This window comes from Mustela nivalis (assembly GCF_964662115.1).
Source record: "Mustela nivalis genome assembly, chromosome: 10".
NCBI classification, from domain to species: domain Eukaryota; kingdom Metazoa; phylum Chordata; class Mammalia; order Carnivora; family Mustelidae; genus Mustela; species Mustela nivalis.
This window is the reverse complement of record NC_139029.1, coordinates 22,502,947-22,560,037: the sequence shown is the minus strand read 5'-3', so window position 1 is coordinate 22,560,037 and position 57,091 is coordinate 22,502,947. Positions and strand designations below refer to the sequence as shown.

General features: G+C 57.2%; 1 protein-coding gene across 3 annotated transcripts; it reads left to right on the top strand.

The window, feature by feature from the left end:
* Positions 1-1,662: 1,662 nt before the first annotated feature.
* Positions 1,663-51,873, top strand: COL16A1 (collagen type XVI alpha 1 chain). Of its 3 annotated transcripts, XM_082685590.1 has the most exons (72): positions 1,663-2,202; positions 3,722-3,828; positions 5,729-5,803; positions 5,911-6,028; positions 6,926-7,049; positions 7,370-7,636; positions 8,225-8,305; positions 8,464-8,589; positions 9,338-9,391; positions 9,677-9,703; positions 10,279-10,314; positions 11,343-11,369; positions 12,423-12,485; positions 12,753-12,794; positions 12,919-12,963; positions 13,061-13,096; positions 13,466-13,528; positions 13,871-13,915; positions 14,000-14,095; positions 14,270-14,308; positions 14,895-14,939; positions 15,108-15,143; positions 15,281-15,391; positions 15,784-15,819; positions 16,045-16,080; positions 16,162-16,272; positions 16,593-16,637; positions 18,340-18,375; positions 18,518-18,562; positions 18,997-19,128; positions 19,887-19,922; positions 20,118-20,225; positions 20,540-20,662; positions 20,767-20,820; positions 21,043-21,084; positions 21,424-21,459; positions 21,551-21,604; positions 21,771-21,839; positions 23,953-24,006; positions 24,096-24,122; positions 24,897-24,956; positions 25,151-25,198; positions 25,331-25,384; positions 28,945-28,998; positions 29,213-29,245; positions 31,141-31,257; positions 31,347-31,388; positions 31,483-31,569; positions 32,273-32,317; positions 33,250-33,294; positions 35,096-35,149; positions 35,629-35,682; positions 36,195-36,248; positions 37,753-37,797; positions 37,914-37,967; positions 38,289-38,324; positions 38,677-38,739; positions 40,797-40,868; positions 41,029-41,082; positions 41,925-41,969; positions 42,157-42,201; positions 42,510-42,563; positions 42,998-43,051; positions 45,112-45,162; positions 45,456-45,545; positions 46,968-47,003; positions 48,115-48,159; positions 49,050-49,238; positions 49,606-49,672; positions 50,405-50,581; positions 50,752-50,829; positions 51,535-51,873. In XM_082685590.1, the coding sequence occupies exons 2-72, from the start codon at positions 3,756-3,758 to the stop codon at positions 51,735-51,737; spliced, it is 4,878 nt and encodes a 1,625-aa protein (XP_082541716.1). In that variant the 5' UTR covers positions 1,663-2,202; positions 3,722-3,755; the 3' UTR covers positions 51,738-51,873. The 3 variants fall into 3 exon arrangements, with proteins under 3 accessions (XP_082541716.1, XP_082541717.1, XP_082541718.1); XM_082685591.1 differs by lacking the exon at positions 33,250-33,294; XM_082685592.1 differs by lacking the exon at positions 25,151-25,198 and having other exon boundaries at positions 1,664-2,202.
* Positions 51,874-57,091: the final 5,218 nt, after the last annotated feature.

Sequence of the window (57,091 nt, the reverse complement as noted above, 5' to 3'; positions counted from 1 at the left end):
GGCATTTATTCCCGGAATGAAGTCCGTGGATGTAAACAATATGGCTACCTAGGCAATATGGAGTTGCTCTGGCTAAGCAGGCCCTAATAGTTAAACAGGTTTTAACATTAAATTGGCCCTAACGGTGAGCTCAGGCAAGTTGCATCATTCTTGTGCTCCAAGTTTCTCCATCTGTAAAATGGGGATAAGACTGGAATTCTCCCTCCTGGGGTGGATGTGAAGAGTAAAGGAGTCAGCCTATGTGAAGTTCTTAGCACAGACCCTGACCTATATGCGCTGCCTATTGGTTCCCAAATGCCCACCTCTGGGACAGCACCTTTGGGCAGGCAGAGCCTGTGGCCCCGCCCCCTTCTCAGGCTGGAGTGCCCAGAAAGCCCCACCTCTCTGCTTCCCGCCTGCTGAGCTCAGCGTTTCCCAGGCTCTACCACCGTCATAGCCACATCTGGGACAGCTTGGCTCCCCAGGGCCGGGACCACAGTGGGGCTCCTCTGTGGTCTTGGTTGGGGTTTCCGCTGACTCAGTGCCTTTGGCTTTTAAGGCGGGAAATCCCGGGCCTGCTCCCCCCTCTCCCGGGTTAGATGGGGCCAGAGAGCTACAGTTCACCCATTTTGCTTCTACAGGAAGCCTCTCTTCACCAGGGCTCCCCAGTTACGCCCCCTCCCCCCATCCATTCCTTCCATTTGTGGGCCTCTTGAACCCAGTTCTCCATAGTTCCTTGGCCTCTGTGCCCAGAAATTTGTTTGCTGCCTTGGTCTGGGTACCCCTGGGAGTGTCACCTTGATTATCCCCTACCTCTGGATAGAACTGGACACCGTACCTGCTCCTTTTTGCTCAGAAGTCCCATTGATGATGTATATGGTGGAATCCCAGGACCCCCACTCCCAACCCCCTACCTCCTGCCAGTGTTCATGTTAATAAAGATAATAATAATGAACATTTATTGAGCTCCTTTTTTAAAACATCATTTTTATTACTTGACAATCCTCGTTTCTTACAGCTCTTCTTTTTAGGGCTTTTTATAGCTCTCCTTGCATGTTTATTTTTTTAAGTAGACTTGACCCCCAAGGCGGGGCTCAAACTCTTGATTCCAAGATCAAGAGTCCCATGCTCCAGGGATGGAGCCAGCCAGGCGCCCCATAGGGAGCTCCTCTTTTGTACCAGACCCTGTATAAAGCCCTTTGATAGACTTCCACTCATTTCCTGCTCACAACAACCCTGTGAGGTATAGCGATCATTATCCCATCATACAGATGAAAAAGGGAGTCCGAGTTAAATAGTGAGTTCCAAGCCACAAAGCTAGGGCAGAGGACAGGGACAGGAGCCCTTCTAACCTCACGGAGTCAGAAAGAGGGGAACCTGCCGGGCTCCACTTCTCTGGGCACGAGGCTAGAGCAGAACGGGTTAATGCAGCGCCCACCCTGACTCTGGGACGACCTCCTCTCCCCATGCCCCAGTTCAGTTTAGACGGAGGAACAGACTAACTGGGAACATGAGGCTAAGAAACTGGAAAAAGCTGACCGAGGAGGCCTGGGCAGTAGCCACGTCACCGCTGCCACGGAACTGGGGAGGAGGGTCTGCAACCCCCCGCCCGCCCTCTCCAGCCTTCCGGAGCCCCAGCCAGGAGAGGGGAAAGGGGTGGCACCGGGGAGGCCCTTCACGCTCCGGCCGGGTCCTTAAAGGGCCGGCCTCCCCCACCCCGCGGCGGCCGCTGGCAGCAGAGCCCCCTGGGCAGGGCAGCTCCGGGCACGCAGGGGCCCGCCCCGCTCGCTGCAGAGCTCACCTGGCGGGGAAGCGGGCGGGGCGCGCGCGGGCGCGGGGCCAGGCCGGGAGCGGGACCGTGCGTCCCGCCGGCCGTCTCTGCCACCGCCGGAGCCCCCTCCCTGCCCTCCCTCCTGCCTCCCGCTCGGCGGGCGGGTCCAGCTGTGTTCCATTAGCGGCCCTGGCACGTCCCCAGCCCCCTGGAACCGCCCCTCTTCCCCCGCCCGGAGTGGCCGTCGGTCCCCGGCAGACAGGCGAGCGCTCGCTCGCGGGGCAGCATTCAGCCCCCGGAGCTAGCGACCTGGGAAGCCGGGTCTTCGCGGCCCGTCGGAAGTGATCGAGGACGTCGCCGCGGGCCTGAGGAACCCAGCCTCCCTGCTTCCCCTGGCTGGCTGCCCCCGGGCTACGTGGATTACTCAGTGAGGTGCGGGATCCCCAGCCACGGTAAGTGGGGGGTGGAGTGGGCTGCCTCGGGGCTCTGGGTGGAAGCACTTCTTCTGCCTCCAACTTGCTGTGTGACTGGGGCCAAGTGGCATCCCGCGCCTGGACCTCAGTTGCCTTCTCCGTAAGGGAGCTCTGAACTCCATCTCAGTTCTGCTCTCCCTGCCCCCAAATCCGCGCCTTTGTATTAGGATGGGATCACATCTTTGGAAGCTTCCCTCATATCCCTGCAGCCCCAGCTCTGGGGAGTGGAGGCTGGAGAGGAGGAGCAGGAAGGGGACAAGCCCACCGATACTCCCTGCTCCACATGTGGTCACAGGCCTCCCGCAGCTGGCAGCTCTTCCACTGGCAGGACGGGGAGGCCAGTATAGGGTTTTGGGTGATGGGATGTGCCCACCCCTAGGAAGGAGAGCGAGCGGGGTGGAGAAACCATTCTGCCCCAGGAACAAGGGGATCGGGATTCTATCTCCAAATATATTGAGGGGAGGGATCCTTCTTGCGCTCACTCCCTATTCAGGACTGAGGGAAGGGAAATAGAATTCCATAACAGCTGGGGGGAATGAGGTCAGACTTGCATAAGAACTTCCCAACAGGAGGGCCTACTGCAGGGGTAGTCATAGACTGGCTATGGGCACGTGTGTATGTACAAACTGGTATGTCTGGGTAGATCGGTGAACATGTGTCTCTGGGAGCAATCCTGTATGCAGGTAGGTCTGTATGCACGTGCTTGTGTATCTGTGTGTGTCACGCTGACATATGAATAACTGTGTGTGCACGTGCAAGTGCTGTCTGTCTCAGGGGAGGCCGGATGATGTATGGGTCTGCTGGCCCTTGCTGAGCCTGCATTGATTTATCTGGGCCCATCCATCAGGGTTTAATAAAACTAAAAGACGAGCATCCATCAGCGGGGGAGGTTGGCAACAAGGTCCTGAGCCTGGTGACCCGCTTTCCCACCCACCATACCCACTGGCGAAGCTTCCTTGGCCCACACACAACTCTGTGATACCTGCCAGGAGACGTAGCTCCTGACCTTGTGGGTGCCTGGCAGGACTGTCTGGCTGAGCCGGGTTCCACTAGCCAGGTGCCAGGCCAGTATATAGCAATACAGAGCTATATAGGTTGGTAAGATATTGAAATACTTCTAAGTGTCTTGTAGTCTCTGTCTCAAGCCCTCTCCCTCTCCCAGTTCACCTGGCCTTCTAGGACCTTCTAGATCTCTCCTTAATCCAGCAACTACCCACCAGCACCATCCAACACTGCCCGGACCCAGAATGCGCCAGCCAGCGTTCAGCTCTGGCTGATCCCTGTCCGTGCCATACCGGTGGTTAAATATTTTGAGTATTACCCTGGCCTAAATCCTAGCCCAGGGCCTGTGGTTGGGCCTCTGAGAGGGATGGATGCTTGTCTAGCCCTCCTGCCACCCCAGCACGAGGGCCTGCGCCCCACGGGCTGGCTGCTCCTTGCCTCTGGATCACGCCATGTGAGCTCAGGAATCCACCTCCACGGTCTCTGTGGTTTTCAGGAACTGGGGCTGTGGCCGACCTCTCCGGACCAGGATGCGAGCACCTTGGGTCCCTGGTTTGTGGCTGCTCAGTCTCTGGGCCGTGTGCAGCCGGGGGGCAGACACAGGTGAGGAGCCATATGAGGCTTGGGGTGCTGTCGGCCTGTGATTGGCTTCCTGATGTACAGGTGTGGCCATGTGCCTAGGTCACATGGGTGTTTATGGAGGGGGGTCAGAGGATGGGCTTGGGGTGGCCTGAGGCTTTGGTGCGGCATGAGTCAGTGTCTTTGTGCTTCTGTCTGTGTGTTTGTCCATCTCTGAGTCTGTCTGCGGCAAGAGCGGCTCTGTACATATTCCTGCGTCTCTGTGTGTGAGACAACAGCCCTCCTCCCTTCCTCCGATGACCCCCCACACTCCCACCTCCGGCACGTGAGCCCATCCTGCGCACATGCAGGCCCGTGACGTTCCTGCAGAAGGAAGCTGCATCTTGAAAGAGGCCCAGGCCCTTCCACTCCTTTTCATGGTGGAGAATCCATCCTCCAGCCCACGTGCTCCTCCTCCTCCACGGCTGGCCCTGGATCCCGAATAAACGGCCCGCCTCGAGGCCCAGACTCTGGATGGGACAGAGGGTGCAGCTTTCCAGGGACCAAAGCCAGAGGAAGTTGACCGGGCAACTTGCCCTGCCCTGCTGGGTGCCCTCTGGGTTTCGTAGCTTAGCTGCCCGGCTGAGCAGAAATAGAACTCCTTCCGAAAGGAGCTGAGGGAGGCAGAATAAGTGAGGTGCCGATGGGAGAGGGGTGTGCGGCCAGCACCCATGTGATTGCCTGCAGGTTGTGTGTGTACATATGTGTTTCTGCATGTATGCGCGTGTGCCTTGCTCTCTCCCTCACCGGGTCCCCTGGGGGATGGGGCAGGGAATTTCAACATCTGTAAGGAATCTGGGCCTGTTGCCAAGGGGTGAGTCACCCATTGCTGCTGCCGATGCTGAAGACAGTGATAGTCCTTCTGGCCAGACCTGGGGGAGGAGGACTTCAGTGGGGTCACTGGGCCCAGGGATCGAGGAGTCTTTCTTCCAGCTAGGCAGCCAGGGAGTCCAATGCCCAGCTTCTTGGAGCTGTATCCGTTGTCCTGTCCCAGCTATCCCACCTGCAGAGATGGGAAGGCCTCTTCGAGTCTGGCCTTTTTCTCCTCTTGTAGCATCTTTCCTGACATTTTGCTCAGTCAGGAGGAGGCAGGCCCATGGCTGCCTGTCTGTCCCTTCAGGGTTCTGGAGACCATAATTAAGCTATTCTTCTCTAGGGGCCTTTACCTAGTTAATATAAACTTTATGGAGCCCTAAGGTGTGGGTGGTTCCCTTGAGCTTGTGGTCCCTTCAGGCCCTCAGTCTCTTCTCACTGTTTTGTAAGGTAGTTATCCAGGTGAAAAGTCATTCTGTTGGCTCAGACTTGTGTCTGGTCTGCTTTTCTGCTTTAGATGTAGGAAGTAAACTCCACCCACTGCTGAGAACATGTGTGCCGGCTGTACATGGCATCCCCAGGGGCACGGGCATCTGTAACTCATGCATGTGCAGACATGCTCGTGTGCTGGTATATAACACAAGCATGCATAATGTGATTTTCTTTACCCCCAGGTGCCCTTGCCCCCTGCTTGGATGTATATGCAGGAGGAAGCACATGTTTATATCCAGCTCTCTACTGAGACTTGCTTTTGCTCCTTCTCTTGCTGACCTTTCCCCTGACTTGGAATCACGGGGGATTTGAGTTCCAGGAGTTCTGGTCCTGTTCTGCTGTGAACTCACTTTGTGGCCTTGGGCCCAGTCTCGGTCTCTGGACTTCAGTCTTCCCCTCTGTATACTGGGGGTCCTCCTGGCTCCCAGAGCAATCAGTGTCAGAAGGCAAGAGGTAAAAGCTGCCCCAAGGCAGGCTCCCCGTTTTGGGGGAACAAAAACTTGCTTCTCTCCGGCTTCCCCAAGAGCCTGGACTCTTCAGCCAGAGTCCACGGAATGGCCAGCTGCCGATTCTCTTCCAGGCGAGCAATGCCCTCCTTCACAACAGGAAGGACTCAAGTTGGAGCACAGAAGCCATTTATCGACCAATGTGACCGGTGAGTGTCCATCTCATTCAGCTGTCCCCCTCCCCCATCTTCCTGGAGTGGCTGTTACCCCTCCTCACCTGCCCAGCTGAGCTCTTCATCGGGTGTCTCCCCCAAAGGCTTTAATCTCATCCGCCGACTCAACCTCATGAAAACATCTGCCATCAAGAAGATCCGCAACCCTAAGGGTCCCCTCATCCTTCGACTGGGGGCAGCCGCGCTCACCCAGCCAGTACGGTAAAGGCCCCAGTGCGACCACTGGGAATTAACACTCCCTAGCAACTCTGGACGTGGGACCAAAACCCAGGGGTGCCTGTGGGTCATTATAGCCTACCCCCTGCTGGGAGTCCGTCTGGTTCCTGCCCCTGGGGCTTGCAGGGTGGGCCCAGAGGAGATGCGTCGCAGACCCACCCTCTGTCCCGTCCCTTCCCTACCTCTGGCTAGTAGAGGTAGCCATCCTATGGGTGCTGGGAAGACCCCGGGATGGGGGTGGGAAGCTGGCAAGAGTCATGTTGTGTGTGTGTGTATGTATGTGTGTGTGAGAAAGAGAGAGCACTGCAGGCACATGTGCCTGTGGGTGAGGTTCAAACTCCTAGAAGTCCCCTGGGGGTCTGTCCCCTGCTTCCCTCTCTAGCCTCACCTTCCAAACTGTTCCTCTTTCTCGCCGGCTGCTCCCGTCACACTGAATGCTTCTTACCTTTTGTTAGTACCTCATCTCCCAGCCCAGTCCTTGCTGTCCTGGGTTCCAGGGCAGCCCGGATTCTGCGGAAGAACTCAACCACAATTGTCACGAAATAGTGACATCGTCATCCTGGGGATTCTTTGTCTAGGGTCCTACCTCTCCCCCCTGTAGCTCCCCCATCGGACTTGAAGGCCTCTCGAGGGCAAGCACCTTCTCTGTGTTTCCACCATTGCTACCCCCCAGCAGCTGGACTCACCTGGCACGTAGTAGGCACTCAGGCGATGTCAGTAGAGGGAACGGACATGCTCGTGTGTGTGTGTGTGTGTGTGTGTGTGTGTGTGTCGGTTAGGAGGTGTGGGTCTGTGCGTGTGTCATTCAGGTTCGGCTGTCCTCAGGGCCCAGGGCTGGCCTCTCTCCTGAGCCTCAGCGTCCCCTCCCTGCTCTGCCCCCAGACGAGTGTTCCCTCGGGGCCTCCCCGATGAGTTTGCCTTAGTGCTGACACTCTTGCTGAAGAAACACACCCACCAGAGCACGTGGTATTTATTCCAAGTGACCGATGGAGATGGGTACCCACAGGTGAGCTGGACGCCTCTGCCCCGTCCCCCCATGGCTCTGGAGGCATCTAGCAGTACCCATCCAGCCCGACCTCTGTCCCAGCTTGTGAATTCGGGGACCCCTCTGTCCCATCCCTAGCACCATCCCTAGCACCTACCCTGTGCCCGGCACTCCTGTCCCCTTCCTTCAGGGTGGATGGCTCTGTGGCCCTACCAGCTCTCCTGTCTTTCTGGGCTTCAGTCCTGCCTCCTGTGAAATGACTTTGAGAGCCCCACACTTTGCCAGACTGAGCCTGTGGGGGCTCTGAGTCTCTGCCCTCTTCCTTTCCCAATGCTGCACAGATTTCCCTGGAAGTCAACAGCCCAGAGCGGAGTCTGGAGCTCCGGGCCCGGGGCCCAGATGGTGACTTTGTGTCCTGCATCTTCCGGGTGCCTCAGCTCTTTGACCTGCGCTGGCACAAGCTGGTGCTGAGCGTGTCTGAACGTGTGGCCTCCGTGCATGTGGACTGCATCTCAGCCTCCTCGAAGCCTCTGGGGCCCCGGCAACCCATGCGGCCCGTGGGCCACGTCTTTCTGGGCTTGGATGCTGAGCAGGGGAAGCCCGTCTCAGTGAGTACTAGGCCAGGCGCTGGCCTCTCTTCCTGCCTCCTGGGTTGCAGGAATGAGCTCCCTGGAATCTGTATCTGACCAGGTCCTTCCCTTGCTCAGAATCCTCTCTTGGTTCCCCATGGCCCTACACATAGTAACCTGGCATTCAAGGCCCTTCATGATCTGGTCCCTAGAAACGTCCATGGTTTATCTCCTTCCTTTATATCTCTCTGTATGGCTTACTCTAGTCAATTCCTCCCTAGTCAGCCATCTCATCTGCTACTTTCATGCCTGTTCACCTTTGCCTGTGCTGTCACATACCCATCCACAGGACATCTACTGGTCCTTCAAGGCCTTGCTGAACCTGAACCTCCTCTGGCTCTGTTCCTCTGGGCCAAAGCCAAAGTGAACTTCTCTTCCTCCTCTCCATCTTTCCTGCATGTACAGCTCTGTTTCGCTTTATTCCTGACGATCTCTCCAGGTGAGACTGGAAACCCTCTGAGGGCAAAGCCCGGGGTGGGGCCATCTCGGGCCTCAAGAGCAGCCAGGTCACTGAGCCATTTGATCAAATGAAGTGGGAAACTGATTTGTATGTCTTATCCCCTGCAGTTCGACCTTCAGCAGGCACACATCTACTGTGACCCAGAGCTTGTGCTGGAGGAGGGATGCTGTGAGATTTTACCAGGCGGGGTGAGTGGCCCTGCTCTGGCCCAGCTGGGAAGGTCTGCGGCACAGTGAGCTGGAGAGGGGAGACCGGGACAGGGATGCCCTGAGAGCTTAGGATGAGTGGGGTTGGGGGGGCGGGTCTGCCTTCTGTACTGACCCAGCCCTTCCCCCACTCTGGACAGTGTCCCCCAGAGACCTCCAAGGCTCGCCGGGATACCCAGAGCAATGAGCTCATCGAGATTAATCCACAGACTGAAGGCAGGGTCTACACCCGCTGCTTCTGCCTGGAGGAGCCTCAAAACAGCAAGGTGGGTGGGCGGGACAGGTAGACATGAGCGCCGGTAGGTATAAGTGAGACCGGGGTCCAGCACAGGGCCAGTTGTGCCTGGGGTAGGGAGGGCACTGGAAACCCCGCCTGTCTATGGACCACCCCTATAGGATTCAGGGAGACAGAGAGCCCACTGTATGAAGCTATTTGCATGGAGAGACGTGCCTCTAGCTCTGGCACTACCCAGCCCTCACTGGTGTCACCCAGGACCCCTCTGGTGATGTCAGGACCAGGTTTGCACCCAAAGGCAGTATCTCCGGGACAGGGGTACCTGGGGTCAGAGCCCAGGCCACACTGCTTCCCTCCGGGCTTGCTTGCTTTCGCGGGCCCAGCCCCAGCCAATGGCAGGCTGGTCTTACGCCCAGCACCATGGCCAGCTGCCCTACCCACTCTCAGGTTCTTTAGGGTGGCAGGGAAGCCCAGTCCCTCCTTTTGCCCCACCCCCAGGCTGGGCAGCCTCCCTGCCCGCTGGGCATTGTGCCAGCCTTTGGCTGCAGGAACACAGGCTCCCATTGATTCATGGTCTTGTTTTCTCCGACATCACGTGGGTGGGGGGAGAAGGAGGAGGGCCTGGGGGAGTGCCAGGAGCCTGAGCAGGCTCTCTGTGCCTGGCGAGGTGCTAACTGAGGGGGCACCTGGCGCCATGCCCCCACCTGGGTGCCCCTTTCCAACATGGGTCCCTGCACTGCCCCATCTTCAAGAGTTCCTTTTTCATTCCGTCTGCCCAGGTGGACGCCCAACGGACAGGAAGCATCAGCCAGCAGGCAGAGAGGGGAACAAAGGTAGAGTTGGTAGGGGGAGGGCGGGGGATGGAGTCCGCCGTGCCCTCTGGCTGCTCTTTGTGCCCTCTGTAGACCCCTGGAATAAGCCGCTGTACTCCCACTCACTTCCCCCTGCCCCCACTCCTGGACCGAGCTGAGGACGCACAGGAGGGATGAATGGGGGCGAGCCAGACAGTACCTGGCACAGCGTAGGGCACCCGCTCCCGATGGTTCTTGGGTAGGAGTATTGGACAGGGCGTCACAGCCTCTGCTTCCTGCCCATCACCATGCCCTCCCTCTTCCCAGGCCCGGCAGGAGACAGCAGCCGATGAGGTAAGCCTCCCATCTAGACTGGCAAAAAGAGTTTGGTTGAAGGGGTGCCAGCATGAACTCTTTGGACAGGCTCTGGGGCAGCAGATCTGGGCATGGGAGTTTGGGATGACAACGCAGCTCCCAGCATTCTTCTGGGGCTCAGTGCTGGGCCCGATCTACCTGCTGCCTCTCCTTGGGTGGGTGGAGATGGTGGTGTTTGGGGGGTAGTTAGTCCTGGACACTCCTGCTGAGTTGGCAGCAGATGGCCACAGGCATCATGGGAGGAATCCAGGCCTTGGCTGTGGGACCCCAGATCCTGGGCCTCACTCTGCCTCCATACGCTGTGGAACCCAGATCCCACTGCTATTCCTCTCTGGGCTTCGGTTTTCTTGTGTGGGGAATGGCTTGGCTCTGTTTGGCTGGGAGTTGAGGGATGAGGCTTGTTGGGCAGGATTCCTTTCTTCCTGCCCCCTTGGACTTCACCCAGGACACACATGGTGTTCTGTGTGCTTGGTGTGTGCATGCGGGGGAATGGGGTGGGGAGGGCCGGCCTCAGGCTCTCCGACCTGACCTCCTGGCCCATTCTTCCCTTGCAGTGCCCACCCTGTGTCCATGGTGCCCGGGGAAGCAACGTGAGTGAATAGAGGGTGTGCAGGCTGCAGTGGGCGGGGACTGGGAGTGGGCTAGTTGGCTTCCTGGGTGAGGACAAGCAGGCCTTTGTGTTCTTATCGCACCCCCTCTCTGCACATGCCCCGGAGCCGGGCTTGACTCCCACCCCCATCCCCACCAAGGGCAGCATGGAAGGAAGCCTCATGCCTTACGATCATGGCAATGTATTGGGATCCAGGGATGGAATGGGGACAGGGTGGGGACTGGTGGGACCAGAACCTTGCTTGCTGATCCTAGCTTTCCACTCCCCACAAGGACTCAGGGCTGCTGTGCTTGAAGGTCTTCCACATCACCTTGGAGGCCTTGAGAAGGGGAAGGCTCACTTGGGGTGACACAGCCTGGCACTGACCCCAAAACCCATGTTGGCTCAGCCTGTCCCCTCCTCTGCCTGTCTAGCTGGCTCTGGCCCAGTCTCCCTCTGGGGGTCCAGAAGGAGAAGGGAGAGGGCTTGGTGCGAGCATGGCTAGTACCCAAATATGCCTCTTCCGTGGACAGCATAAGTCACTACTTTCCCACAGCCTGACATTCTCAATTGACAGGCCACGTAAGTCCATAAAGGGCACAGCCCCCCATGGCCCTCAGCTCCAAGCCCCCTGAACTTGGGGGACACAGGAAGTACCTCCTCTGCTGCCTGGCCCTCTTTCCATCTAACCCCCCACCAAATCTGGTGAGGCTGATGGTCCCCAGATATGCGGGAGTTACCATGGCAACTGAGCAGCCCTGTAAGCCTAACAACCAGGGGGCGGAGCTAGCTAAAACCAGGCAGTTTAGAGAAAGGAGATTAGACCCCCTCTGCAAGTCCAACAGCTTTAGGATATGAACTCAGCCTGCTGGGTGGCTTTGGAGACAGTGCTGGTGGTCCGCTGGGGGTCTTGGATTCAGGCTGTTGGTCTTGCCACAATGCTGGGTGGCCCTGGCTTAGTTGCTCGCCTTCTCTGTGCCCCTGGTTTTCTCTCCATCTCTGACATATAATGCTCTCTTTGCCTCCTAGGTCACAGTCGGTCCCTCTGGACCCAAGGTGAGTCCAAGATGGAGAACAGGACCCTTTTGCCTTCTTTGGCAGTCCCAGCCTGTCCCACAACGTGTGGTCCCATGGTTGTGTGTTTCTATCTGGGCTACCCAGCCCTGTATGTGTGGGGGGTGCTTAGGGGGGTGTGTGTGTGCTGGAGGGAGTTGTGGGTCCTGTGTGTCTAAGGAAGGGCGTTAAGGGCGCTCCTTTGCTGAGTCCTACTGTGCCTCCCAGTGTGGGCCTCAAGTTCCTTCCCGCCTCCCCCCCAAGCACTCTGGAGGGCTGCTACTACCATTTTACTTCGAAACACCCCAGACCCCACTGTGCCCCCTGTGTGGGACTGGGGGTATCAGAGGGATTGTGTGCGCCTCCTGGCTTACATGTTCACATACGTGTGGCCCCCTGTGTTGGGGGGCGCTGAGCCCTTGTCCTGGTGGGCCTGACAGGACCACCGGGCCTGTGGGCACCGGGGCGGGCAGCGTGTGTGTCAGTGGGGAACTGTGCGCTCGTCCTTGCCCGAGGGAACGTAACCCAGCCCCTGGGGCTGCCTTCAGGTCCCGTTTCTTCCTCTCCCCAGCCCCCTGAGGTCAGGGCTGATAGGAAGCCCATCTTATTGACAAAGAGGCTAAGTCTCAGAGAGGTGATGAGAGTCTCCCTGAGTCACGTGCTAGTCCGGGCGGGGCAGGATTTGAACTAAGGCAGTCTAGCACTCACCATCGCGGGTCCTGTCATCCCACACGTGTGCGTCTGTGCACGTGTGTCCCTGTGCCCCTGGGTGAGCTGCGTGCGGGCTCGCGTGCTTCGGTAGGGGTGTGGGGAAAGTACCCTTTTTTGTGAGACTATAGATTTGCCAAATATAGCCTCTTGGGGTGGGAGGGCCATAGGGAGGAAGGCATATGGAATCCATATGTCACTCTGTGTGCATGGTTGGGGATTGGGGCAGGCTGTGCTCATTTACACACCCGTGCGTAGGGGATGGGTAGAGAAGACAGCCTGAGGAGACCTTCCTTGGGTCTCCCCTGTGCTCCCCCGGGTCCCAGCTCCCCGCTTTGATCTCCACAGGGAGGGAAAGGTGAGCGAGGCCTGCCTGGCCCATCAGGCCCCAAGGGAGAGAAGGGAGCCCGGGTAAGTGCCCCAACTATGCCCACTGTGGGGCCCTGCTGGGCTGTGCCCTGGGGGAAGGGGCCTGGCGTGTGAACCATCCCATCTGCTCAGTCAAACCCCTGCAGCCTGGCCCATGTGGGGGAGGATGGGTAGTCTTTCTAGGAGTTAGTATATGGGAGCCTCTATTTTTTAGGGGTACCTAGAAGAAGTCCAGTGGGACTGTGGGACTCTTAAGCCTGTCCCTCTCAAAACAGGGTCCTACCCTGCTCCCTCTTTCCCTCCCCTTAGGGCAATGACTGTGTCCGAATCTCCCCGGATGCCCCGCTTCAGGTAAGACCTGGAGGCAAGGCCTCCTTCAAGGTCATATGGGGCCAGCCCCCAGGGAAGGGGCTGTGCCCTTGGCAGCCCATGAGGTGACCCTGGGACCCTCTCAACACCTTCTCTCCCTGCTCAGTGTGCAGAAGGCCCGAAGGGAGAGAAGGGGGAGTCAGGAGCGTTGGTGAGTGTGGGACGGGGCTTGGGGCAGGCCAGTGGGGTCCTGGCCCAGCCTCTCCTTCCTTCCCTCACCCCTTCTTTTGTGTCCCCTGTTATCTCAGGGACCCTCAGGACTTCCGGGCTCTACAGGCCAGAAGGTAATGGGCCTGGATTTGGCGGGCCGGGTGCCCAGGAGGTCTCTGGGTCCTTCAGACTTGAGGAAGCAGAAGTCTGAAGTTTCCTTGGGGGATGGAGAGCACAGTCCCCACTGAAGACTCTGTGTCCCTCCCAGTCACACTGCTGGTCCCAATTCCCACCGACCTAGAGGGAAATGCCACAGACTCGCTGAGAGTGGCCGGGCTGGGCTGGCTTGGAGGGTCCTTCTCTTGTCCACCTTTGTGGAGCGACAGAAGCCTTTCAGTCAGGGGAGGCAGAAAGTAGGGTCTAGAAGGCAATCTGGACAGAGCTGCTTTGGTTCTTCCAGCACTTTCTTTCAACCCCAGTCACTTTACCTTTTCCTTCCCCAGGGCCAGAAAGGCGAGAAGGGAGACGGAGGCATCAAGGGCTCACCGGGAAAGCCAGGCCGTGATGTACGCTGCTGGGGACCCTTCCTCGCCACAGCCCCGTGGCCCTTGGTGCAAAGCTGGAATTGGCCAGCAGTGTCCAACCTGCTAGCCTTGCTCAGACAGAACAGAAACCCAGGGAAGGAGAGGCAGGGCCCCAGGAAGCAGAGCAAGGAGGGGATGGAAAAAGATCCAAGTCCAGGCTCCCTGGCTCCTAGCCTGAGTCCGTGACCTCTAGTGCCGTGACACGAATGTCTGGTGATCTTGGCTTTGGGGAGGGGCACTGCCGGGGTGGGGGGGGGCAATTGGCTCTTGCCCCAGGAAGGTGCCAGGCCTCAGGCTTTTCTTCCACCTTCCCCAACTCCACAGGGCCGGCCGGGGGAGATCTGCGTCATGGGGCCCAAGGGACAAAAGGTGAGTTGTGGCGTCTGTGGGACCGAGCGTAGGTGGTGGGGCTGAGGCGGAGGCTTTCTCACACCAACCTTACGTCTGTGCCAGGGAGACCCTGGCTTCGTGGGGCCTGAGGGGCTGGCAGGAGAGCCTGGGCGCCCCGGCCTCCCTGGGCCTCCTGGGATAGGACTTCCTGGGACCCCGGTGAGTACATCTAGCCCCTCCTGCTGTTCTCTCCTCAGAAGCCCTTCTCTTGCTTGGTGGGGGCTGGGGAGATAAGGCTTCTGGGGGTCCTGGTTGGGGGAAGGGGCTCAAGTAGGTCTCACTGTGATGTGGGGTCCCTGGGAAGCCTCTACCTGATGCTGTTTCTGCCCTCAGGGGGACCCAGGCGGCCCGCCAGGCCCTAAAGGAGACAAGGTAAGCATAGGCAGGAGTATGAGCACCACTGCATGGTGGAGGGAGGCAGAAGGGGACCCAGGGCAGCAGGCATGCATGCGGGGAAGGAGCCAGACATTCAAGCTGAGGACGCTGGCTCAGCTCCGCCAGGCCCCTCACTGAGGAGGGTCCGCATCCCAGCACTTGCTGACATGGGAGCCCTGGCCTGGGTTCCAGTCATGGGGACAGAGAGGCTGAAGTCTAGTAATGACCAGAAAGGCCACACCTGGGTCTTATGCCTTCATGAGCAGAAAGTCCTGGAAAGGACTCTCTCTCTGTCTGCTCTGGTTCCTCTGGGGTCACCCAGATTCCCCTTGACCTGCTGCACTGAGGAAGGGATACACAGAGGCCTCGTATCCTTCCTTCTTTTGCAGCAGAAGGACTTGGGTTACACATGGAGAGGGACAGGCAGCAGGCAGGAAGTGCTTGCTGACCAAGCTGACCAGGAGGAGTTGGGAGATTTGACTGAGATCATGCTGCCAATTCAGAGAAGGGGCTGATGGGGATGGGGTGAATGGGCTGAGGTCGTGACCAGGAGCTTCCCCCTTAACCTTTCTTCTGACCCCAGGGCAGCTCGGGGGTGCCAGGAAAGGAAGGTCCTGGTGGGAAACCTGTAAGTAAGCCCAATCTGGAGGTGGAGGGGGGCTGCTGCCTACCATGCCCAGGGCTGCTCTACCAAGGCCTCCAGAGAGAGGGGGGCTGGGTCATTGGGGCCTCCCTTGGCATACCAGTCCCTCTGGCTGGCACTAACCACTAACATTCACCGCTTCTTCTCCAACAGGGGAAGCCAGGGGTGCCGGGGCTGAAGGGAGAGAAGGTGAGGTCCAGGCGGGGTGACACCGGGTTGGGGTGGGAGTGGGAGGCCCTCTTTGAGGGTGACACTGAGCCTCAGGGGTGCTGGACATTCTCTAGGGACCTGTTGTTTGTCCATTCACAGTCTCTCTCTTCTGCTAGGGTGACCCCTGTGAAGTGTGCCCAACGCTGCCTGAAGGCTTCCAGAACTTTGTGGGGCTCCCTGGAAAGCCAGGACCCAAGGGGGAGCCAGGCGATCCTGCACCAGCCAAGGTGAGTGCCCAGGTGGCCATTGAGGGGCCCCCCAAAAAACCTGGGAGTATGATCCTGGAGAGGAGTTCAGTGCTTGACAGAGAGTCTGGGCTCTCCTCTTAGCCATAGAGAGATTGTGGGCAGAGGGTCCCAGATCTAGATGGGAGTTGGGTTGAACCATAGAGTGGAGGGCTAGGCTAGAAGGTCATCCAGGTCTCCGTGGCTACCTCCTAGGGCTCTTGAAGGAGGCTCTAAGATGCCTTTTGGGCAGGCTGGGGTAGAGCCAGCCCTTATAGTGAGTGAGGCTGTGCCCTCCTTCTGGGACTGGGTGTTGGTTGGGGGGCAGGGCTGGGCTACAGTCCTGGGCTCGACTCCCCACCCCACTTTATTCCCTCCCACACATCTTCTTTCAGGAGGGCCTGGGAGCTGTTGGATGGAAAGGTGATCGGGTAGGTACAGGAACTTTCCAGTAGGATAGCTTAGACTGGCCTGATTTCCTCCATCTGTTACATGGGTTGATGAGCCCTGGCTCTGGGTGCTGATCTTGAACACCGTAGGACCCCTGGGTATTTGTAGGGTTTGTGGTGTGTAACACTGTGTTCCTCACACATGGCTAGGAAGTTTGCAGGGCCCAACAGGCCCAGTCTCAGCCCATAAACCTTTTCTTCCTGTAGGGAGACCCTGGCATCCAAGGTCCCAAAGGAGAGAAGGTAAGGGAACACGGGTCTCCTAGCTGCCTCCCCGCCCCCCAACCTCTGGGGGCCTTTCCAATTCTTTTCTTCCTTCCCCAGGGGGACTCCTGCTTGTCCTGCAGCTTAGCTGTAGGGTCCCAGCATCTTGGGCCCTCCACAGGGGCCAAAGGAGATACGGGTGCCCCTGGCTTCGGTTTGCCTGGCCTCCCGGTGAGTGACTAGCCACACTGGTGGCTTCCCTGGCTCTTTTGGCTCTGAGTCTCGAGGCAGAGACCAAGAAGGAGGCCCTGACACGGGTGTCCCAGGCCTGCAGCCTCGCTTCTCCTTCCATCCCTACACAGTCCCAGGCTGCTTGCCCCTGGGGGCTCCCTCTTAGGACCTCCAAGTGCCCCGCTGCAGGACAGGAGTAACAGCCAGCTACCTGCAGAGTCGTGGCGTTCCTAATTCCAAGCTGGCCTTTCTCTTTCTGGGTGGACGCTGGGACCGTGGAAGTGGGAAGAGGCTCTAATTGTGACTTGATTGCTTTTCAGGGGAAAGTTGGGGCTCCAGGGCCAGCAGGGCTGAAAGGAGAGAAGGTGAGATCTGAGTTAGCTGTCAGGGACCCTGGGGCTTTCTTGGCAGGGAGGCCGGAAATAGGGACGATACAGACAAGAGATTGAATCCACGGTGAAAAAAAAAGTCATCGGTGTTTTGCAGAGGGGAGTCTCTTTGTGAGAGCCCTCATGCTCTCCAAGAGAATTCCTTGTTGTATTTTTATTTTATTGATCATCAAAAACAATTAGGCACACGTAAGACTGTCCTTTAATAAAATAACCATATTTGATTATCCCTTACCACTTATCATGGGCCGGGCCCCATTCCAAGCATTCGTACACGTGTTAACTTGTTTCCCCCTCCTAAAACCTGAATGGGAGCTACTCCATTCTTCTCGTTTTACGGATGAAGAATTGGAGGTTGGAGAAGGCCAAGTCAGTTCCCCAAGGCCACATGGCTGCTTGGGTGTAGAGCTGGGATCTGAGCCTGGGAATCTGGCTCCAGAGTCTGTAATCTTTGCCTCTCGGCTGGGCCACTCGATTCTGGTGCCCGTGTTCCCATCTGTACGTTTGATTGTGGTGGAGACAGATGACAGCGCTCCCCACACGAGGGCTTCTGTGGGTGGATGAGTGCTCCAGGCTGACAAACACCGCACTATATGTTCAGACTCCGCTCTGTCGGGCAAACCACACCTGGCATTTCTCAGATGGAACTTCTGTCCCCCCACTCTAGCGGCGGGGTCCTGGTCTCAGTAAATGGCAGGTCCCCACCTCCTCCGGCCCCAAACCTGCAGCCTCTTGGCTCCCCTGCCTGCCACACGCCCTCGCCTGCCTCTGAAAGTTCTGATAGCCGCCTCTCTGTTGGCACCCTCCCTCCCTGCTCCTGAGTCCCAGTGTGGCTCCCCTGCCAGGCGGCCACCACAGCCTGTTCATATCGGCCGGCAGCTAACATGATGTGCCCTTGTAAAAAGAGCTCAGGTTTCATTATCTCCCTGCTTAAAATCCTTCATGACTGACTCTGTCTGTACCAAAGTCCTGCTATGCCTAGCAACACCCTGGGCAACCGGCCCCTGCCCGCTTTCCTGCCGGCTCTCCTCTCCCCGGTTCTAGGGTTCTAGGGCTCCTCTCCGGGCCCCATCAAGGCCTCTCTCACCTCTTAGATTCTATACTGTGACTCCAGCTTTCTAGCACATTCTTCCTCTCTACGCTCCCCCACACTGCTTTCGCTGGCTGGCTTGATTCTTGTCTCTCTGATGATAATCGTGGTCAACACTTCGATGACCCCTTTCCATAGCAGCCTCCCCCGTCTCATCTCCCTGCCTGTTTCCTTTGCTGCGCTCATCACAGGTTACAGTTGCTGTGACTCCAAAAGTTCTGGTTTTTCCCCGCAAGTATGTAAACTCCACGAGGCGCTTACGCACTGCTTCCTGCATCTCACCCGTGCCTCGGCCTTGCACACGGTGTTGGCATCCAGCGAATAGCCATCAGATGAATGAATGAGTGGCTTTTGGGGGCTGGGATTCTGTGAAGTGAGGCTGGGGGCGGGAACTTGCCACAGACTCTCCTGGGAACCTTGGGAGCCATCCCCTTCCCTCTCTGGGCCTCAGTTTCCCTCACCAGGAAACGAGAGGGGTAGGTTAGTCTAGAAGTCCTCACTGGATACTTTTTGTGGTTTGTGGTTTGAGACTGACCTGGACCTGTCAGGCCACCTCACTTTGACCCTATGTTCTCTGCTTTGCTCCAGGGTAATTTTGGGGAGACGGGGCCAGTGGGCCGGCAGGTGAGTGTCCGCCGTGACAGCTCTGGGGGAGGAGGAAACAAGGGAGGTGGGCGTGTGGGGAAGACCCTGTGCTGGGGTGTGGCCCAGCATAGCACCGGCAGGTGACAGGCCTCACACATGGCTTCTTTTTTTAATCACACAGGGCCCACCAGGGCCAGTGGGAGCCACAGGCATCAAAGGGGAGAAGGTGAGTCTGGGGACATTCCCCACCTGCAGCCAGCATGAACTTCCTCAGCGCACACTTGCTCTAATTACAGCCTTTCGTCACTGCCCCCTGCAGGCTGGGGCAGGCAGTGCAGCCATCGCCCTGGTCAGAGATGGGCACAGCCAGGAGCCCTGAGCCAGGGCTGGCCAGGCCAGGAGGAGTGAGGATAGCACTGCCAGGCCAGTGCCTGAGGATAACCTCTTGCTCCTTAGCATGGCTTCTGAGACCTTGATGACCTTGACGATGTGGTCCCCACCTTCGTTTCTTACCTGTCCTCCCACAGTCTCTCCTAAGATACCCCTCTCCCCACAGAGATGCTGTCAGGCCCGGCTGGGTTCCCTAGGCCCCAGATCCCAAGCCTGACCTGGAATCCCCTTCACCACCCCCACCCCCGCCCCTGTGTCTTTACTTGGCAGGGGGAGCCTTGTGAGCCATGCCCAGCCCTGTCCAGACCTCAGGATGGGGACAGCTACACGGTGGCCTTGCCTGGCCCTCCTGGAGAGAAGGGAGAGACCGGGCCTCCAGGCTTCGGCTTACCAGGAAAACAGGTGAGTTCCTGGGTTGTTGCAGGCAAGGCTCAAAGCAGGGAGGGACCCCTGCCTGGGTCTCTTGGCTCCATGGACAGAGGGGAGTAGGTGGGAGGGTCTGGAAGCATCAACACTTCTGTCTCCAGAGGAGGCTGGCCTCAGGGGCCTCAGCCCTTCCTCCTGGGACGCAGCCTGGCCGAGCGTGCAGAGCACCAACCTGGGACCAGCCGGGCCTGGGTTCAAACTCTAGCTCTGCTTTTTACTCACTCTTCGACTTGAGCAAGTTAATCCTCTCCATGCCTCTGCTTCCTCTGCGTGGCGTTGTTGGAGAGCCTCGGGATGCTGTGTGTGAAGCACTTCACAGCTCACAACAGACATCCAAGAAGTGATGGCTACCACGGGGCCCATTACTATTGCGGCTTTACTGGGAGCAGCGAACGCTGGCACAGGGTACGTTCTGTGCCACACACTGCTTCCTATGTCCTGGCACGTCCAACCTCACAGGGACTCTACAGGATAGAGGCCAGAGCCATTTTTATCTTCCCCGTTGACAGATAAGGAAGCCGAGTCACAGAGAGGTTAAGTAACTTGCCCAGGGTCGCCCGGGCAGGAGTCTGGCTCGTTTATTCTCTGCATCTCTACAGAATCACTTCCTCAGAACGGGAGTGGGGATTTTGTTCTGTTTTGTGTATGACTGTATTCCCCGTGTCTAACACAGTGCAGGACACTTAGCGGTGTCCGCTGTGAGTGCATGGGTGCTAGAAATGCTTTCTCCCCAGGGCAAGGCTGGAGAGCGTGGACTGAAGGGGCAGAAGGTGAGAACCTCGTGGGCTTGGCCGGGCACCACCCATCTGATGCGCTTTCCACCTCCTTTTCCTGATTGTGCTGTGCTCCTTCTCTCCTCCCTGGACAGCCCCCAGCCCCAGTGAAGGGTCTCTGAGTGCCTTTAGTTCCCAAGAGGGCAGTCTGCCCCTGCTGGGTTGGCCCTCCTTGACCCCTGCTCCTTATAGGGTGATGCTGGGAATCCCGGAGATCCTGGAGTGCCAGGCACCACGGGGCAGCCGGGACTGTCGGGAGAGCCTGGGGTTCGGGGTCCCATGGGCCCGAAAGGAGAAAAGGTCAGTCGGGCAGGGGACATTGTGGTGCATGAACAAAAAGAAATCAGACTGAGAGCTAATGAGGTGAGGGATGGCAGAGTCAGGCTGTGAGCCTTACGGGATATCAGAGTCGCTGTGAAGATGCCTCAGCTCTTCTCCACGGCAGGGAGGAGAAGAGCAAAGAGTGCCAGGGGCTGTTTTGATTTCCCATACTGACATGGGGGCACTGGAGGGGCAGAGCTCTTAGAGGGGCACAAGGACCTCTCTTTGCCATGCCTCCTCCTGGCCTGGCCAGCCCTGGCTCAGGGCTCCTGGCTGTGCCCGTCTCTGACCAGGGCGATGGCTGCACTGCCTGCCCCAGCCTGCAGGGGGCAGTGACGAACATGGCGGGACTGCCTGGGAAGCCAGGCCCCAAAGGAGAACCGGGGCCAGAAGGCATGGGCCGGCCTGGTAAACCGGTGAGTCCTGGCTGCCTGCCCCTTGGTCTTTCCCTGCCTGAGCTTTGCCTTCTTTCCCACCTGCACCTCTCCTGTGGGACCCATGGGCCACCTGTATCTTTTAGGGCCAGCCTGGTCTACCTGGAGTTCAAGGGCCCCCAGGACTGAAGGGCATCCAGGTATGTGTGCGTCCGGGGAGAGCCCGGGCTGCAGGTGTATGTGGTGAGGGTAGATACACAGGTGAGGCAGATACATAGGTCCTTTGGGCCTGGAGTGGGGAAGGTGGTCTACAGAGTAGGGAGAAGCTAGAAAAAAGGAGGTTAAGGGGAAGAGGCTAGGGAAGGAGGTTTTAAAGGTGAGCAGGGAATCTCAAGCCAAGGATTGTCCTATTGCCTCTTTAGGGAGAGCCTGGGCTTCCAGGAAAGGGAGTCCAAGGGCCCCAGGTGAGTGTTTAGCCTTACTTTTGCCTCCCTGCCCCCCAATGCCTCTAACAGGCCAGCTGCTCACTCCAGTACATCCCCCAAACTACAGAGCTCTGTCTGCCCTCGGATGCTTAAGGGCACAGCTCTGGCATAGGGAACCGGTCAGCATGTAACAGTGGCTAGCCTGCTATTACTGCTGTGGAGGACCTTGGCTTGGTCCCCTGCCTCTCTTACCCTCACAGTCTTTCCGTGGAGCTCTCTGGACTTTGGGCTGGTAAATGCCCCAGCCCAGATCAGCTGTGCCAGGGAGACAGGTTGGCCTGGACAGCTGTGGCCCAGTCTGTGGTTTCTGACTTGCAGGGGGAACCTGGAGTACAGGGTTTGCCTGGTATTCAGGTACGTCCGCTTCGGGGCCCAGAGGATACTGGGGGCCGGGGATGGGAAGGGAAAGGAACCCTTTAGAACAAGGGTTAACTTCTGTCTGCAGGGACTTCCAGGACCTCGGGGACCACCTGGACCTGCTGGAGAGAAGGGTGCCAAGGTGAGCCTCTGCCTCATAGGGTGCTAGCCCTGTGGTGCTTTGGAGTGTCTTGGCCGAGGGGACAGGGGACCAGTGACATGCCCAATGCAAGGCCACCCAAGACCTGATCTAATGCATCTCACCTGCTTGATTACTCCTGTTAGCCTCCGTGTCCTCTTTTCCACAGGGGTCTCCAGGACTGAAAGGGGCTGCTGGGCCTATGGGGCCCCCCGGTGCCAGCATCTCTGGGCCTCCGGTAAGGATCCTCTCTGCACTCTGTGCTGGACGCTTGCTGGGGCCAAGGCACTTACTGCTGAGAAGAGGGCACAGGGTTGACCCCGCTGGGGGATGGCAGCATGGGGGACAGGAGGAGGGAAGCCCAGCCTCCAAGAAGGAAGACCACCCCGTCTGGATAGGGGCATCTGACTACTGATGTTACTGATCCCCGTCTTCTTACCGATCCCCATCATTTTGGGAGCAGTGGCTGCTAAGCCTGCTACTAAGCTCTAGACCTGGGATCTGCTTAAACCTCCCTGAAAGGGAATGGCTGTTACTGTCCCTGTTTCATAGATGAGAAAGCTGAAGGTCAGAGGGCGAGGGAGCCGAGGCAGGACTTGAACCCTGGCCTGTCTGACTCAAAGCACCTATGGGGACTCACTCCCCCCCACTTCAAACCTTGGGCCTTGGGGGGATCTTCTAACTGAGTGCTGCCCCATGGAACTATCCATAGTGATGGAAATGTTCTATTCTCCTCTGCCCGAAGCACATATGGTCATCAAGCACTTGAACTGTGGCCAGCTTAACTCAGGAGCTAAGTTGTAAATTTCATTTAATTTAAATTAATTTAAATTTAAATAAGCACATGTGGCTATCGGCTGCCCGACTGGACAGGCCAGAAAATAATTTAAATAAGCACATGTGGCTATCGGCTGCCCGACTGGACAGGCCAGATCTTTCTCGACTCAAAATACTTCCAACCTCATTACCTTCTTAAGGATTTTTTTTTTTTAAAGATTTCATTTATTTATCAGAGAGAGAGTGAGCACAGGCAGACAGAATGGCAGGCAGAGGCAGAGGGAGAAGCAGGCTCCCCGCTGAGCAAGGAGCCTGATGTAGGACTCAAACCCACGACGCTGGGATCATGACCTGAGCCGAAGGCAGCTGCTTAACCAACTGAGCCACCCAGGCGTCCCAACCTCATTTGACCTTCTAAGACCTCTCTTTATCCCACCAGCAAGTCCCCTCTTTACGACTGTCCCACCAGTGAGTCCCCTGCTTTAAAAGATGTGTCTATTGAACAAACTGCAGAGATTAAGTAATAATAAGTACATTTCCTCATTTTCATTCATCAAAGACCTGCATAATAGTCAGCTTCTGTTCCATACGAATCTACTAGAATTTTACAAGATGGTATAATTCTAGCCTAAATCAAAGAAATGCTACCTTTCAGCCAGCCTGTGCCATGCTGGGTCGTGGGCAAATGTGCTTTTTCTTCTTGGGCTTTTGGTCATGGGGAAAATAGCCTGGCGAAAGATACCTTTTCTATCTTTACGGGTCCCTAGAGAAATTCCAGTTCTGGTTTGGCAATCACTGATAAGAGTCCTGCGGAGGGTGCTTGGAAGCCCAGAGGAGCCCGCACCCTGCCCATGTCCATGGCCACTCCCAGGGAGCCCCAGGGGAAAGGCAGAGGTTAAAGGCAAAGGTGGTCCTGGTCCTCAAAGAGTTGTGAGTCCCTAGCGTGAAGGTGGCAGAGCCCACAGAAAGGCAGACTTCTCCAGACCTCCTTCTCTCAGGCCAAACCCCATCCGGGAGGCTTTCCAATCTCAGCCCCCAACACAGTCCTAGTTGTGTGACCACAGGCAAGTGACAGCCTTTCAGAGTCTCCAAATCCTTGGTGATAAAATAAGAACAGAAATTTCTACTTCCTGCTAAGTCCTCGGAGATAACCTTTGTGATAGAACGAGTGTCAAGCATGAAAGGGAGGGACAGGGAGAGGGCAGGGGCCCCGGGCCGCCTGGAGCAGGGTGCAGTCGTGCTGGCGGGGGGAGGGTCTCTTACAAAATTTCTTGAAGCCTGAGTTCCCTCACCAGTCAGACAGAACCGTGCCATCCTACAGAGCTGGGGTGGGGGGGTGGTCCCACTCAGCGTCGTCTGACAGGCGCTTGGCCCAGGGTCTGGCTCCCAGAAGGCACTCAGGAAATGCCAGTCTTCCTGCTTCCTCCACTCCTTGTCTCCTGTGCCAGAGTCCCCTCCTTGAGGACAGGGGCACTAGGACACAGGCTTCTGCTAGTCCTATCTGCCCTGTGGGTGGGCCGTGCGGCTTGGCTGCCATCCAGGCTCAACGCTGACCCTGGACTCTCTCCCCTCAGGGCCCAGATGGGCAGCAAGGACAAACTGGACTTCCTGGAGCCAGAGGGATGCCGGTGAGCACAGAGTCTCAGAACAGCAGGAAGCTGTGGCGTTGTGCCTTCACACCCTTCCCTACTCACCTCGCTGTGTTTTTTCCCTGCAGGGTGAAAAGGGACCTCAGGGAGAGAAGGTAAGTCCCAAGGCCCTGTGGTCAATACTGTGGGGAAATTAACCACCCCTAGAGCCCCACCCTCAAGGGAACCTTTACACATGGTGATAGCTCTAGACTGGAGGACAGAGGCCGAGGAGTCGTCCCAGTCTCCTTGCTACTGCCAGCTCCCTGGTTCTAGGAAGCCGGGGCCCCAAACATTTCTCACTTCACTTGGTTGCTGGCCCAGGGCACAACTAGGATCCCAGGAGACCCAGAGAGCTCTAAAGGCCCCATGGGGGCAGCTGCACTGGCAGATGGGGCCTGAGTCACAGGCCAGAGCAGGCACTAAGCTGGGGAGGACCAGTGGTGAGAGGGCAGAGAGGCAGGGGCCGGGGGCCCGGCCAAGGGGAGTGGGAAGGGGGGGAGTGGGAGTGGGAGGTCAAGCCGCAAGTGTCCCAGGGGCAGAACACCTGTGTAACTGCAGATGCTGGATGCCAACTGACAGCACGGGCAGCAGCACCCAGCCGCGGGGGCCTCAGGCCTCCCGTGTGGCAGGAGCTCCGTGTACGTCCATCCCTGCCATCCTCTTGACCGTCTGTGCATTTGGTGCGATCACCCTCATTTCACAGATAAGGTGACTGCGACTCGAGAGGTGGAAGAGCTTGCCCAAGGGCACAGCCGTCAAGAGGCAGATCCTGGAGGATCTCTCCAGGCCTCTCCATCCTAGAGCCCGTGCTGCCTCCTAGATCCTGGTTTCCAGAAGGTCCTCTATCCTCGCCCCACCCCCACCGACAAAAGCTCTTGTCTTTTCAGGGCGAGCCTGGGGAGTGTTCCTGTCCCTCTCGAGGGGACCCCATCTTCTCTGGCATGCCGGTGAGTGGCACTGAGAGCCCTCCCCCCCCAGCTGGGGGAGAGGCCTGGCTTCCTGTGTTGGCTCAACATGCGAGCCCCCCCCTGCCCCCCCAGGGCTTTGCGCCCCAGCCAGCTGCCTCCCCACGCAGCCCTGCGCTTGGTGTGGACGTTGCCTATAACCTCTCCCTTCTTTTGCGACCCCCACTCCCACCCAGGGTGCTCCGGGACTTTGGATGGGCAGCTCCTGGCAGCCGGGCCCGCAGGTCTGTGTCGCTTGTCTCCTCTGTCTCTCCATTTGTCCGCCAGCGCCCCGTGGCTTGCCCATCCTGATGCTGACACCCCCAGCGGTGGGGCAGAACTTTCTCTGGGGTCTGACGACTTCTCCTCTCCCTCAGGGTCCCCCAGGGGTTCCCGGACCACCTGGCCCTCCTGGAATGCCCGGGCTACAGGTAAAGGGGGAGAAGAGAATGGGAGTCCGGGAGGCAGGGAGCCAGCGTGGCCGTGCTGGGGCTCTGTGCTGGCCTTCACTCAACACTTATGTGTGCCATCCTCACGGGGGTCCCTGCTCCGCAGAGCAGCATGGGAGCCGCCCCTGATCCTTTAGGGCAGGCTAGGGACAGCCTCAGCCCTTTCTTGAGGAACACCCTGCTATGTGCTCGCCTGGGCACCCTACTGACCCCCAGGCCAAGCTCAGGCCTCGGTCAGCTGTTAGGAACCCACAATCTGGATCAAACAGTTCCTTACACTGGCCTGGCGCGCCCTTGGTTTGGAGCAGTGTGCAACATTCATTCACGCGAGGAGGGAGGGAGGAAGACGAATTAGGGTGTGGGGTCAGAAAGTGGGAGGAGGGCAAGGAAGACGTTGGAGAAGAGTGTTGGAAAGAATCCAGACTCAGAGGAAATGAGTGAGTAAGCCCATGAGGGAGAGCATTCCTGACAGCGAAAGCGGCAGGTGCAAAGGTTCGGGGGTGTGACTGTGCCTGACAGTTGGGAGAATAGCAGGGAGGCCGCTGACGGTGAGGGGAGAGCAGTGGGAGTGGAGATCCGTGCTGCACTCTGCTGAGGGAGCGCACTCCAGAGCCTGTCGGTCAGCCTGACTCTGAATCCCAGCCCCGCCAGGTGCTAGGAAGTTACCTACCCTCTCTGTGTCTCGGTTCCTTCATCTGTTAAGTGGAGATCATTACAGCACGGACCTCATGGGGCTTTTGTGAATTTTTTAAACAAGTTGACGCATGTGAGATGTGTAGAACCACGCCTGGCACACAGTAAGCGGTTAGACGGCATTAGCTGACATTAGGCCGGTGCCCATGATCATTTTATATCCGTTCCCTCATTCGCTGGAGTCAACTCCGGTAGGCAGATGGCATTCTCCCTAAGTCTCAGCTGGGCGAACGGGCTCCGAGGGGTGAAGTATCTTGTCTGAGGTCATCCGACTCGGAATTGGCAGCGCCGGACTGGGCTTCCCCAGCGCCCAGCATTTTCTCTTCCCTGCCAATGCCCTGCGGGACAGCTCCCCAGCGGCTTGCACACCAGGCGCCATTCTCTGAAGGTCCCAGGAGGGACAGACAGTGGCTTCTGCATGTCTGGCTCCCAGCGCCCGAAGAAGCAGAGCAGAGTCCCATGGGAGCTTTTCACAAACTACTCCCCCCTTCCCCCTCCGCCCCGGAGATTTGCCACATTTCCCCCCGCTGCCACCCCCGGGGTGAGAATCTGTTCTGGTGAGTCCCCACGGCTGATGGGAGTCTCTGCCGGGATCCAATTCGCTCATCAAGAGCTCAGAACGAGAGCCAGCTCTCCGTTCCCCCACGGGCCAACTGCACATTTACCAAGCGTCCCCACCTCCTGCTGCACCACCAGGAAGCAGGAATCTGTCTGCGGGGGTCTTGCAGTTTGCTTGGGGAAGCATGAGAGTCATTTCAAAGTGACCCATTAACACGCTGATGGAGTGTGAACCCTGCCAAGACATGCTGAGGGAACAAGGCAGAAAAGAGTGATTGCAGAGTCTGGTCCCAGGCACCGGAGTCCTCGCCTGGTGCCAGTGCGGGAGACCAAGCCAAGGCTGCCACTAATAGGCACCTGCCCCGTATCAGGCAAGATATAGCTCTTCCTTGCCAGGTCAGCCCTGCAGTCCTTCCAAGGAAGGGAGGGCCCGGCAGCTGCTCCCCCCCACCCACCATCTTCAGGCTCAGAAATGGGCCCAGAGATACACAGCGTTTATTTGCCTAAGGAATGAAATCTCCTGTCATCCTCCATCCATGCCCCAGAAGGGGAAACTGAGGCATGGAGGCCGAGCCACGTGCCTGAGGCTATACAGTTAGCAGCCAGTGAGTGGGTAGCTCTTGGCTTCCAGGGCAGAACAACAGGTAGGACCTTTAGTTCCAAGAAGGCAGGGAAAGAAAATCACCAAATATCAGGCTTGAAGTCACACACACCGGCAATGGCAAGTGGAGAGGGGCGGGGGCATAATTTAGGTGCATAGGGATAAAGACCAGGTTCAAGGCGTTTTCCAGGCACCGGGCACTGTCCTGAGCACATTACCCTGTGAACTCACTCGGGCCGCAGAAGGACTGGCACAGGACCTTGCTGGAGGGAGGCTGCCCTGGGCCTTGGTAGAGCCTGGCCTGGAACGGGGAGGGCTGGGGCAGGGGGGCGGCAGGGGGAAGGTGGCCATGTTCTGTCGCCGGGAGCTGGGACTTGAAGGGAGGCCAGATCTCAGAAGGGGCCAAGGAAGAGCAGGGTGTGCAGCCGTGCGTTCCCTCCAGCGTCTAATGTATGCTTCCTCTGTGTCGGTAGCTGGGGACTGAGAAGGCAACACACTCCTGGCCCTCCGCGGGGAGTATTTCATATGCAAATATGCTCCGTGAGCCTGCAGGGGCCACAGGGAGTCTGGGTGGCAAACAGGTCCCAGGAGTTCCTCATCACTCCATGCTCTCCTTTATGCCTCGCCACAGAGGATCGCTGTTTCACAGATAAGGAAACTGAGGCATAGAGATTTTTTTTTCCCCTCAAGTAAGCTGCTGGAGGTTACCCAGGTAGCTGGGGTTCCCACCTGCCTAGGTCTGGCTATGTACACGAGTGTTGTGGGGAACGTCTTTTGAGGAAGGTTCTGGAATCCTGGTTAAGAGAGGGTTTGGAGCCAGTGGTCCTGACTCTGAATCTCACCCCTGCACTTTGCTCATCTCGTGACCTCGGGAAAGTTACTTAGCTTCTCAGAATTCTTCTTCACCATCTTCTTCTTCTTCTTTTTAAGATTTTATTTATTTATTTGACAGAGAGAGAGGGAACACAAGCAGGGCGAGTGGGAGAGGAAGAAGCAGTCTCCCCACAGAGCAGGGAGCCTGATGCGGGGCTCCATCCCAGGACCCTGGGATCATGACCTGAGCCGAAGGCAGACGTTTAACGACTGAGCCACCCAGGCACCCCCTCACCCTTTTAAAGATTTTATTTATTTGACACAGAGAGAGAGAGAGAGCACAAGTAGGCAGAGTGGCGGGCAGAGGGAGAGGGGGAAGCAGACTTCCGGCTGTGCGTGGAGCCCGATGTTGGGCTTGATCACTGGGATCATGACCTGAGCCAAAGGCAGAGAGGCTTAATGACTGAACCCCCCAGGCGTCCCCTCTCAGAATTTTTTGTTCCTGCTTTAAGTTGGGTGTGATACCACCTAGCTCACCAAGAGCTCTGTGATTCAGTGAGATCAGATAGGAAGTGGACACAGCACAGAAAGGGTCGTATTTACTATGTAGAAGCCTCTTTGCCTGGTTTCTGACGTTCCTCTAACATGTAGGGAAAAACTTCCTGTTGGACTGCTCCTGGGGGTCCCCCTTCTGGGCCTCCTCCACGTTCCCCAGAAACGGTCTGGAGATTCTGAGCTAAGCATGGATGCCAGCCTTGCATCTGCCAGGCTCTCAGCGCTGCAGGAAGGGAAGGGGCAGGGGGCATGGAGGGCATGAAGCAGGGCGGCCTTCAGGCTCAAGAGGAGTCCACTCACTCGTGTCTCTTCTTGGCTACAGGGAGTGCCTGGAAACACCGGTTTGCCTGGACAGCCCGGGCTAACTGCGGAACTGGTAGGTACCAGTCAGGGTCCCCGTGCAGCCCCCTCCCAGGATGGAGCTGGCCAGGCCAGCCCTCTTAGCTGCAGCGCCGGCCCTCGTCCCTCCCTCCTGCGAGGCAGGGAGAAGCCAGGGTGGCCTGTGTCTTCCCAAGACCCCACCTGATCCCGTAAGTCTCCGCCCCCTTTCCTGCTCACCTGCCTGAGCCCTCCTGTCTTGTCTCCTGCAGGGCTCCTTACCAATTGAACAGCACCTCCTTAAGGTAAGAGGGTAAGAGGGGAGGAGGAATGGGCAGAGTGGTCTCCTAAGGGGATTGTTGCAGGAAGTGCTCAGCATCACACAGGGAGAGCAAGGGAAATGTCACTTCTCCAAGCAGCTGTCTCAGAGGGCCTAGCACAGTGCCTGGCGTGTAACAGCGCCTCAGTCTTCCTTGCTGAATGAGTGTTTGGAGGAATCCTGCCAAGGTAGCCCCATTGTGGATGTTATGGGCAGTTCCTGCTCCAAAACCTGCCCACGGGAGCCACCAATGAGGGCCTGTATGACCCTGGTCCCACCAAGGCAGGGTCCAGCAGCTTCTAGGGCAGGGCGGGAGGGCTAGAGTTAGAGTTGTGGGGTCACCCAGCAGGGAGATGTGGAGGTTACTTATGTTCTTGGACGGGACTGGTCTGGGAGCCTGGAAGAAGGACAGATTGACCAGAGGACCATCCAGAAAGAATCCAGGGAGGAAACAGGATTTCAGGAGCAGTTCTGGGGGTACAGGAGAGGGGGATCTGAAGTCCTGGTGGGGTCGGCCCGTGCCAGCGCTGCCAATGGCGTCAAGACCACCCTGAGGGCTCTGGCCGGGTCTGGCCTCCCAACCTGGGCACCAAGGCTGACATGGACTTCCCTTGCTCTGACACCTCTGGAGACAAGACCCGGATCCTCCTCTCCTCCAGCTCGGCATCCTCTGGGGTCCCTCCAGAGGCTCCCTGTCCTGGCCACTCCCTTCTAGTACCGGCTGGCCAGTACCCTGGACCTCCCACTTCCCCCGTGGGTCCTGGTCAGGCCAGAGCATGGGCACTGCCTTCCCTGTCCCCGCTCTGGACAGCAGATGTCTCCAGAAGAAGCCTGTAATCGGGTTCACCTCCTGACAGCAGTTACAGGTTGGATCATGTGAAGTGTGGCAAGGAAACTCCCAGTTCTTCTCCCTGAGGATCCTGGCAAGCTGGGGATCCCCTAAGTCCTGCCCCCGGGCACGGGATCGCATGACCCCAAATGCAGGATTTGGCATGTTTCTGTGTCCCATGTCATCTGAACGGCCTTGTGGAGGACTCCAAACTGGAATGGAGCATGGTCTGAGCGAGGGGTCAGACGGCACCCCAGAGGAAGCCTGCGCCTGCGGATCGAGTGCCAGCTCTGGCCTCAGCAGAGCAGGGTCCAGCATGGGCCCCCACTTACCGGAGATGAGTCGCACTGTGTCTCCGAGCATCGGCTTTCTCATCTCCAGAATGACTACAAGATTACCCGCCTCATTGCACTGTGGGGAGTGAATGCGAGGGTCCATTACAGTGGCCGGCGTCATGGGTGCTGAGCCCATGCTGACCATTATCCCCAGGCTGGGCAGTGAGCAGTGAATGTGAACTGAGAGCTCCTGCCCAGGGGCCCAAGGGCACCCCACCATGGATGGGCAAACCGGCGAGCCCGTGACAGTCAGCAGCCGCCAGGACAGGAGGGCCAGCCCCATCCTGGAGGGTGTCTGCAAAAAGCCTGGCTCAGCCAGTGGCTGCCCCATTGCTCCCTTGGGCGGAGAAGCGGGTATGCGGGAGCCGGCCTTCCCAGCCCGAATCCTGGTGGCGTGTCCTCACAGCGGGGGCCGGTTGCAGGAACAGCCGGGACAGATGGTCCCTCTGCGGGCCCCTCCGCCTCCTCCCACACGCCTGTCTGGAAAGTGGCTTTGGCTTGGCCCCACAGAGCTGCTTCCTGGAGGCAACTCAAAGCCAGTGTTGGGATCGGGTCCCCTGAGGATGGAGCAAAGCTGCCGCAGGGATGTGGCTGGGGAGAGAGAGAGAATGTGGGCAGGCAGGGTGCCCTGGCTGAGTGTGGGGTGAGGTTCCCCCATTCGGCCTGCCCTGGCCTTCTGGGACCCATGCCCTGCTGCCCTCTCCTCTCTCTGGTCAGAGCATCTGCGGGGACTGTGTCCAGGGGCAAACAGCCCGCCCCGTGGCGTTCCTGGAAAAAGGAGAGAAGGGAGACCAAGGTGTCCCCGGGGTGCCAGGCCTGGACAGCTGTGCCCGGGTAAGGAGGCTGGACTGTGGGGTGGCCTGGGGCGGGGGGGAGCGTTCAGCTGCCTCACCTGACGGAGGGCCTCCTGTTGTCCCCCCCAGTGCTTTGCAGAGCGGGAACGCCCAAGAGCTGAGGAGGCCCGGGTGAGTGGACCCGTGCCTGGTCCTCCTCGCCTGTGCCCCGGGCCCCACAGGGAGGGCCCCGGCTGCTCAGCTCACCCTCCCCGTCCCACTCCAGGGAGACAACGGTGAGGGGGACCTAGACTGTGCTGGGAGCCCTGGGCTGCCCGGTCCTCCAGGACTGCCTGGCCAGAGAGGAGAAGAGGTAAGACCAGTCCCAGGCCTTGTCCGGGCAGGGCAAGGGGGCTGCGGTCTCCTGCCCTCAGTTCCTCGGGGGCAGTTTCATTCCTGCCAAACGACCTCCAAGTCTCAGGTCACCTGGCACCTCTCATGGCTCGGCGTCTCTCACTCCGCTGGTACCCTGGCTGCTCTCGGCCCAGGGGACGCCCTCCTGCCCCCCCAAGCTGCTCCCTCTGCCCGCAGCTCCTTCCCTCCTTCCACTCTTTGCTCAGAGATCACCTTCTCAGGGAGACCCTCCCTGACTTCTTGGACACTCCCCCAACACCACCCTTAGAACCCCTGGTCCCCTCCACGCAGTGCACATGTCCCCCTCTGAAGACCGTGTATTTCATTCATCGAAGAACATTCCACATGCATCTACTGGGCGCCACATGCCGGCCCGGGTGTGTTTGTTACTGCCCCCCTCTCCCCTAGAGCATCAGTCCACACTGCAGGGATTTTTATGTTTGGTTTATGGCTCTGTCCCCAGCACCTGGACTAGTGCCTGGGGCATAATAGCTGCTCAGTAAATGTTTGTTGGATGATTGAATGAACTGAACGAAAGGTTTAACATCAGCTAAAACGGCCCTGCTTTGCCATCCACTGCCCGCTGTGGGCGCTGGGAGGAAGGCCGCAGAGACCCCCGGGCTCTGTGGAGCCTGAGCTGCTTCCTCCATTTCCCTCTGCAGGGTCCGCCTGGCATGAGGGGCTCCCCGGGTCCTCCAGGCCCTATTGTAAGTATCCGTGCTTTCCTGGCCCACTTGAGAAGCTCTTGAAGGGGTCATAATGCCCAGACTCCATTCTGCTGCCTTGTATCCGGGAAGCTGGACAGGGCAGAAGAAGGGAAGTCCTACTGCCCGCCCGTGTCCCTCATCGAAGCATCTGTGGGGACTGTGGACTCCCACTACCCCACCCAAGCCCCTGGTACTGGCCTGCTCCATCCCGCTCTACTGGGGGTCCTGCTTTGGGGAGGCCCTCTGGGGCACACCCTGGTCTCCCCATCCCCAGCCCTACGGTGTCCTGCACGGGGGACCCAGGATCCTCCGGCGGGAGGGCCTGTGCTTCTGGCTTGTGGTCCCAGCTGCCAGGAATGTGTGCGGCACCCGGACCAGATCTCTGCACGCCTCCATGCCACCAGTCGCTACGGGGGTCAGGGGTTAGGATGGAACAGCCCTGCGTCACTCTGTAGGGCCATCTCTGGGACGCGTCGCCAAAGGCCAGGCCAGGGATGTCTGCCCTGGAGTTCTTCGTGGCCTTGCTATGGTGGGAAGCTAGAAGTGACCAGGAAAGACTGGAAGAACCGAAAATGCTTTCCTTGGAGAAGAGGTGGCTGGTGGGAGCCACCTTAGAAGCAGGGAGCCACCCAGCTGGAGGCGTCTGGAGGTCAGGCGGCAGGCGCGATGGGCTGGCGCCTGAGTGAGGGTGTCCGGCTGGACTCGGGAGGACTCGGCCAGGGCCCTTGACTCTGGGGGCTGTTTCTCATCTCCGCTGATGCCGGAGCCATTCTTCCCGGAGCCAAGGGGGCGGGGCAGATGCCTTCAATGAGTCTCTTTTCCAGCCGCCTTGGAAATATTCCTGTGACCTCCTCTCCCCCTGACCCTCTGCCCCAGACGATGCCCAGGGTTACTATGCCTATGAGTTGTGACCTGCCTGTTTCTCCCACCAGGGCCCCCCAGGTTTTCCTGGTGCTGTTGGCTCCCCCGGATTGCCTGTAAGAACCTAGCGTTGCTTGGTCTCCCCTCCCCAGCCCCCTGACCAGCCAGGTCTCTGTGGCGTTTGCTTGTCTCCCTCCTTGTGGAGCCCTCGCACCCCCCCTCCATGTTTGTCTTTGTCCCCCTGCAGGCACATAACGACACGGGTTCCCTGCGGCCCCAGCGGCTTGGACACCTTCCAAGTCTCTGACTTCTTTCCCTTTTCCCTTCTTCTCCCTCTGCTCCGGCTTCTTTCATGTCTCTCTCCCCACCCCACCTACGAGCTCCTTTCTCTCTCCCCCAATGCCACTGCCACGTCACTCCCCCACCAAACTCACCCCCCACCCAGCCTTGGAGCTGTTTTACCTTCTTGTATGAAGCTGGTGCCTCCAGGGGCCTCTTGGTCCCTCCCTTCTCACTTCTGCCTCCTGCTTCTCCCACCTTGGCTGTTGACTGAAGATTTGCTGGAAGTAGTTCTTGGGGCCCTGCCAGGCACCTGGCACAGAGCCCGGCAGAGATGCCAAAGCTTCAGGGCCCCACATTGCGGGCTGGCACAGGTTGCTGCCCCAGTGCTTGGCAGGGCCGTCCCGAGGCACCCCAGGGATCGGAAGGTAGCCACGCTCGCTCCTTTCCCATTGTCCTAGAGGAACCCCGCCGCTTCCTCCTCCGCCTCTCCGCCTCTCCTCTTCCTCGGCTCCGGGCCCCGTCTGCTGCCCCGAGGCTGGGTGTGTGATGCCAGCCAGCGGGGTTCCTGGGTGTCATGGGGCCCGGCGCCTGGGTGCCGGGCGCCGTGGCCTGCTTCTTCCGCCAGGTGTCGTTAATTGCTCTGCCTTCGTCGTCGTCGTCACAAGTGTGTTTAAATCATCCCTGTCCTCACTGTTGCTCCCTCCCGGGTCACGGAAACTAACCTCGTTTGTCGGATTTGGTGTTCCTGGGGCCTGGTTCCGCTCCTCCCAGGCCCGGCGATGGAGGCTCAGGGAGCAGGGCCCCTCCTTGTCGCGGCTCCATCTGTCCCCACGTCCTCATCCTGGCCGGACCTTGTCTGTTTCTGCTTGCTTGGGTGAAGGGGCCATCTGTCCGTCTAGCCATCTGTCTTGTGTTGTGGAAAGGTTTGGGCACCATCTCTTGAGGGCACAAGGGAGAAGGGGCAGACCCAGCCCCTTAATGCTGGGGCAGATCCACAAGGGTCAGGGTGAGGACTTCGGGATGGGGGTTCTGGCTTCGATTGAAAGTCCTCTCCCTTTCCACCCCACAAAGTGATAGGGACGGCTCCGGAGGGAGCAGTCTGTTCTGGGGGCCTGCCTGAGTGTCTCCCCTGCATCCCTAAAAGGAGGTCATTTGGGGCTAGGAGTGGGGGAGGGGGGTACAGGTAAGTGTTGGCTCTCCAGCGACACATTTTGGTGGAGGAACATCATTGTAGGGATTCCGCTCTTTGCAGTTGTCCCCCAGGGGAGCACATACGTGTCAGACTCCTGAAGGTACAGCCCCGCCACTTACGGAAGTAGGGCACACCAGTGACTGTCACCCGCCCGAGAGGCACCCTCTGAGGGTCCCCTACCTGGAGGGGGGCATATCTTCATAGTTACCTGTCTTGGGGGCGTGCTCTCGAGAGGTGCCCTGATGTGGGACTCTAAACCTCTCAAAGTTACCCTTCTGGGGTATAACCCGTGGTCACCTTGCTGGGGACCCCAAGTGGGGGGGCAGTCAGCAATGTCCAGCTCTGCCGGGACGGGGACAGAAGGCTGCAGGGCAGGCAAAAGGAGCTGGGGGCTGGGTGGGAACAGCCCTTCCCTGCAGGTTCTCATGATTTTTCTCTCCAAGGGTCTTCAAGGAGAACGAGGCCTCAGGGGCCCGACAGGAGAGAAGGGGGAACCGGTAAGAGGGGGCCAGCAGGGGAAGGTGATAGATGAGGTGTCCTGGGGAGCAAAGTTGGGGCCCCCAGGGATGGCTGCTGAGTGGAAGATGGGAAGGGGACTCCTTTTGCAATTCGCTGCCCCTGGTCCCTCAGATCGGGGATTTTATACCCCCTTGGGATCAAAGGAGGCTCATCTCTGTGAGCCCTGACCCTCTGGAAGGAGCAAACAGCCTGACTCCCACCCTGGGCTCAGCTCCCAGGGTCCTGGCTGGGCTGGCACTTGTCACCCAGCCCCAGGCTCATGGTGGTGGTCTCCGTCAGAGGAACCTGGGCCTTTGGGAGCTGGCCCAAGGTGGTGGCTGTCCTGGGATGGGCGTGGGCCTACTCAGTTGGCAGCTCGGGCATCCTGGCTACCGCTACTCTTTTTGCCCAAGGTAGGGGGGGAATCAGAAATGTTGGGGGGGCGGTGCTGGTCCATAATGCCTCTCTTTCTTTGTAGGGTCCTCCAGGGCAACCTGGTTACCCAGGTGCCATGGGTCCCCCAGGACTGCCCGTGAGTAAGGGGATGCTGGCTCTGAGCCTGGTGGTGGGGGGTGAGGAGAGGGCGAGGCTGATGCATCCCCCACGAGGCTCCCTCCCTTCCAAGCATTTCAGCCTGTGCTTCTGCCAGGCTGTCTGTCCATCCGTCTGTCTGTGCAGGGCTCCCCAAAGCTGCTGTGGCAGGGCAGCATGGCCCTGTCTTTCCACTGGGGAAGTTGACTGTGGCCACTGCATCCAGACCCCAGAACTGAACGCTGCCTCCTGGAGTCGGTGGGGGGCAAGGAGACTCCGGGAAGCCTACCCTCCACCCAGGGCTGGAGGCTGCTAGGTGGGCGTGTCCCCGCGTTCCCCGGAGGGAGCCATGGCAGCCGGTGGGGAGCAGCACCCCCCTGTTCCCCCAGCCGCCGTCCTCGGTACCATCTGCCTGGAAGTGCCAGCTTTTGCCAGCTGCAGTCTCCACCCCCCGTATTAGCACCGTGAGGCAGGCCACGGGGCTAATTCAGCTCTCTCTCTCCTGCTTGTCAGGGCATCAAGGGGGAGCGGGGCTATGTCGGGCCCGCAGGAGAGAAGGGAGAATCGGTGAGTCTGAGTTGCTGCTGCTGCTCCTCCGCTGTCCCTGCCCCGCCTCCACGGCCACCAGGGCCTTCCCAGCAGCCTGTGAAGGGAGAGACCTGCCTGCCCCCTGCTTCCCTGCCCCATGAGTCACTCCAGCTGCAGCGCAGGCTGAGCGGGAGGCGGAGGGGAGGCTAGAAGGAGGATCCCAGCAGGTTTCCTGGAGATGGGCCGGCCAGGGCTGCCAAGGGACAGGGGGCCTGGAGGCAGCCGGCAGGAGAGCCTCCTCCTCCCCTGCAAAGGCGCGGGCCAGCAGGGCAGGCTGGGGACCCCAGACCCTGCGTGGTACCTGGTGTGACCCCACAAACCCAGAGACCCCCTTCCAGGCTGAGTGCAGGGGCAGGGGCTGTTTTCAGGGGAGGACGTCACATCAGTGAGGTTCTCCCTGAGTCTCAGGAGGCGATGGGGCTTACCCAGCAAGGTGAGTGAGTAAGGGCAGAGGCTGGACTCACATCCGAGTCCGTCTGTGACCAACCCGCCAAGCCTTAGCCTTACCTTCCCCTCTCATGTCAGTGAGGCCCAGGTGGGATGTAGCAGACCCCATGGGCATTTATCCAATAACAGACATTCCTCAGGGGCCTTCTGGGTGCCAGCCTGTTCAGGGGGTGCCGCCGTGAACAAAACAGGCACCTGTGTGACCCTTGACTTCAGGAGCTCACATTCCAGCGAGGGAGGATGAATAAGTCAATGCTTATAAATGATGAGAAAGCAATGGAGAAAAGAGAGCAGGGTAAGGGGCTGGCTGGTGCACAGGGTGCTATTCGACAGAGGATCAGGAGGCCTCTCTGAGGAGGCGCTGTTGGGCCTGAGCCCCGCATAGAGTGAGGGGTGGGGGAGGGCACATGGTTATCTATCCTGGGGAATCCCCAAGGGAGAGGCCATGGATGGGGGCACCTTAGGAAGAAATTGGAGCCAATGAATCCCTTGGTAAGATTTTAAGAACCCCAGAAAGGGTGGGGGAACAGTAGGCATTCTAGGGAGAGGGGGCAGCCGTGCAAAGGGCCAGGGGTACGAATGTAGAGTATGTTCAGAGAATAGCAGTCTGACCAAGCAAGGCAAAAGATAAGATGGGGAGAGGAGTGAAGCCGAAAAGGGGGGATGGTACCAGATCACAGGATGCCTCAAAACCCAGCACTGGAGGAAAGTGTGTACCTCGTTCAGTTGGACAGAGGGGAGACATGGAAGTCTTTGGAGCAAGAAGGGGTTAGAATCAGAGCTATGTTGGAAAAGAGGAGAGGGCAGCCAGTTGCTGGCTGGACCGAAGTGAGCCAGGAGGTGGCAGGACTAGTTAAGAGGCTAGTTCAATAGTTCAGGCTAAGAGAAGGGAAGCTGGAGCTAACCAGGGAGGAGTCCTGCCGGCTTAGTCTCCCGCCACGTCTCCAGCTACTTTCTGCCCCTGTTGCCTGCCCCATCTCCTCATCTCCCGCCTCGCCCAGCCTGGGTGGCTGATTCTGCTCCTTTGTGTCCCCAGGGCCCGCCAGGATCTGAAGGCCTCCCAGGTCCCCCAGGCCCAGCGGTGAGTGGAGGAGGAGACAGGAGACAGTGGACATGGGGACTCCTGGTCCCCGTCCAGCCCTGGGGTCTAAGGGAAGATTGACTAGGTTCCAGATGCCTTGTTGTCTCTGGTGACAGGGTCCCCGAGGAGAGCGAGGACCCCAAGGGAACTCGGGAGAGAAGGGTGACCAGGTGAGTGACCAGAGGACCAGGTTGGCAGTCCTGACCGTGGGGGGAGGCCTGAGGGGATGGGCACAGGGAAGGGGCTGGGTCCTCTCCCTGGTGGTCACCCTCACGTGTGGAGGGGTGACCGGCTCTAGCCTCCAGCCCTCACTCGTCCCTGAGATGTCCTCTCCCCGCTGGAGACTGGAGCTTCACCTGCTGCTGCTCTTGGGCAGAGTGGAGGACGGCCCCATGGCTCGAGGCAGCCTCCTGGTGTCACTCTTTCCATTGGGGCTGCCAGGACTGGGAGAGTGGGCGGCACCGCAAACTATCCCTTCCTTCTTCTCCTAGGGATTTCAAGGCCAGCCAGGCTTTCCCGGCCCACCGGTGAGTGAAGCCACAAAGCCAGCCCTGTCTCTGTGATCTTATTTGGGAAGAGTGGGCCTGACCAGGCCAGGCTGGGCTCGGATGGGCCCGGGGAAGGGAGGGAAGATGCATGGGAGGAACGGCCTGGGTGGCCAGGCCTGCCTCCAGGAGCCACGACCTGGAGGGCAGAGCCTCCTGGGTGGGCCTCCAGCAGCAGGCCAGCCAGCAGTAACGCTCTGAGGCGGTGTTTCTAGGAAGTCCGAATGTGTCAGAATGTGTCCTATTACCATAGTGAAGCAGACCCAGGAGGAAGGAAGGGGAGGTCCCCCCTCTAGCACCCCCCTCATTCCTGCCTGCCCCTTTGTTGACACAGGGCCCCCCTGGATTCCCAGGCAAAGCTGGAGCACCCGGCCCACCTGGGCCCCAAGCGGAGAAGGTGAGCAGGACCCCAGGTCGGCCACAGCCACGGATCTGAGCCCGGCAGGTCCCACACCCCGTCTAGCCTCCAGCCCTCGAGCCTTGGGAAAATCAAGGACTGGCTCGGTTAGGTCAGGGATGGGGAAGGAGACCTCCAGCATAGCTGCGGCTGGGCCCAGGGTGCCTGCTGGGAGCAGGGGGCGGGCAGGAGGCAGAGGGGTGTGTGAGAGGAGGTGACGGCAGCACCTGGCCTGGCTTCATCTCCTGAGGGGAGGAGGGAAGCACATCCAGACTGTGAACCCGAACCCTGAGTTCCGGAGCCCCGAAGCCAGTACTAGTCTGGCAGTTCTGTCAGACCTTCCGGGTCTGATAACAGCAGGAACAAAACATGGGCAGACGGTCCCGCAGGGCCTACAGAAGGCAGGCGTGGCCTGGGAGCTGGTGACAAGGGTTGGAAGGAGTGGCAGCCAGGAGAGCCCCCCAACATCGGCTGTATCCGGCCTTGACTTGATCATTGGAGACTAGCTCGGCTTTGGTCTGGAGGTTGACATCTTTGTCTCAGCCCAACCTCTGGGCTCCCCAGATGTGATGATGGTGGGGGGAGTATAATGAGGCCCCAAATTGACTTCTAAGCTTGGGGGTGGGGGTCTTATGGCCCAAGGGGAGAGACAGGAAGCCTGCAACCTGGGTGGAGCCTCTTTCCTCTGAAAACACACCTAGTACAATGGTCAGAGCTAGAAGGGACTTATACAAGGGCCACCTGGGTCAAACTTTTCACTGTGAGGCAATGACGCCCAGAGAGGCTGAGGGCATCGCAGAGGCACACGGCCAAACAGCAACAGAACTGAGACTTCCTCCTAGCCCAGGAGAGCCGCTGGGCGCCTCCCTGCCTCCCCAGAGCCAGCACTTACCCACCGTGGTGGGTGCCGCTGCCCTTCCCTTTGTGGGGACGCGGGTGGCAGCCCCACCAGAGCCCTCTGCGCTGGCTCTGTACCCCAGTGCTGCCTGCTCTCCTTAGGCTGGTCACTGCTGAGAGTCCCAAACCTCTGGCCAGGGGTTCTTAGTCTCCACTCCCTGTGGGACTGACATTTTTCTGGGGCTGTGCTGACCCCTCCTGGTAGCGGGTGGCATTGCAGTGCCACTCCGGGGCTCTCCTCCCCACCCCCCATGGAAGGGGGTCTCTAGCCGGGATCATTTTCCCCTTGGTTGGGTCCACAGCCATGGCTCCATGGCAGTGCCATTCTCTTTGCACTAGGGCACGTGGCAGCCCGGCACACGAAGCTCTCCCCCCCCCCCGCCCCCGTAAACATTCTAGCTCAAACATTGATTCTCACCATTCCCCTGCCTTGGACAGTCCCTGGCTCCCCAGTGCTTGTAACAGTGGTTCCAGACTTTGTTTTGCAGTCCCTGTGCCCTTTCATCACACAGAAGCTCACGTGAACCCTCAGTGTTTAAAACAGAAACAAGTGGAGCTGCTCTGGCTAAGGAAGGGGCAGGGGTCTCTGGGCTCCCATATCAGGCACCCATCTCTGAGGCTCCTCCAGGAGCCCCCACGGCTCTGAGAAGCAGAAAAGTACTGGTTGGTCAGACAGAGTCTAGCACTGGGTTCAGGGCCCTCCCCCACCTCCAGACTTCTTCCTACCCCACCCCTCCCCACCCCACCCCACCCCGTCCACGGGCTCCCCGGACACCCTGGCTAGGCTAGACTTAAACTTCTTGAGGACAGGGGCCACACTTTTTTCATCTGGAAGGATCAACAGCTGTATAACGCTTGGCACTTTGTTGAGACTGAGCGCCCCCTGTGCCAGTCCCTGAGTCAACCTTGAAGAAGATGCTAGACCAAATAGGCTGTGTCCCCTTCTCATAGAACAGTGTGGAAAGGGGGATGCTTTGCAGACGAAGACAGGTCCTCTTGGGGGAGTGGTGTGCAAGATATCCAGGGAGGCCAGGACAGAACTGGGACTGGAAACCAGCTGCCCAGACTCCCAGTAGTCATCAGGACCCCGCACCTGGCACCTCGTCCCAAGGTGGGGCAAGGCCCTGCTGACTTTGTTGTGGGGGTCGGCTCCTTTCCAGGGCAGCGAAGGGATTCGAGGCGCACCAGGCATGCCTGGTCCCACTGGGCCACCAGGACCTCCTGGGATTCAGGTGAGTGTGTGTCGTCTTAGCATGACCGATACATGTGCACATGTATGTTTAATTGGGGTGGCAGCTGGATGAGGAGTGGACAGGGTGGAGGGGCTGGAGCAGGTCTCTCGCCTTAGGGCTCCAGCACAAGCATGCACATATGCCTTTTTCCTGTTTCTAGGGCCCTGCTGGCCTGGATGGTTTGGATGGGAAGGACGGCAAGCCTGGCTTGAGGGTGAGAAGATGAGCATCTCCTTCCTTCTTCCTCCTCCAGGAGCCAAAGTCAATAGAGCCTCGATGAAGGAAACCAAATCCCCCCACCCCTCTGCTTTACCTCCACCTGCTTCTCACCACACCCCACTTCTCTTTCTTTTTTTTTTCTTCAAAGATTTTATTCATGTATTTGACAGACAGAGATCACCAGTAGGCAGAGAGGCAGGCAGAGAGAGAGAGATGAGGAAGCAGGCTCCCTGCCGAGCAGAGAGTCTGATGCGGGGTTTGATCCCAGGACCCTAAGATCATGACCTGAGCCGAAGGCAGAGGCTTAACCCACTGAGCCACCTAGGTGCCCCTATACTCCACTTTTCTGATTGCACCAGAGCTCCTTGGTTCCTCAGTACTCCTGGTAGCTTAACCAGGTTGCATGAGCTGGGTCTCCCCAAAAGGGGGCAGCCAAAGGAATGGGTTTATATCCAGAAACTCAGGCAACTAAAGATCCTTGACCCCAGAGATGGGGTCAAGATCCTAGGCTGGGGGTCTGCAGGCACAGAAGGACTTGAACAGCCCTGGCTCCTTGGATCTGGTTTTCCTGGAGAGTCTGAAAGGGATGGGGCATGGTCAAGGGCAGAGCATCGAGGTCAACCTCCTTCTGTACCCAAAGAAGAAAAATCGAGGTTCCGATTGGGCTGGGATGCACTTGGGCTCCACAGCCAGTCAGAGGCCGAGCTTGGCTTAGATCCTTTCTCTGCCTCCCAGGACATTCCCTCCATCCTGGGAGAGCCGGGGAGGGCTGGAGAGAGGGAAGGTGGTGAAGAATGAGTGGGCGTCCTGTCTCAATGCCCCTGGTCTCTTCCCTAGGGGGACCCTGGTCCTGCTGGCCCCCCCGGACTCATGGGACCCCCGGTAAGTTGAGCTGCAGGAAGGAGCGGGGAGCTGGGAGGCCCTTGCCTGGTGTGGGCTCTGTCCAGATCCTCCGAGGACCGTGCTATGGTTTTGGATGGGTTTGATTTGCTCAGCCTGAGGAAGGAGGCAAGGGAAGTGGCCTCTGCTTGGGGCGAGGTCCGCGGCAGCTTCCTGCTTCTTCTTCCAGGGCTTCAAGGGGAAAACGGGACACCCTGGCCTCCCAGGACCAAAGGTAAGGGCCTGGTGACTTCTGCCAAGCAGGTCTTCTCAGCTCTCCCGAAGCCTTGACCCCAGGCAGACATGGCGGCCTCCAGGGGTGCATGTGGTCCCCTGAGCCTTGGCTGAGATGCCATCCCAGGACCCGGGCCTCCCAAGACCGCCGGCGCTGGCAGAGCCGCTCAGGCTTTGCTGTCTACCCACCTGAGGGCATCAGAGGCTGGAGCCCGGGCAGGCGGCAGGGCTCTTCAGAGATGGGGTCAACTTGGGCTGGAGGAGCCAAATAGAGGTATTTCGAGCTCCAGTCGGCCCTCTCTCTTCCAGGGCGACTGTGGGAAACCAGGTCCCCCAGGCAGCAGTGGCCGGCCCGGAGCAGAGGTAAAAGCAGATGCCGCCTTCAGACACAGCCACTGCCTCCCACTCACTGGCTGAGGGGCTCCCTTCTCTCCTGGGCCTTTTGGGGGAGGTTTTGCCCCAAACTGCACACCCTCGCCTTCTTCTTCCTCACCTCCTCCCCCCTGCAACCGGTGTCCCCCTCCCTGCAGCCCTATTGGGTCACTCACCTAAAAAGCAGGCTGAGGGCTGTGATTTCTCTCTCCAACAATACTGATGGGCGGGGCTGGTCGAGGTGTACCCCCCCCCCCCCCGCCCCCTCCTCCCCGCCCAGCATGGGCCTGGAGGCCGGGTCTCAGCTCAGCCTCTCTGACTATTGGCGTTCCCCCTGCTCTGCTCAGGCTCCTCCCGCCTATCAATCCCATGTGAGTTGAGTCTGCTTCTGTGTTGCTTTTTCCCCCCTCCCCCGGCTCCTGCAGGGTGAACCTGGTGCCATGGGACCTCAGGGAAGACCCGGCCCCCCAGGCCATATCGTGAGTTAAGCCCATTCTTGCCCCCACCTTTATGAGAGTGAGGACCCTGCTAGGGTTGAAGTGTGTGTGTGGGGGGGGGGGATGGCCCGCAGGAACTGCCCCCAGGAGCAGCCCTGTTGTGTGGTGAGGGTCTCTGCGCCCACCTTGTCCCGCGGCCCCTGGGCTCTTTGCCGTTTCCTTATTTTCTGGGCACAGTGGAGTTTACTTACCAAACAAAGATCATTCAGTTATTCAGCAAACAATAATTGAGCACCTGCTCCATGCCAGGCATCTCTCCAAGCAGGGGGCTAAGGCAGTGAGTGAGAGAGACAAGGTCCCCTGCTCCCAGAGCTTGCACACAGGCGTGACAAACAAGCAGATTAATGCGGCAGCCTCGGGCAGGGGTGTGATGTCACTGACAGGGCCTGGGAGGTGCCTTCAGAGGCAGTTTTACTGCCCTAGTGGCATCTGAGCTGAGGCCTGAAAGAAAAAGGAGCCACCCGCCTAGCGGTCTGGGGGAAGAATGTCCAGGTGGGAAGGGAGGGTGGGGGTGTGGGGGGGCCACTGACACCAAGAGCCCGAGGCAGAGAGGGGCCTGGGGTGGTGGGGGGAGCCCCAAGTTCAGCGTGATTGGAGTGGAGTTGGACAGGGAAAGCTGTGCTTCCAGAGAACCTGCTGCAGATCTGGGACCTCGGGTAGGGGGTGGGGGGTAGGGAGGGCCGCAGGTGGAAGCTGGGGTGGCCCTGAGGGAGAGGGTGGAGGTGGAGTGGTGGCCCCAGGCAGAGAGGCTGTGTTTGGAGGACTTGCTGCTGCCCTGCATGGGGGAAGGGCAGGGAGCAGTGGAAGGAGCAGAGCTGAGAGGACTCCTCCTGGTGTGGGTGGGCGGCCGGGTGCGTGGGTGGTGCACTTACAGAGGTAAGACAACTTGGTGAGGACAGTTATTAAGCAGTAATGAGTTTCCTGTCGGAATTTGCTCCTCAGTAACATAGATGGCTGCCAATGGGCTCCTTTGATCAGTGTGACGGCCCCGAGCTGATGGGGTTCCTGAGCAAAGGAAACACTCTGGCTTTTGATTGCAGGCCTGTTGTGGCAGACATACGGTTTCCAAAAGGCTTCTGGAAATGTTAAAAATAGTTCATGAGCAGAAAGAGGAGCTCCCGGGTCCTCATCACCGTGTGTATGGATCTCAAGGGACCCAGAGCCCCCGGCTTGGGGACCCAAGGTCCCCGCCTTGTCCCCGCTCACATTACAGATGACAGGAAGGGCATGCTCTGAATTGTGAGCCCCTCGCAGACTCACTGGGGGCTGAGGAAAGGGGGCACGAGGTTCCCCCTCTCATTTCTGTCTGTCTGGCCTCAGCCTCTGCTCTGTGCCAGTCCCAATGCTGGACATTCCTGCCCCAGAGGTCTAGAGATGAGTAGAACGGCATCCATGCTTCCAGAACTTTCCATCTGGGAGCAAGGAGAGATGTGCCATGAGAGAGACCTGCATGTCTTGGGCTTCAGAGAAGGCATAGCTCTAACCAAGGAGCTGGCGTTTGAGCTGTGACTCAGGGATGGGGAGGCATGCGGGCCCCACCCCAGCCCAGCAGGGTAGGAGCGCCAGCACGTGTTGAGTCCCATTGTCCTCCAGTGGCCGCAGAGCAGGAGCTCAGAGAGGCCCAGGGTCCAATGGCCGGCCTTATCCGTTTGGTCTCTGGGGTTGGGGTTGAGGCCCTACTACGCAGCCCCCAGCTCCAGCTCTTTGCTTCTCCCACAGAACGGGAGGAAGTGGGGGAACCTCAGAACACCCCAGGCCCACATTGTTAACCTTCAAGCCTTTGCCCTCTGCCCTCAGCTCTGGTAGTGGTTGCCAGATCGTCCACTCAGGTCCTGTGAGCGCAAGGACCCCCAGGTGTCAGCTCTGGCACAAATCCTTTGGTAAAAGCTCAAGTGCAAGACCAGAAGGGAAGAGGAGGCTTTAGGGAAGAGAATGGAGCTGCAGAAGTTCAGGATCTGTTTTCGCTGTTGGTCTCTCTCTTGCCTGCAGGGGGCCTTGTTCCCCAAGACTCTTTCTGTCCCACTGACCTCATCTTTCTTTAGGGGCCACCAGGGCCTCCAGGACAGCCAGGCCCAGCTGGGATCTCTGCAATGGTGAGTGACCTACTCCCCGCATCTCCCTCCGGGGAGTCTGGCTGGGGCTTCTTTCACAGCAGGGAGCTGTGAGAAGAGTTTGTGTCCATCCCCCCCTTTCCCTGGGTCTCCCCAAGTGGCATGTAGTGATGGCCTTTGGAAGGGGCTGGAGGCCATCACGGGGCCCTGCCTCAGGTTTGGACAGCGCCATCCACCCCAGGGGTCCCTGGCACGCAGTGGCACTTACTTCTGCTGTGTGGGGTTCACCACTGCCTCTCCTGTCCACTCTTACCATCCACCCCCTTTCTCTCCAGGGCCTAAAAGGAGATCGGGGAGCCACTGGAGAAAGGGGCCTTCTAGGCCTTCCAGGCCAGCCTGGCCCCCCCGGACACCCTGGGCCCCCGGTAAGACCCCGAATCTCCCTGCACAGTCCCGAGGGAAAGGGCCAGTTGGCTTTGTCAGTAGAGCGCAGCGCAGCACAGCTGGGGTCTCCAGGGAAAGAGAGGCAGTGAGCAGGCAGCTAGCAGTGTGGAGGAGCTGGTGTCTGAGGATCGTGTTGTATCTGGAAGAAAAGACAAGCCCTGCCAGCCAGCGCTTGCCCGGCATGCACTGAGCCACTGCCCCAACTGTGCACGACCTGTGCCGATTCCTCAACCTGGCGTCAGGCCGGGGAGACCTGGCACCTGTTCAGCCCCTGCCTCCTCCCTGGGGCATTGGCTGGTAACCACAGAGGGTCTGTAAACATCAGGAACCAGACATGTAGCCCCATTACCACAGCCCTCATGGCCACTCAGAAACCACTTCTGGTCGTGGTTAGAGCTTAATGCTCTGAGAGCTGTGAAGTCTTGGCCAGTGACAGTGTGCTGAATGGGGACCTAAGTGCTTGACATTTGTCATGTAATCAGTACTGCAATCTTATTTAGTAGGTCCGATTGTCCCCATCTTACACGTAAGAAAACCAAGGTTGAGCGAGGTTGAGTAGGTTGCCCAGAACCACACAGCTAGGAAGGGCTGCCTGATTCCAAAACTTGCGTCCTTAGCCACTCCACAATCCTCCCTCTTTCAAAGGTTCCAGACAAGTGACCCACATCAGGTGGCTGGATTGCCAGTCTTAGGGATGAAGTCTCCTGGGGACACTGAGGCAGGAACCTAGGTCGCCTAGGTCCCAGGGCAGGGTGTTCTCTTCCAGAAGCAGTAGCCATGACCTTGGGGCTGGTGTCCTCAATGGGATGGAGAGCTCCAGCCCATGCAGGGGTGATGGTCGGCCCAGCCACCAGGAGGCTGAGTCTCACCCATGCACTCTGATTCTTGCCATGGCCCCGGGGCAGTGGGCAGGTGGGTCCTCCAACATTCTGTTGTTCCCTGGAGCTTCCAGGGTCCCTGGATGCATCCACCAGTTGTCTGGCAATCCCAGATTCCTCTTCCCCACCATCTCAGCAGAAGCAGGATGGGCCCAAGATGCAGCCGGTACCGTCCTGGGGAGGGAACAGGCTCGGCAAACGTGGAACCTAAACTCAGAGCTAGGGTTCCTGAGAGATGCCGGGACCTTGAGCCAGGAGCCAGGAGCATATAGTCCGCTCTGCCCTTGCCCAGCTTGGTCAGGGGTGACCAGGGTTGTTGATGTGCGGCTCTGGGACGGGCTGGAGTTGGGGGTGGGAGGGAAGCCCAAGTTTCCATGGCCCATGGCCCAAGGTTCTGAGGGTGGGGGCTAGAGAATCTTGGTCCCTTGGTGGCCCAGGGCCGGACACGTATGGTGGGCAAGAGAAGACAAGGGACACCATGCTGGGTTAGTGCCGATTGCATATCTCCTGCTCTCTACTCCACAGGGTGAACCTGGTGCAGATGGTGCGGCTGGCAAAGAGGTACTGTCGCTGGGCTTATCTTTTCCTGCGGTGGGGTTCTTCTGCTTGCACCTCACCTTGTCCTCACGCCTCTTTGTTCACTCACTAAACCCTCCCTGAAGGCATGGACTCCCTCCAGACAGATATACAGGAAGCTGGTGGCCGTTGCTGCACTGGGGAGAGGGACTGGGGATTAGGCAGAAGGATGCATGACACTTGTTCTTCACTAATTTTCTTACTGTGCACTTGGTCAAAGAGAACCGATGATGGTATTGGTGGCGGTGGTGCTGGTGGTGGTGGTGATGGTGATGGTGGTGATGGTGATGGCTGTGATGACGGTGGCAATAGTGATGATGATGGTGGTGATGATGATGGTGGTAGTGATGATGGTGGTGGTGGTGATGATGGTGGTGGTGGTGATGGTAGTGGTGGTGATGGTGGTGATGGTGATGGTGGTGATGGTGGTGATAGTGATGATTGTGGTGATGATGGTGGTGGTAGGAAGATGGTGGTGATGATGGTGGTGGTGGTGAAGATGGTGGTGATGATGGTGATGGTGGTGATGGTGGTGATGATGGTGGTGATAGTGATGATGATGGCGGTGGTGATGGTGGTGGTAGTGAAGATGGCGGTGATGATGATGGCGGTGATGATAGTGGTAGTGGTGATGGTGGTGGTGGTGATGGTGGTGATAGAGATGATGATTGTGGTGATGATGGTGGTGGTAGTGAAGATGTCGGTGATGATGGTGGTGGTGGTGATGATGATGGTGGTAGTGATGATGATGGTGATGGTGGTGGTGGTAGGCTCCAAACATTTCCTGGGTACCAGCTCTTGCCAGGCCCTCTAATATGCCATGGATGGGCCCTTTCACTCTGACTTCTCACCTCTTTTTGTCTGTGACAAGGGACCCAACCAACATGATTACACAAGGCCATGCCCTGGGGGACATCATGCTCCCTTCTAGCTGTCAACCAACAGGAAGGAGGCTCTTGTCCTTCCTTACACAGAGCCCAGCTGGACAAAGCCCGAGGCCCCAGGGCCATGGAAGTTGGTCCTTTCATGACACCACCTCCCTGGCCAGCTCAAAGATGTTTCCCAGACTTGACTCCTGACTTTTGCTTTCTTCTAGGGACCCCCTGGAAAACAGGGGCTCTATGGACCCCCTGGTCCAAAGGTAAGTGGGCATGGGCTGGTTTTGAGAGGAAAAACTCATGAGTGATGAAGGCCAGCTCCACGCTATGACTTTAGGCATGGAGAGGAGACACAGGAAGGCCAGTGGGCAGGAAGAAAAACGTGGACAGACCTCAGAACTTGGAGCAACCTCATCTCTAAAAACTTCTCATGTGGGCCTATCTCTTAGCTATGTTTGGGAGGATGGAAATCTCAAGTTCGTTTACTCATTGACCAGTGGATGGATTCATTCATTCACGCTTCAGGCATCTGCTTGATCTCACTTACATTCCAGACTCTGTCCTAGCCTTGGATAAACAGAGGTCTCTGAACAATAGCCGCTCACGGAGTCTGGTTACACTTACGCTAGGGCATGGCAGTGTTTATAGAAGATCAGACATAGCACCCAACTCAGTCTGGAGAGTCAGGGAGGCTGTGCAAAAACAGGAGCATTTCAGCGGAGCAGGAGGAGTGTACATGGCGGAAGGAGGAGGGCATTCCAGGCAGGGAGGGCTAAGACCTTGTGGCAGAAGCAGAGTCCTAAACCAGTGAAGCATGGCTGCGGGTACAGGGGCAGGGAGACGGGCCTGGAAAAGAGGTGGTTGGGACCACATCACGAATGATCTTGAATGTCTAGCCAAGGAATCCGTTTTTATCCTGAGGGCGCCTGGGAGCCATCAGAACTTCTACGCAGGAAGTGAAAAGCATGAAAACTGTCTTTTCAGAGGACCACTCTGGAGTCCTTGTCAAGATGCTGTGGCCACAGTCAGAGGAAGATGCTAGGGGCTAGGTTGGGGGAGCGGGGGATGGAGAGAGAGAGGCCAGTGGCTGCAACATCATGAAGTGGATTTGATAGGACTCGGCCATGCTGGATATGACTTCCTGTCCTTGCAGGGTGATCCGGGACCTTCAGGACAGAAGGGCCAGGCAGGAGAGAAGGGAAGAGCTGGCATGCCTGGCGGGCCTGGGAAGAGTGGCTCCATGGGGCCCGTTGGGCCACCGGGTCCAGCAGGAGAGAGAGGTCACCCTGGCTCTCCGGGGCCTGCGGGGAGCCCCGGCTTGCCCGGGATGCCTGGCTCCATGGTAAGGAGGAAGCCTGGCCGCCATGGGCACCGTCCCACAGAGCAGGCAGACAGTGTGGGTGGAGCAGAGACCATTTTAGAAGCTCCTGCTGACCCTCTGAGTGAAAGAGCACAACTCCCATGTGGGTGGTTCTTAACCATGTGTGGGAGGGTGGGGAGGTTGGGGAACCCTCTCCCCAGGAGATCGTGCTGCTCCACAAAATGCTTTGCACCATTTCAGGGGGGTTAGGACCCTGGATTAAGTATCCGTGGGAGGCTCCTAGAACCTTTGTTCCCCTCCTTGTCCTTTATTTCAATAAAGTCTTTTCCCGGGGGAGAGCACCAGGCTTGGAAGTATAATTGAGGCAAGTTTTCTTCTTTTTCCTCAGGGAGACATGGTGAATTATGATGAAATCAAGAGGTTCATCAGACAAGAGATCATTAAAATGTTTGATGGTAATTGGCAGCTGGCTGGGTGGCAGTGGGTGCTGCTGGCCCTTCCCAGCTGGTTCTCCGCCCTGCCCTGGCCTCCTTTCCCTTAAAGCCCAATTCCCCTCCCTAGTCACCACCACCGCCCCCCTCCACGTACAGGCATATGTTCAATTAGACGTCAGACCTTCCTTATCACCTGCTCTGTTCAGAGATAAAATGATTTCTCCCCCCACCGCTCTCCCTGAGCCCCCACTGGAGCAAAGCAGACAGACAAGAAAATTGAAATCAAACGAGTCTGCATGAAGTGAGTTCTGAACAGAGTGGCGAGCAGCAGCCATAAGATAGCTGGGGTGCTTTCACTTTTAAGCTTTCCTCCTGTTCATTTGTTCACCCAGCCTTGCCATGCGAGGGCCTGGGGAGAACGGGGACCCTGTCCTGACAGGGCTAGCCATCTTGCTTGGGAAGCAGACCTTGAATGCCAAGCAAGGAGTCTGGACTTGACTGTGAAGCTGGTGGCGGACTAATGAGGGGGTTGGAGGAGAGGGAGGCCATCTGTCAGGTTGGGGCTGCCGAGAGACGACGGTGCAAAGGAAGGTGGAGGCAAGGGCACGGGAGGCCACTCAAGAGATCAGCCCCCCTGTTCCTTGCTCTGACTCCCCTTTGAAGAAAGGCCATTTTGGACTCCTTGCTGGCAGCCCCTCTGTGCCAGTGTGAGGCCCCAGGGCAGCCTGTGACCTGTCCCTGCCTTTCTTACAGAGAGGATGGCTTACTACACCTCCAGGATGCAGTTCCCCATGGAGATGGCCGCAGTTCCAGGACGCCCAGGGCCCCCAGGGAAGGATGGCGCTCCAGGCCGGCCAGGCGCTCCGGGGTCACCCGGACTCCCTGGCCAGATCGGCAGGGAAGGACGGCAGGGCGTGCCAGGAATGCGAGGTAGCTCTGCCCTCCAGGTGTACCTGCATCTCTCTGGGGGCAAACTGGAGCATGGCATGAGGTCCATCGTGACCCTGACAGATGTGTGCATGTGTGTGTTTCAAATAATCTGACCGCGTGTGTCGTTTTTCTGCTCAAGAATAGGACTTATTGTATTTCTTTCGTCCCAGGATTGCCCGGGACCAAAGGTGAAAAGGGGGACATTGGTATCGGCATTGCAGGAGAAAATGGTCTCCCCGGCCCCCCAGGTAGGAAGAGCCAGAATGTGAAATCATATCTTGAGCAGCTGAGATCTGCTTTGCTTATGTTCCTTCTACAGCACAGTATAATCATGTAGAAACTCAAATAACTACAGGTTTATCAGCCACCATTTACAATAATGCCAAGGTGTGCAGGGTCCCGTGGAGGACCCAGGGCCCATCCTCAAGACCTAAACTGGGCTAGCAGGACAGAGGGGAAGGCAGTTGGATATGGTGGAGCCAGCGAAGGCCAGTTCAAGCTCTGCTCAGCATCATCCTGGCTGTCCAAACTGGACGAGGTCACTAAGTCAGGCTGCAGAGCCTGAAAGAGACAGGACCATAGCCGGCCAGCCTGGCTCTGAGACCCAGCTGCAGTGAACACGTACCCCGCATGGAAAACCTCTCTGAGCCTGTGTCCTCATCTACAAAACGAGATGATTGTTTCTTTCTCACGGAATCGTTGTAAAGATTCATTGAATTATGCATCCAAAGCACTCACCTTGTGCCTGGCACATGGAAGCTGCCAGTAAAACTGGCTAGTAATATTGTTACTGTTACATTAACGTAAGGATCAGATCGGGTCTTCGCGAAAACCTATTGTAACCTGACAAATATTTGTCACACAGTGATGTCATATTTACCACGACCACAATTTCTTCTTTTCTTGTCACCTGGATCTCCTAACATTCCTCCTCTGATTCTTCCCCCGTCTAGGTCCCCAAGGCCCTCCCGGCTATGGTAAGATGGGTGCCACTGGACCGATGGGCCAGCAAGGCATTCCTGGCATCCCTGGCCCCCCAGGTCCCATGGGGCAGCCTGGAAAGGCTGGCCACTGCAACCCCTCCGACTGCTTTGGGGCCATGCCCATGGAGCAGCAGTACCCACCCATGAAGAACATGAAGGGGCCTTTTGGCTGAAATCCCCAGCTCCATCAGATGAAGGACTCCATTGGGAACATAAGGCTGAAACTTATAGGACTCTGTGATGGGTTGTGAATGTTTTGTTTTCCTTAATTGCTATTAATATTTTTTTATCAATAAATGAACAAAACTACCTGCAACCCCACTTTCAGTGGGGGGTTTTCCGCTGCTGCCACCACCTCTCTGTCACCCCACCCCCATTCTGGTCATCTGGGCCAAGGTTCCAAAAAGGGCCTTTCTCTTGTGTCTGTGGTCAGCCGGCGGAGCTGTGGGATGTTGCTGTCGAGGTCTCCTCTCTAGATATTTCTGAACCATGCTGGAGCTTGTGTCCTGCCCTCCAGGGCACACTTCTCAAAAGTCAGAGAAGGGGCATCATTCAGCCTGTTCCCACAAATGTGCCAAAGGCAGATGCGGAAACCCCATTTACAGCTCACAGAGGCTTCCCCAGAGAAGCCGGTGTTTGGTACCCCACCCACCCTCGTTACTTCTTGAAAGTGGCCCAGGGTGCACGTGGCATTTCCCCAGGTGTGGGACGTATTCACCTGCCCGAGAGCATCTCCAAGCCAGCAGGCTCTTCCTGCTGCCCCAGTAATTCCATCATTAGAACGTCCGTGCAAACAGGAAAGAGAGGCATCAGCTCCCAGCCTAAGCAACCAGGGACGGCTTCTCCAGGAAATGAAATGGAAACTTCTGCCTGTACCAGCGCAGAGCCCGGCCACCAGCTCTCCTGGACTGCAAATGGCGTCTTTTGTTAAACTCTGTTCATCTAATGCATGTGGTGTTTTTCCCCGCACATCTTAGCCTAAGCCTTCAGAAACAGGTTGCAACGGTGCAAAGGGGTCACGGGCAAGCCACGATCAGATCTAAGCTCGGGGGTCTTCAAAGTCCACTGGGAATTTGGTGATTTATCTTCTGTCTCCGTCTCCATATATAAAAAGGGCAGGAAGAAAAGAGCAGGGGGGAAGACAGTAAGTTGAATATTATGGAAACATTCCATCTCAAGCCTTTTCCTTCTGTCCTTTTCACATCTCTTGTCCTGATGAGCTGGCTCCCCTGAGAAAAAGCAACAGGGCACATCCAGAGGGACTTCTAAAAAAAGTCATTTTACTGGTCCCAGCTTTCTGGAAGGCTTATTCAAGTTGGATAAACTTCAAAGGGATCACAGAGCAGGCTCAGAGAAGCACCCAGAGTCTAGATGCTTATCCAAACTGCCCGAAGCCTTCAAACTTGCTATCCTCTCTCCAGAGCTGGCATCTCCAGCACGGTTCTGAAAATTCACTTCTCCAGTTGGGCCCCAGATACCCAGAGACCAGCCCACTGAGAGTTTTTCAGAACCTTTGCCCTATTTTTTTCCTGCCAGGAGGAGAGGCGAGCCAGTGGCCGGGGGAACGACATTGTGCAGACTCCCGAGCACGCCCGAGTGTCTCACGTGATGCTTTTAGATCAACGGGGCATCGATTCTTCTTTTGTCCCTCATCAGCAATTCTCAGTTAACTCTGGTTCTAACATCAAATGTTAAAAAGCAAACACATCATCTTGGCATTGAAGTAGCAGCTAGTTTTGGACAGTGGAGGAGGACAGATGTTAAAGCATTCCTAGTGGAAGGCCAGCTCCCACTTTCGGCCCCAGTCTGCAAAGTGCTGACGATTGGCGTCACGATAAGGAGCACATTGGCGTGAGTAGAGAGGGAAGCAAGGACCAAGGATCAAGCGGGTTGGCTTTGAAGGTCAAAGGGGAGTATCACTACCAGGAAACATCAAATGCCTCCCCTTTGAGGGCCACCAGAGAATCGATCCTTACAGGAAAATGATGCTTGCTTTACTTTTTTTCCCGAGTCACATTCGTGCAGCACTTAGGGGAGTCTACAACCGGCTGGTTTAAGCTGTCAGGATTTGAGTGCTTGTCTCCCTGGAGTTTGGAATGGCTGTATTTTCTTGGACCATGAAGAACCAGATGGAAAGCCGAATTTTATAGTCTCTTCTGTTACTGTGGTCAGCAAAATATCCACAGATTTTGCTCATAAGTTCAGGAGCTGGGTAAGCTGAAGAGAAAAGAAGGGGCGCAAGCTTCAGGCAGCTTTCTCACATTCCTGCCCTGTTATTCTTTGGTCTGCTTTTCTTAGTATATACCAGGCTTAAAAGGCAGCATACAGATCATTCAGAGATCGGCAGAACCTAACCTGATGAGTCCAATTTCCTCTCACTACTTTCTGCTAGCAGCTGTAATAGGCTCTGGGGAGTCAGAGGCAAACAAGACGGATCTGGCCCCTGCCCCCACAGTGTCTAGAGAGAGAGCAGGGAGTTAAACAAGCAATTACAATAAAGTGAGATGGTGGGGCAGTACCAGGCGCCAGGGGAGCACAAGGCTGAGGGACCTAACCTTGTCAAGACACAGATCGATGGAGGCAGAGGGAACACCATGTGCGAACACCATGTGCCAAGGTCCAGAGGTGGTTAAGCATGGCACGCTGAGTGACGGGGCCACAGTGCAGGGGACAGTGCCTTTCGTGGCTGGAATGTGGAGTGTGAGCAGAACAAGCAGAAAAACAGCGAGGGTTTTCTGCAAGGGGGTGTTGGTCGGGTCTGTCTGCTGGGAAGTTCACTGACAGTAAAATGAAAAAAAAAAAATGAATTGGAGGATCCTTAATTTGAGAAGCCCTCTTCTCTATAAGAGGGAGAAAAGGCTGTTGCAGATTTATTCTGTGGAGAAAAATCCCAAATTTGATGTCTTCTGGAATTTAAATCCTCCCTTTTGTCGTAATAGTTTCCCCAGTGTCACCAGAATTCAGCAGAATCTAGCCACTTTCTTCACATGTGCCTTGTTAACCTCTTATTGAGACTAGATCTTTCTGATGTGGTCCTGAATAATTTATGGGACTAGAATATATCAGTGTACTTTCTGTATGATCCCATAATGGAAGGGGAGTGTGGCCAAAGTGCCACGTCTGCTGTTCTCATTTTTCTGTTGGTTCTGTGGAAAGCTGCAAATCAACCTCTCATCCACAGCATCCAACAGCAATTTAAATTTCAGAACAGGATCTAGTTGGAATCAAAGAGAATTAATTCCACAATAATTAGGTGGCTGTTGGTATTCCTTCCCAGTAAGCAATACTGGAGCTTGGAGCTGATCCAGGATGCCTGGGGGCGGGGGTGGGGGTGGGGGATGATGTGTCCCTAGGGGAGGTGATATTTTCCAGTGGATGGGCCTTCCATTACCAAGCTCTGCCTCACCTCTAATGGGTCAACCACAGGGCTTCCATGAACTCGGGAAAGTGCTCTGTGCTCTAAAAGGGCTGGAATCCAAGTTTTCCCCTTTGGCTAAAGCTGAAACAATAACAGGAACTTTCCCACCCACCTCTGTCTGCCTCAGGTAGTTGAGGTTTTGGAAATGAGTTGACTATTTTTCAGTCTTTGGAATTCCAGATCTCCCTGTTACCCAGCCTGCTCCAACATAAACACACCTGGGCCTGCCCCAGGTCCTCAGAGGCATAGCCCTGGACGTTGGCTTTGGCTAGTCTCAGTGCCTGAGAGATGACTTGGATGCTCTTGCCCTCAAAGGGCACAGATATCTAACAGAACGTTCTTCTAGGAGTCCTTTGCTGGGCAGAGAGGCATAGGGGTGTGAGATTTTCACAGAAATGTAATCCTCAGAGCTTAGAACAGAGCCTGATTAAGGGGTGGGAACTCAATAGACTTAATATATTTGTGAAATAAAATGTGCATCATGTGACCCCAGTTTGTAGTTTGGGGGTCACCTATTCTCTCTCCCAGCAGATACCCCTTGACCTTCAGCCCAGACTACAGAACTTCTTTCTCTCTGAGATTTTGCAATTCAATTCTACCTACTTTGTTTTGTTTGTTTGTTTGTTTGTTTGGACTGGTTTAGGGGCTTACAAAGGTAAAGACAAGACTACTAAGTATTTACACTACTGAGTAGTTAAAAGCTGTGGACCTGGGTTCAAATCCTGACTTCTCCATTTATTTTTTTTTTTCTAGTAGGTAAGTCACTTAGCCTCTGTCAGCCTCAACTTCTCATTATAAATGAGTGGTAATATCTATCTCAAAGCACTGCGGTGTAAATGAAACAACACATTGTACTTAGCATGACATTGGGCATCTAGTAAGTATTATATGATGATGATATCTAATAATACTTATTAAATGCATGCCAGACACTATTGTAGGCACTGGGGATATAAGAGTGAAAAAGGAGAGGACAATGCTACAATATACATGCAAATTTTAAAGAGGGCAATTCAAGCAGTGACAAGTACTATGAAAAAATGAAACTTTGTAATACGATAGATGACTGGAATGTGGGAGAGCTTTAGATGTGGTGTCAAGGAATGCTGCCGCCCACCACCACCGCCCAGTAGGTGATATTTGAACCAAAACCTGAATGGCAAAGAGGAGCCAGCCAGTGAAGAGCCAAGGGAAGAGCATTCCAGGAAGAGGGAAGAGCTAATCCAAAAATCTGGAGGTGAGAATGAGTTCAGTTCCAGGGGTAGAGACCAGGCCAGCATGGCCGGAGTGAACTGAAGGGGACAACAGGGACAGGAAGTGAGGCTGGAGATGCAAGTCTTGGTCACATAGGGCCCTGAAGGTCATAAGGCTGAGTTTAGATTTTATTGTAAGAGTTATGAGAAGGAAAGCAAGCCTAGGAACGACATGATCTAATTTACATTTTAGACAAGTATTTCAGCTGCTCCATGAGGAATAGAGTGTGGAAGAAAGAGCGAAAGCAGGGACACTGATCAGGAGACTACTGCAATGATCCAGGCCACAGAGGATGGAATCTTGGACTAGGGTGATAGTGCAAACAGGGAGAAAAGAGCAAATGGAGGTGAGAAAATATTTGAAGAAACAGGGGCCATACTAGAACAATCCTAGGTTCTGCCTGAGAGAGTGGATGAATTTTCTGAGATGAAAGACAGAAATCAGTTTTGGAGAAAATACCAAAGAGAACTCTTGTATGAGGTAGGCTGGAATATAGCACAGTAACATTATCAAATGCCAGTGTGAAGTTGAGTCATATTGTGAACGGCCTGGAGTGCCAGAATGAAGAGGTTGGGCCTTTTTTTTTTTTTTTTTTTTTTGTAGAGGCAGATGAAGAGGAGCCATTGTACCACTGTCCAATGGACAAGTAGCATGATGAACACAGTGATTTTGGCAAGTGCCTGGTTAAGTGGTTACATAGATGTTCTGGAATGGATAACACTATTCATTGTTGTGGTTGTTGTTGTTGTTGAATACAGGGCCAGGTACTGTACTAGGTGCAGGGGATAGGACCAGCAAAACCACATACAATGTATGCCCCAAAGGAAGAACTTAACAAATTAGATAAGCATGCAA

Excerpts from the sequence above, each read along its gene's own strand:
- COL16A1 (XM_082685590.1), top strand. The coding sequence starts at position 3,756 with ATGCGAGCACCTTGGGTCCCTGGTTTGTGGCTGCTCAGTCTCTGGGCC. Across the intron at positions 25,385-28,944 it reads CTGGAATGCCCGGGCTACAG|GGAGTGCCTGGAAACACCGG; the intron begins GTAAAGGGGGAG and ends TCTTGGCTACAG. Across the intron at positions 38,740-40,796 it reads CTGGGCCCCAAGCGGAGAAG|GGCAGCGAAGGGATTCGAGG; the intron begins GTGAGCAGGACC and ends GCTCCTTTCCAG.